The sequence below is a fragment of the Nyctereutes procyonoides genome, unplaced genomic scaffold, assembly GCF_905146905.1.
Source record: "Nyctereutes procyonoides isolate TBG_1078 unplaced genomic scaffold, NYPRO_anot_genome, whole genome shotgun sequence".
Lineage (NCBI taxonomy): Eukaryota > Metazoa > Chordata > Mammalia > Carnivora > Canidae > Nyctereutes > Nyctereutes procyonoides.
In genome coordinates this window covers 36,990,894-37,062,982 of record NW_026575047.1, presented here as the reverse complement: position 1 = coordinate 37,062,982, position 72,089 = coordinate 36,990,894, and the positions used below count along the sequence as shown (strand labels likewise).

The 72,089-nt window shown below is 43.8% G+C and overlaps 1 protein-coding gene across 3 annotated transcripts; it reads right to left on the bottom strand.

Moving 5' to 3' along the window:
* Positions 1 to 28,867: 28,867 nt before the first annotated feature.
* BNC1 (basonuclin 1) lies at positions 28,868 to 56,762 on the bottom strand. Of its 3 annotated transcripts, none has more exons than XM_055326345.1 (5): positions 56,608 to 56,762; positions 41,493 to 41,592; positions 39,255 to 39,490; positions 35,573 to 37,440; positions 28,868 to 31,113 (listed from the first exon to the last, which is right to left on the bottom strand). In XM_055326345.1, the coding sequence occupies exons 1-5, from the start codon at positions 56,614 to 56,616 to the stop codon at positions 30,429 to 30,431; spliced, it is 2,898 nt and encodes a 965-aa protein (XP_055182320.1). In that variant the 5' UTR covers positions 56,617 to 56,762; the 3' UTR covers positions 28,868 to 30,428. The 3 variants fall into 3 exon arrangements, with proteins under 3 accessions (XP_055182320.1, XP_055182322.1, XP_055182321.1); XM_055326347.1 differs by lacking the exon at positions 56,608 to 56,762 and adding an exon at positions 55,594 to 55,813; XM_055326346.1 differs by lacking the exons at positions 41,493 to 41,592; positions 56,608 to 56,762 and having other exon boundaries at positions 39,206 to 39,464.
* Between the last annotated feature and the right edge of the window lie 15,327 nt (positions 56,763 to 72,089).

The following is a 72,089-nucleotide window of genomic DNA, read 5'->3' as shown; positions in this document are numbered from 1 at the left end:
GCCTGCTACCCTTCCAGTAGGAAAGGGGTTTCTCCAGAGAAGAAGATAGAAATAAAATTATTTCATAGTAGTGGTTAAAAGCATAGATTTGGGAGCCAGACTACCTATGCTGAAATGTTGGCTCCTCCTTTTATTAGCTGAGTGACCTTTGGCAGATTACTTAATTTCTCTGGGATTCAGCTACCTCCTCTGTAAAATGGGCTTGATAAGAGTATCTCTTTCATACAGTTATTTTGGGCATGAAAGAGTTTCTATTTGTAAATACTTAGGAATGAGTGAGGTACAGAGTAAATTTTGTTTTAATAAAAATAAAATAAGTTGGATTTTTTTTGACAAATCAGTTATAGTCAAATGGCTACAGGGCTAGGCAAGAAATGTTAAGTGGTCGAAAAAATTAGGTGTAAGATAAGGAATGGTGGGGGCTGTGGCAAGCTAGGGGGGGCACTCATAAAGGGAGGCAGCTATGCTTAGCTTCAGCTGATTGTGACCATGTTGGAATGAGGTCCAAGTATTTCTATGGCTTCTAATGTTAAAAAAAAACAGTGTGTAGAATAAAGAAGTACATTCACAAGCTGAATGTGATTCATGGGCTGCTAATTTGCATTTGGCAGTTACCTGAGGAGGGCACACCCTACCTATTAGGAGCAAGGGTTTGGTGCTCATCAATGCAAAACCAACTGGAAATGGTTTGTGACTATTTACAAAGGAAAAAGGGGTTCATGAAGACTTTTCTTTTTAGATGGGTATGCTAGACACACTCGTAGGAGAATGCTGAAGGTATCATGTGTCCAATGTCTTACAAAGACACTTAATGTGCTTTGATAGCAAAGCAATCAATTGGACCTGATTAAAGAGTAATCTTATCAAAAGAGTATTGATTAATGGATTCCTGGCAATCTGGAGACAGACTCTGGTGATATGTACCTGGTCTCTGCTTTTGGCCTTAGACATGATTTGAACATGTGAATTAATGTTCTGAGGATACTTATTTATTTATTTACTTATTTAAGATTTTATTTTTAAATAATCTCTGCACCCAATGTGGAACTCTAACTCATAACCCTGAGATCAAGAATTTCATGCTCCACTGACTGAGCCAGTCAGGCACCTCTTTATGGTTTTTTTAGATTATGTAATTGGAAAACATCATTAACACCTTGGAATAGAAAAAAATTGATTTTAAAATTTTGTTAAAAATGTTAGTATCTTTGTGTTAATTTTAACACAGAGAGAAAGAAAAGCAAAATATCCCCCTCTACCCTCTCCTATTTAGTCCAAATCCAATTTCACTCTCTAGTTCACTGTTAACATTTTCTATTTACAAAACTCATGAACAGTATCCTACTAAACATATTGGTCTACAACTTGCTTGTTTCATTTAGCAATCAATGGCAGACATCTTTGGTGTCAGGAGATAAAGATGTATCTTTACATTGTTTTCAAATTTTCACTAATATATTGTTTTCAATGTTTTACTCACAATGCTGCAGTGAATATTCTTGTGCATATTCTTCTCCATAATTTTAGAAGTGCTTCTGAACAAAATTCCTAGAAAGAAATTTGCTGGGTTACAGGTAGAGCTAACCCTTGAACAATGCAGGGGTTAAGGCTGCCAGCCCCTGTGCAGTTGAAAATCCATATGTAACATTTGACTTCCCAAAAGCTTACCTACGAAGAGCCTACTGTTGACTGGAAGCCTTACCTTTAACAGTCAGTTGATTAAGACATTTTGTATGTTATATGTATTATATATTGTGTTTTTTATTGTAAGAAAATCAAAAGGAAGAGGAAATATATTTACAATACTGTATTTATCGAAAAAACTCCATGTATAAGCAGGCCCATACAGTTCAAAACCGTGTTGTTCAAGTTCAACTACACATGTATTTGAATTTTTTATCAACATTACCTCCAAAAGTTTACCAGTGGACCATTCCAACTGCAACATGTCTATTTCTCAACACATTCTTGGACACTTATCTTTAAATCCTTTGCCAACTTTAGAGATAAACCCATTGATCTTTGTGGTAGCCAGCCTCCAAGATGGCCTCCCATCATACCAACCATACCATACCAACCTACTGGTATGCACACCTGTGAGTTTCCTCTCACAGTGAATTGGAGTTCATCTGCGTGACCATGGCTGGCTGCGTCATTTGTAAGGCTCAGTGAAAAAATGAAAATGCTTGTTCAAAAAGCAGGAAAAAGTGCCACAAAGGGACTAAAGGTACTATAAATAAAAGTGTTTCTTCTGCAATCTTTCTCTTAACGTGTCATGTTTTTTTTAAATTTGCTAATTAATGCCATCTTAAGTAAAGAAAAATCACAATGATAACATGTTAGCACATGTTACTATTCATCTTTATATATGCAATACCAGTTTTATTTTTAATTTTTTAAAAAAATATTTCATTTATTTATTCATGAGAGACCCACAGAAGAAGCAGAGACACAGGCAAAGGGAGAAGCAGGCTCCATGCAGGGAGCCCAATGTGGGACTCGTGGGACTCGATCCCAGGTCTCCAGAATCATGCCCTGGGCTGAAGGCGGCGCTAAGCTGCTGAGCCACCTGGGCTGCCCAACAATGCCAAGTTTAAATGCAAATTATGAGAGCATTTAACTCATGCAGAATCGCCCAAATCACACAATTCATATTTTATAGCCTGTGTATGCATATATTTTTTTTTCTTACCAGAATAGTAGAAGTGATGTACAAAATTAACTTTTTATTTCACTTTTTTTTTGAGAGAGAGAGAGAATGAGCACATTCAAGTCAAGGGAAAGGGCAAAGGGAAGGAGAATCTGGGTAGCCCAGGTGGCTCAGCGGTTTAGCCCCACGTTCAGTCCAGAGTGTGATCCTGGAGACCCCGGGTCGAGTCCCATGTCGGGCTCCCTGCATGGAGACTGCTTCTCCCTCTGCCTGTGTCTCTGCCTCTCTCCCTCTCTCTGTGTCTCTCACGAATAAATAAATAAAATCTTTAAATTAAAAAAAAAGGAAAGAGAGAATCTGAAGCAGGCTCCACACCCAGTGAAGAGCCCAATACGGAGCTTGAGCTTGATCTCACCATGACCCGAGCTGAAATCAAGACTCAGATGCTCAACTGACTGAGCTACCCAGGTGCCCCCTTTTAATTTTACTTCTTAATATATGCATATTTTCCCAGCATTCTGGAAGCTGGTGGCTTCCTAAACATACTGACTTTGTCCATGCTTTGAGTCTCATTGAGTTCCCACCAAAATTCTGGGCATAGCTAACACTATATGGAAAGGGGTGGCAAAAAAATAGTGGTGCACACATATTTTGCATGTATCCCCTCTGCTCACATGTCATCTCCATTGTTCCTATGGACTTCCCTTACAAAAGTCCAATGAGAAAATTATTAAGAATATCAATACGGCAATAGCAGAGCTTTAAGCCAAATGCAGGACTCTTCTGAATGCAGATCCTGTGTGACTGAGCAGACTACATGCTCATGAAAGCAGCCCCAGGTAACCAGTAGAAGTGATATATATGACTGCCAAAGGGAGGTCAGAACTTCAGAAATGCCTACCTGGGGATTGGGAGGATCGGAAGCCTTTTGCCAACAGCTAGCACCAATTTAATAGCCATATGAATAAGCCATTTTGTAAATGGATCCTCTGGCTCTATTCATGCCTTCAGATGAATTCAGCCCCAGGGAACATCTCGACTACAGCTTCAAGAAAAAACCCCAAGACAGAATCTCCCAGCTTAGCCACTCTGAATTCTCACCTACAAAAATATCAGAAATAATAAACATCTGTTGGGATGCCTGGTTCTGACTCTTGATTTTGGCTCAGGTCATGATCTCAGGGTTGTGAGATTGAGCCCTGTGTCCAGCTCTGTGCTCACTAGGAAGTCTACTTGAGATTCTCTCTCTCTCCGCCTCTCACTACCTACCCCCCCCCATTAAAAAAATCTATATGTCTATTGTTTTCAGTTACTAAGCATTGGGTTATTTGTCACATAGCAATATATAGCTAAAACAGTGCTTTAATTCATATTTGCTTTAATTTGGATAAGATTTGGCATCTTTCTGAATGTTTGATGGCTACTTATTTTCTTTCTTCTTTGACTTGCTCATTTATTTTTATTGGTAATATATAAAGAGCTATAACAAGGAAATCAGCCCTTTGTTGGTCATATGTACTATACCATGTTTTTCACAGTTGATTATTTTTTGACTGTATTTTCCATTACAGAAGTTTTAAAATTTTTATTGTGGCTTAATTGACAATTTTTTCCCATTATACCTTTTAGATTTTGATTCAAATTTATGAAAGGTTTTTCTCAATTCACAGTTAAAAGTGTTTATCCATGCCTTGTTTTAGTACTTTGATGATTTCATTTACATTAAAATTTTTGATTATTTAAAATAATTTTTTTTTGGTGAGGGAATGTGTGTGATGGAGACAGAGAAAAGAGAGATATAATTTCTCCATTTCACAATTGTTAGTTCATTATACAATTTCAATTATTAAATAATCCTCTCCCCACTGATCTGAAATCCCATTTAATCACATCTCAGACACCTGTCTATTTTGGGGTTTATTTCTATACTCCCAATTGTTTTCCATTGATTTGTCTATTCCTATGCCAATGTTACTCTTCTATTTCTGGGTAGCCTGGATAGTCTCATGGGTTTCATTTTTTCTAGGATAATTTTGGAATCATTTTTCAACTTCAAATAATTAAGTGAATCAATATCCCTTGATGTTTTTATTGCACTAAATTTATGAAATCGAGCATCCCCATGAGATTAAAGTCTGCCTTTCCATGGTTCACATCTATGTTATGTGTTTTGATAGACTTTCAAGACTTTCTTCATTTAGGTCTTACATATTTCTTATTAGGTTTATTTCTAGGATTTAAAAAAATTGAAGTATAAGTGATATAGAATAAACTGCACATTTTTAAGGTGCACAACTTGATAAATTTCGACGAATGTGTGTAATCATGAAAGCACTAATGCAATCAAGACAATGAACGTATCTGTAACTCTCAAAAGTTCCTCCATGACCCTTTGTAATCATCACTTCCTCAAGGAACTACTAATCTGCTTTTTGTCACTAGAGATTAGTTTGTGTTTTCTAGAATGGAATATGTGATATGTACACAAATGGAATCATGTGATGTATACTCTTTCATGCCTGGCTTCTTTTACTCAGCATCATTATTTTGAGATTCATTCGCATTGTTCCATGTATGCATAGTTTGTTTTCTCCATTGCTGAGTACTATTCCTTTTATGAATATACCACAACTTGTTTATCCATTCAATTGCTGAAGGGCGTTAGGGTTGTTTTTTAGTATTTGATTATTACAAATAAAGCTGCTATGACTACTTGTGTACAAATCTCTTTTTAGACATTTACTTTCTCATTTCTTTGACTTATATGGAGGAGTGAGATGTTTGGGACATATGATACATTTATGTTCAACTTACTAGAAATTGCCAAGCTGTATTGCAAAGTGGCTGAACCGCTTGACATTCCCACTAGCAATGTAGGAGAATATTTTAGATCTTATTTTTTATATTTTTATTTATTTATTTTTGTATATTTTTTATTGGAGTTCTATTTGCCAACCTATAGCATAATAGATCTTACTTTTAACTAATTTCTAGTGTTATTGCATTATTAAAACAGAATGGGGTCTGATTTTATTCTACTTCTTTGAATTTACGTAGGTTGTCTTTATGGCATTATAAAAGATTGATTTTTATAAATGTGTTGATACTTAAGCAGAAAAAGTTCAGTGTGCTCAGGTTATGGAATGCAACCTTATTGATTATATAACTCAGAACTTTTATAGCTCTTATTTTGGTGTCTATTGTATCTGTTACTTGCTCAGAGAAATGAATTATAGTCTCTTACTGTTATTATGCTTTTGCCAATTTCTTATTATTTCTTTGGAGTTTTGTATTATGGAGTTTATTTATTGCAAAAAGAGAGGGGATCCCTGGGTGGCGCAGCAGTTTGGCGCCTGCCTTTGGCCCAGGGCGCGATCCTGGAGACCCAGGATCGAATCCCATGTCAGGCTCCCGGTGCATGGAGCCTGCTTCTCCCTCTGCCTGTGTCTCTGCCTCTCTCTCTCTCTGTATGACTATCGTAAATAAATAAAAAAACAAAAAACAAAAAAAAAACCAAAAAGAGTCACTACTGCTGTAACTTCATTGTGGATTGTTCCCTTCAACATTCTAAAGTCTTTTGGTTTTATAAACTACTTTTTCACTTAATTTACCTTACCCGATTTTAAATTATTACCCTGTATATTATTTTTATGAAATCCTTAAAGCTTTTGATTGAGGAAATTTTCAAACGTGCAAAATCATGAAAAAATAGTATAATGAACCCATATTGCATTTAGTATGCAGTTCCAACAACTATCAACTGATGGCCAATCTTGTCTGTCTCTGAAAACTCCCTCTATACCTGGATTACTTTGAAGCCAATCCCCAATATTATATAACTTCATCTCTAAATATATATCTCCAAAAGATAATGACTCTTTAAAAGTAACCATAAGATGACTATCCATTCTTTAAACAATTAACAGTCATTCTTTAACATCATTATGAAATAACATGATAGCATTCAAACTCACCTAATAGTTTCCTAATTACTTATGGTCTATCCAAATCATGATAAATCCCATTGTGTCTTTTAGGCTATAGGTTTTCTGCTCCATCCCTTTCTTTCCTTGTAATATATTTGTCAGAGATACTATATTTTTTCCTCTGTAGCATTTCCCAGAGCTTTGACTTTAAAGAGTTTTCCTTGATAGTACGTCATGTGTTCCTCAATCCCTTGTGTTTCCCACAAACTGGTATTTAGATCTAAAGGCTTGATCAGATTCAGGTTCAATATTTTGGCAAGAATACTTCACAGGTGGTGTTATGTACTTCCATCAATCAGCGCGATGTCTACTTTTCTCATTTTTTTCTTTTTTAAAAAAGATCTTATTTATTCATTCATGACAGAGAGAGAGAGAGAGAGAGAGAGAGAGAGAGAGAGAGAGATGCAGAGACACATTCAGGGAGCCCAACGTGGGACTCGATCCCAGGTCTCCAGGATCACACCCCGGCTGAAGGCTGCACTAAATTGCCGGGCCACCAGGGCTGCCCTACTTTTCTCATTTTAATAATACCTCATTTTTTATTATTTTTTGAAGATTTTATTTATTTATTCATGAGAGACACATAGAGAGGCAGAGACATAGGAGAAGCAGATTTCCTGCAGGGAACCTGATACAGGACTCAATCCCAGAACCCCGGGATCATGATCTGAGCGAATGACAGATGCTCAACCACTGAGCCACCCAGGTGCCCCAATAATACCTCATTTTTAAACGATCCACAATACATTCTAAGTAACAAAAAGGTGCAATATCATATTCTATAATTTCTTCTTCATTTATTAGCTGGATTATTCCTCAAAGAAGAGACCATCTAATCAACTATTTGGTTATGCTGAGGTACAGTTCACATGGGAAAGTCAGTTTCCATTTACTTACGTTTTCAAAATAATGAGTTGGTTCTTTAGCATTCACCAAAAGTAATCTATGAACTTCTCCTTTTCTATATTTTGTAGTGTTATTATGAACTCGCAGATTTAAACATATTTGATGTGCTCAATTCATTGGAAATTGTCATTTTTTATTGATGTTGGAGTTGTCTCATCTTTGAACTTTGGGTGCTCTTCAAGTTACATCATGAGTCCCTTTGATATGACAACCATAGAAGAAGTCTTTGATATGTTCCTTGCTTTCTGGTATGACAAGGTGTCCCACATGCAATTTTCTTGTCCCAGGTATGGAGTCAGTCATTTCCCCAAGAAGCTCTGACTCTCTTCAGCAGGTAAAGATATTTAGAGATGGTAACTTGAGTGTTAAGCACCGTGTTCTTTATGTTTTCATTTTCCTGCTATGTCTATGTCCATACTTTGCCTTTCAACCTTTCAGAGATGTTTTGTTTTATTTTATTATTTTTTAATTTTTTTTAATTTATTTATGATAGTCACACACACAGAGAGAGAGAGAGAGAGAGAGAGAGAGAGAGAGAGGCAGAGACATAGGCAGATGGAGAAGCAGGCTCCATGCACCGGGAGCCCGATGTGGGACTCGATCCCGGGTCTCCAGGATCGCGCCCCGGGCCAAAGGCAGGCGCTAAACCGCTGCGCCACCCAGGGATCCCGAGATGTTTTGTTTTAGATACATGAGTTAGGTTTTGTTCATTAATACATTTTGAGGTTAACAAAATAAACCAGGCTATTTCCATAGTTCTTTAATGTATAATTGAAATGGACATGTTTGGCAGCTGTAAGACCCCTACATTGGCTCTCTGATCAATTGAATGAGGACTATTATGATAGGAAGAGCCAAGTAGAAGACCTGGAACCCCTCCCCGCCACCAGGAAGTAAGCCAAAAACGTCTCTGGAGGTATTTCTGAGATCAGTACCACCTCAAAGAGTTAAAAGCCACAGAGATGTTAACTCTACTGCATGTCCATTTTCCTTGCCTAGTTGGCCTGCATAGAGGCGGTTTGATCTTGAAGTTTAACATTGATTATCATATAATCAGGTGGAGCTACCAATTGCAGTTGCTGTTACGGATGTATCATCTTTTCTGGAGCAAATCAACTCAGCTCCTCCTTATACTTAGTACACAGCTACTGAGATGGCAAATTCTTTTCCTTCTATATCAGTTTGCAAGGTCTCCTGTAGCAGTTTGCTTTCATCTAGCAGAGATAATGGTACACTTGCCTTAGGGCCATGATAATTCTTCTGCTCTCTACTATAATCTAATCAGCAGGGAGATCTTGGTTGTTTTGACATCCTATAGAAAATCATAATAACCTACTACATTGATGATATAATGATGACTGGTTCTGATGAACAGGAAGTAACAAGTAGCTTAGATGTCTTATTAAGATACATGTGTGTCAGAAGATAGGAAATTAGAACCACAAGATTTCAGGGGCATATTTAACAGTTTTTGTAAGTTCATGGGTCTAAAACATGTTGGGATATCCCTTCCAAAGAGATTGACAGAGTACTCTATCTTAGACTGCCTACCATTATAAAAGAGACAAAATGCCTGATTTACCTCTTGGAGGTCACATTTGCTACAATGTGTTCCAGCTCAGCCTCTAACAAGAAAATGTTCTGTAGCAGGTCTGAGAACTGCCTCTTGAGTCCCAGTTACAGACATGCCGTAGAGTAGCCAAGCATACTTTTTCCTTGCTTGATATATGCATATACATCTGCATGTATATTATTCTTTCCTTCCCATTTCTCCTTGTTATTTTATATAAAGCTTTCTGTTAGTCTTCAGGTTCCAAATAGTTCACATGGATTCCAACTGAATTAGAAGAGAAATTAGCCTCATCCAGAGATGTGTGTGGGGATGGTTAGAATTTTGTGTCTCATTTTTTTTGGGAAAAGGCTGAGGGCTTTGATATACAGGAAATGATCACCTCTTGTTAGGTGGAAGCATGGAGCTGTTATTTTTGTCTTGCTCCCCGTCTTCTGGCTTTGTCCTTTTGGAGATGCTTGCCTATGTACCAACACTGTTCTTCATCTTTAGAGCTGAGAAACTTCTTCAGGATAGGTCTCAGTTTTGATATTACTGTCTTTCCCCTCAGCAACATTTCCATGGCCTGACTTTGATGATAATAATTCTTTCTTCATTTCAGGAATGTTTTCATCTGTCCTAATTTTGGACAATTTTTTTGCATTCCATTTGTTTATTCTTTATTTAGGGACATCATTTATCTGTGTGTGTCTTCCATATTGTTCATTTTACCTCTAATTGCTTTCATTTGTTTGCCTTTTTCCTTTCTGTGGGATTTGCGTGTGTGTGCGCGCGCGCGCAATTCATTATCTTCCTTGAATTTTATTCTTTTTTTAAAAATTATTTATTTATTTATGATAGTGAGAGAGAGAGAGAGAGAGAGAGAGAGAGAGAGAGAGAGAGAGAGAGGCAGGCAGAGACACAGGCAGAGGGAGAAGCAGGCTCCATGCACCGGGAGCCCGACGCGGGATTCGATCCCGGGTCTCTAGGATCGCGCCCTGGGCCAAAGGCAGGCGCCAAACCGCTGCGCCACCCAGGGATCCCGAATTTTATTCTTATTTATGAATTACTTCTATAGAGCCCTTTTTTTGGTCCTCAGTTTCTTTCCTTGGCTCTGAAATCTTCCTATTATTCTTCTTAGTCTATTGAATTATGTTTGCATGTTTAACCTTTTCTTTCAGACATTGCATGGTCTCCAACTGTGAGGGCACAACACATTTATTCCTGGTATTTCCTTGTTTCCCTAGAGTACTTCTGTTGCCTATTAGGATTTTTCACTTGTTTAAAGATCTGGAATCATTTCTTGAAGGAGTGGCAGTCCATCCTTTGTGAATGGCCCTATCCATGATTACACTTGTTCATCCTCATAAAGAAGTTACCTAGGTACTTGTACTAGTCGGGGTTCTCCAAAGAAACAGAACTAAACAGCATATGTGTATGTGTATATCTGAGGGGGTAGGATGGCAAACTGGAGACTCAGGGAAGAGTTGCAGTTTGATGCCAAGGCAGTCTACTAGCAGAATACTCTCTTTCTTAGAAGTCAGTCTTTGCTCTATAAAGGCCTTCAACTGATTGGATGGGGCCCACTCACATTCTGGATGGTAATCTGCCTTACTGAAAGGCAATCAATTTATTTTCATTTATTTATTTTTAAAATATTTTATTTATTTATTCATGAGAGACAAACAGAGAGAGGCAGAGACATGGGGAGAGGGAGCAGCAGGCTCCCTGTGAGGAGCCTGATATGGGACTTGATCCCAGGACCCCGGTATCATAACCTGAGCCAAAGGCAGACATTCAACCACTAAGGCACGTAGGTGCCCAAAAGGTGATCAATTTAAATTTAACCTCACCTCTTTCTCACACCAGACAGAAAAATAAACTCAAAGTGGATTGAAGGCTTAAACAGGAGACTTAAACCACAAAACTCCTAAAAGAAAACAGAAATCTTTTTTTTAAAAGATTTTATTTATTTATTCATGAGAGACACAGGCAGAGACACAGGCAGAGGGAGAAGCAGGCTCCATGCAAGGAGCCCAATGTGGGATCACGCCCTGAGCCAAAGGCAGACACTCAACCGCTGAGACACCCAGGCATCCTGAGAAAACATAAATCTAAAAAGAAGGCAGAAATTTCTTGGACATCAGTCTTAGCAACATATTTGTGGATATGTCTCCTTAGGCAAGGGAAACAAAAGCAAAAACAAACTACTGGAACTATACTAAAATAAAAAGCTTTTACACAGCACTGGAAATTATCAACAAAACAAAAAGGCAACCTACTGAATGAGAGAATATTTGCAAATGACATGACTGATAAAGGGATTAATATCTAAAATAGATAAAGAACTTATAAAATCAAACATCAAAAAACAACTAATCTGGGCAGGCTGGGTGGCTCAGTGGTTTAGCGCTGCCTTCAACCCAGGTTGTGATCCTGGAGACCCAGGATCGAGTCCCACGTCGGGCTCCCTGCATGGAGCCTGCTTCTCCCTCTGCCTGTGTCTCTGCTTCTCTCTCTCTCTGTCTTCTATGAATAAATAAATAAAATCTTTTAAAAAACCTAATCTGATTGAAATGGGCAGAGGAGGGCCTGAATAAACATTTTTCTAAAGAAGACATCCAGATGGCCAAAAGACACATGAAAAGATGCTTAACATTACTACTCAAGAGAGAAATGCAAATCAAAACCACAATGAGAAATCACCTCATATCTGTCAGAATGCCAGGAATTAAAAAGACAAGAAATAAGAAGTGTTGGTGAGGATGTGGAGAAAAAGGAACCCTCTTACACTCTTGGTAGGAATGCAAACTGGTGCAGCCACTCTGGAAAACAGTACAGAGGTTTCTCAAAAAAATAAAAGTAGAAATACCATATGATTCAGTAATTATACTACCAGACATTTACACAAGGAAAATGAAAACACTAATTCAAAAAGATATATGCACCTCTATGTTTATTATTTGTAATAGCCAAGATATGGAAGTAGCCTAAGTGTCCATTGGTAGGTGAATGGATAAAGTAGATGTGGTATGTATGTGTGTATTATATATATTTATATATATATATAATATATGTACAATGGAATATTACTCAGCTATAAAAATGAATAAGATCTTGCCATTTGTGACAAATAAATAGACCTAAAGGGTATTATGCTGTGAAAAAAGCCAGAATGAGAAAGATAAATACCATAAAATTTCATTTACAGGTGGAACCTAAAAACAAAACAAACAGAAACAGACTCATAAATACGGAGAACAAACTAGTGTCTCCAGAGGGTAGGGGGTTGGGGAGATGGGTGAAACAGATGAAGGGAATTAAGAGGTACAAACTTCCTGGCATAAAATAAGTCACAGAGATGAAAAGGATAGGAAAGGGTATATAGACAATAATACTGTAATAATGTCATCTGGTGACAGATGGTGACTATGCTTATCTTGGTGGGCATGGTATATATAGAACTATTGAATCAAAGTGCTGTGCACCTGAAGCTCACATAACATATGTCAACTAAAACAATAAACATTTTTTTAAAATGTTAATCTCATCCAGAAAAACCTTCACAGAAGCATCCAGAATAATGGTTGACCAAATATCTGAACACTGTGACCCAGCCAAGTTGACACATAAAATTAACCATCATAGTACTCTGCCAGTATTTTCTGAATGGGTGGTGTGGAGAAAAAATGGGTAACCAGAAATGGAAATTACCTTCAGACATATAAAATGGATTTCACCAGCCAACTGTACTTTCGAGAAGCACAGAGCTTCTGAGGTGAACACCTATACTCTTCAATACAGGCTGACCCAGTAGGTGGCATTTTATTTATTCAAGAGGATGGCAACAACAATTACTGGTGATGAGTCAGTAACTGTACCCACAGCTTTGGGAAGACCAGAATTTCTTCCAAGCTATCAGAGAAAGAAGGTAACTAGCATTAGCTAGTGATGAAAATAAAGCACCCTTATAGAACACCTGGACCACAGCAGATGTCCTATTTATTGCCTTTGTTTATCTTCTCTTCCCTAAGTTCACTTTGGTTGAGGGTTCTCTCCTTTTGGGCCCTAGTTCTGTTCATTTCTCCTGCATTAAACTCCCCTCTATGATTTAGGCCCTCCTGAATTGTTGTAGCATTTGGTATCCATACCAGGCATTTTATTACTGCCTGTTATTTATCCTATATATCCATCCTTCCCCTGATGCACAAGAGTACAAGTTTCTTGAGGACCATGTTTTATCTCTGGAGTCCAGCACACAGGGTGGGCAGTTAATGAGCTATTAACATCTGTTAAGAATGACATTGTACTTTTTCTTTTCTTTTCTTTTTTTTTTTTTTGACACTATACTTTTTCTTAACACTGTATTTAGATGTTGCTGTAAAAGTATAATATCTTTAAGTTTTCAGGGCTAATTGTTGACTTGAGTAAAGGCAATCTACTCCTATCTAAATCCCAGTGGAGGGCAGCCCTGGTGGCTCAGTAGTTTAGCGCCGCCTATAGCCCAGGGCCTGATCCTGGAGACCCAGGATTGAATCCCATGTCAGGCTCCCTGCATGGAGCCTGCTTCTCCCTCTGCCTGTGTCTCTGCCTTTCTCCTCTCTCTCCTCTCTGTGTATTCTCATGAATAAATAAATTAAATATTAAAAAAAATAAATCCCAATGGAAATAAACAAGTGAATAAAAACAATAGAAATTGTCTCATCCCTTTCTATGGAAGAGACAGAAAATTAATTTCTGGAAGTCACAGATGTCACAGAAGCATCACAGAAACATCTACCTTTGGCTTAGGTCATGATCCTAGGGTCAGTGGGGAGCTTCCTTCTCCCTCTCCCTCTGCAACTCTCCCTGCTTGTGTGCATGTGCTCTCTCTGCCAAATAAATAAATAAATATAATCTTTTAAAAACAAGAATATCAAGAATTAATCTGTAATTCCCTTTCCAGGAGAATAGCCTGGACTTAGGCATTCTTTTTTTTTTTTTTTGACTTGGGCATTCTTGAATCTGAGAATATGCCCTAGGTTTTCGACTTTTCTTTTAATATTTACTTATTTTAGAGAGAGAGGCAGAGAGAGTGAGAGAGAGAGAGACAGAGAGAGAGCACACATGTGAGTGACCTGCATGAGTAGAGGGGAGAGGCAGAAGAGAGAATCTTCAAGGAGACTGGGTGCAGAGCCCAACCTGGAGCTCAGTCTCATGACCCATGAGATTGTGACCTGAGCTGAAACCAAGAGTCAGATGCTCAACGGACTGAGCCATCCAGCCTCCCCTCTTTTCTTTTCTTTATATATTTTTTAATGTAGAAGGAAATGTGGGCTAAAAGACACATTCACAACATTCAACCTAGTACCCCTTGCCTATAAATATCGGTACCACTTACAAGTCTTGGTTCATGATGCAGAGTCTCTAATAGACACAGAGAAAATAGAGATGTTGGCCCACAGCTCTGGCCTCCTCCCTGTTCCCTTTGAAGTCTTGATCACAGAACCGTAGCAAGGTCTTGACCATAAGATATGAAAGAAGAATGCAGCAGCACCTGAGTCATGCATGTGATGATCTAAGAACATGGTGGGTAAATACAGGCACAGATGGAACTCTCAGCATCCAAGTCTAAATAAATACAGCTGCATATACAGATAAGCAATATTTTATGACTTGAAAGGAGTCTAACAAAATGCTCATGAGCCAGAAAAGCACATGTTTGCAGTAGACACTTTGTTGTTCTGGGTTCTCAAAGTGCAAGAGAATTTCCAGGTATCCCTGCATGATGGTGGGTACCTAAATTTGTATCTCTCCACATTTCCTCCAAAATACTGTACAGAACAATAAATCAAATAAACAAATCACTATTAACCCACGCATTTAATATACTAGAAGACAAAGAATATTCCTCCAAAATACTGTACAGAACAATAAGAACAAATAAATCAAATAAACAAATCACTATTAACCCACACATTTAGTATACTAGAAGACAAAGAATATTATAAATTCAAATTCATTTAACATATTTAATTGTAGCTCTAAGACTAAAACAAAGGGGAGGGAAGAGGTGGAAGAAAAATATACAAATGGACAGGAAACTAAATTTATGGATTATTGTACAAGTGATTATTGTACAAGGGAGGAGTCAGTGAATGTTTTTCATAACTAACAAACCAAATGAATAAAAATATAGGACAAAGATCATTATAAAAGGTTTAACTATAAAGGTAACTAAATAAATATTCTATGACCTGGCAAACCTTCCTAAATATCTTTTATTTTTATTTATTTTTTATTTTTTATTTATTTTTTTAAATTTTTTATTTATCTATGATAGGCACACAGTGAGAGAGAGAGAGAGAGGCAGAGACATAGGCAGAGGGAGAAGCAGGCTCCATGCATCGGGAGCCCGATGTGGGATTCGATCCCAGGTCTCCAGGATCACGCCCCGGGCCAAAGGCAGGCGCCAAACCGCTGCGCCACCCAGGGATCCCAAACCTTCCTAAATATCAAAACAAAATTTAAAAATTAGAAGAAAATACATCAAATAGAGAAATATAATAAATACACATATGTAGTAATTATAAACTAATAAGACAGTACTGAGGCCAAACATACAAACTTTATCAATAAATGTTAATGGACTTAACTTATCTAATAAAAGAATTTTCATGTTGGCTTCAACTCAAAATGTATTGAAGATCTAAAGAGACATATCGAAAACAAAGTTTTTCAGAAAAGCTTTTTTAAAAAGGCAAATCAGGTAAATGCAAATGAGAAGAAAGCTAGAGTTGTGATCCTGATATCAGATAAAATAGTGTTCAATGGATACATTCCTAGAATCATACAATCTTCCAAAGCAACCAGGGGGAAATAGAAAATCTGAATAGACCAATTTACAAGCAAAGAAATTGAATTGGTAATCAAAAAACTGCCAAAAAATAGAAGTCCAAGACCAGATGCATTCATAAATGATGAGTACCAGACACTCAAAGAAGGGTTAATACCTGTTATTTTCAAAATATTCCAAAAAATAGAAGAGGAAGGAAAGCTTCCAAATTTATTCTATGAGGCCAGCATTACCCTATTACCAAAGTCAGGCAAAGATACCACAAAAAAAAAAAAAAAAAAGAAGAAAAAAAATGCAGGCCAATATTCCTGATGGACATAGATGCAAAAATCCTCAACAAAATACTAGCAAAATGCATACAGCAATACATTAAAAAGATCATTTACCATGATTAGGTGGCATTTATTCCTGGGATGCAAGGAATGATTCAATACTTGCAAATCAATCATTGTCATATACCACATCAGCAAAATGAAGAATAAAAATCATATGATCATCTCAACAGATGCAGAAAGAGCATGTGACAAGATTCAAATCCATTCATGATAAGAACCCTCAACAAAATGGGGTTAAAGGAAACATCCTTCAACATAATAAAGGCCATATATAAAAAACCCACAGTTAACATTATCCTCAATGGTGAAAAACAGAGCTTTCCCTCTAACATCAGGAATAAAACAAGGATATCCACTTTCACCACTTTGATTCAATAGAGCACTAGAAGTCCTAGCCATGGCAGTCAGTCAGAAAAGAAAAAGAAAAAAGAGGCATCCAAATTGGTAAATAAGAAGTTTAAACTGTCACTATTTGCTAATGACATGATATTATACATAGGAAATCCTAAAGATTCCACTGAAAAACTGCTGGATAATAAATAAATTCAGTAAAGTGGCAGGATACAAAACTAATACCCAGAAATCAGTAGCATTTCTATATACTAACAGTGAAGTCACAGAAAGAGAGAGAGAGAAAAAAAAAACCACGGCACCATTTACAACTGTACCAATAATAATAATATACCTAGGAATAAACCTAACTTAAAGAAGTACAAGACATGTACTCTGAAAACTACAAGACATTGATGAAAGAAACTGAAGAAGATAAAAACAATTGGAAAGATATACTATGCTCATGGATTGAAAGAATTAATATTGTCAAAATGTCCATACTACTCAAAGCAATCTACAGATTCAATGCAATCCTTATCAAAATACAAAACACCAACAGCATTTTTCACAAAGGTAGGACAAATAATACTAACATTTGTTTGGAACCACAGAAGACCCCAAACAGCCAAAGCAATCTTGATAAAGAAGAACAAAGCCAGGGGTATCACAATTTCAGGTTTCAAAATACCCTACAAATCTGTAGTAATCAAAACAGTATGGTGCTGGCACAAAAATAGACAAACAGATCAATAGAACAGAATAGGGACCCACACATATGTGGTCAATTAATCTATGGCAAAGGAGGCAAAAATATACATAGAGGAAAAGACAGTCTTTTCAATAAATAGTGTTGGGAAAACCAGACAGCCACATGCAAAAGAATGAAATTAAACTCATACACAGCATACAATTAATGGGCTAAATACTTAAATGAAAGGCCTGAAACTATTAAACTCCTAGAACAAAGCACAGGATAAAACGTCCTTAACGTTGGTTTTGGCAAGGATTTTTTTGGAATAGATGTAAAAAGCACAGGAAACAAAAGCAAAAATGAATAAGCAGGGTTACATCAAACTTAATAGATTCTGTACCTCAAAAGAAACAATCAACAAAATTAAAAGGCCACCTATGTGAGAAAATATTTGCAACCTATCTATTTGATAAGGGGTTAATATCCAAGAAATATAAGGAACTCCCAATTCAATGGCAACAAATAAATAAAAGACCTGATTAAAAAATGGGCCTGAACAGACATTTTTTTCAAAGAAGACATACAAATGGCTGGTGGAAATATGAAAATATGCTCAATATTATTCATCATCAGGGCAATGCAGATCAAAACCACAGTGAGACAGCACCTCACATCTGTTAGGATGGTTATTATCAACGACTCCCAAGACAATAAGGATTGGTGAGAATGTGGAGAAAGGGGAACCCTCGTGTACAGTTGATGGGAATGCAAACTGGTGCAGCCACTATGGAAAATAGTATGGAGGTTCCTCAAAAAGTTAAGAATAGAATTACCATGGGATCCAGCCATCTTTCTTCTGGGTATAGATCTGGGGGGAAATAGAATCACTATCTCAAAGAGGCATCTTAACCTCTCAAGAGGCATGTTCATTGCAACATCATTCACAGTAGCCAAGACATGGAAACAAGAGTCCACGGATGGATGGATTAATGGCTGAAGATGTGGTGTACCTACACACGATGGAATATCACTCAGCCTCAAAAAAGCAGTAAATCTTGCCATTTGCAACAACAGGATGAACCTGAAGGACAAAGTGAAATAAGCCACACACAGAAAGCAAATGCTTTATGAGCTCACTTATCTGTGGAATCTAAAAAAACAAAAAAGAAAAAAAGTTGAATTCACAGTAACAAAGAATGGTGGTTACCAGAGGGTTGGAGTTGGAGGAAGGGGAGACTTTGAACAAAGAGTAGAGACTTCTAGTTTTCAGGTGAATAAATTCTGGGATTCTGATGTGAAGCAAGGTGACTGTAGTTAGTAATAATGTATGATACATTTGAAATTCACTAAGGGTAGATATCAAGCGTTCTTACCACATACAAACAAAAAAGTAACATGGAAGGTCATGGATATGTTAATTAGTTTGGTTGTGGAAATCATTTAACGGGATATACGCACATCAAAACATTACAGTGTACACCTTAAATAAACTTTTATTTGCCAAAAAGTAAACATATTAAAAAACCATAGAGATAAAGGTATAAATACCTATAAATACCTTTATAGCATCTAAATCAAACTTCACAGGCTCTGGTCTTCAGTGTCTAGCATTTCATTAGGCTTACATTTTATTTTTTATTTTTATTTTATTTATTTATTTATATATTTTTAATATTTTTTAAAGATTTTATTTATTTATTCATGAGAGACACAGAGAGAGGCAGAGACACAGGCAGAGGGAGAAGCAGGCTCCTTGTAGGGAGCCTGACACGGGACTCCATCCCGGGACTCCAGGATCATACCCTGGGCTGAAGGCGGGCTAAACCGCTGAGCCACCCAGGGATCCCACATTTTATTTTTTAAAGATTTATTTATTTGAAGGAGAAAGAGAGAGAGCAGGGGGAGGGTCAAAGGCGGGGGGGGGGGGGAGAGAGAGAGAGAGAGAGAGAGAATCCCAAGCGGACTCTCAGCTGATCAGGGAGCACAACATGGGGGTCGATCCCCGGACCCTGAGATCATGACCTGAGCTGAAATCAAGAGTCAGACACTCAACTGACTGAGCCACCCAGGCACCCCAGGCTTACATTTTAAAGGTAAAACTTTGGAAAATGTACAATGGAGCAGGCCAAGGAGGCTCCAGGCACCAAACATTACTGACCAATTTCAGTGAACTTGTTTTCACTGACCAAACATAATTTCATTTTAGAGGATAATTAAGATAACTCTGAAATCTGATGAGGTATAGAACTTGTTGCCACAAAGCTGGTTTCAGAGGGAGTTGTGATCACACAGATGCAGTACTTCCTTTGGGCTGGGTGTGTTCAGGGTGAAGAAAGAGGTGGCCCTCAGCCTGACAGGTGGGGCAGGTCATGCAGGATGCAGTGGCCTGACCCTGGCACACATCTCGCACACCTATGCAGGGCAGCGGGAGTCACAGGAAGCCCTGGAGGGAGTTCAGAGATCAGCTGCTGCATGATTTTCAAAAAAGAAAGTCTTTTTAGCAGAACACAAAACAAAATACTAAACCCTAATGTCTAAAACCAGATAGAAGTGGGATGGGCTCAGGTCCCCTGTGAGGCCTCTGTGAGGTTCCCCAGGACACCCTAAAGCACAGTCTAAAACCATCATCTTACGGATGGAGAAAGAGAGGTGGAGGTGTTTAAGGCCCGCACAGCTGGGGATGTGCAGCGGTGCAAGAGGAGCCAGGAGCCTGGGGCCCCACATGTGTCCCTCCCACCACATCACTCCATGTGCGGGCTGGCTGATTGCAAGGGGATCACAGGGGTCCTGATCTCAGCTTCTGTTCCACATGCACCAAGCTGAGGAGCGTCAGGGGGCCCGTGTGAACCCCACCTTAACCAGCGTCCTAGGCCGAGGCACTCAACTCCTTCTCTTTTCAGCTAGCCTTTCAGCTGGAGGACATGGATGGGTCACCAGGGGAATTTCCAAACACACTTGCCTGGTCCTGCAGGACTCAGAGTAGCGCTCAGCGGCAAGCGCAATGACCAGAAAGTTCCAGCAGAGGGCACTGTTCCCCAACAATACGAAATGGGACTCACCTGTCAAGGAAGATGCGAGAGCCAGAAGCTTCTTTTAAAAATGTCTTTTTACTTCTAACTCTGGGAAATGAACTAGGGGTGGTGCAGGGGGAGGAGGGCGGGGGGTGGGGGGGGTGAATGGGTGACGGGCACTGAGGGGGACACTTGACGGGATGAGCACTGGGTGTTATTCTGTATGTTGGTAAATTGAACACCAATAAAAATTAATTTATTAAAAAAAATAAAAATGTCTTTTTCCCTCCTTCGATATTCTCAGCTTTCTGCAAGGAACACATAGGAAGTATAACTCATTCAAGCTTACCCATCACACGGATGCCTAGGGTGCAGCTTTAAAAGCATCAAGTGACCAATAGACATTTGGTTCTTTATATAGTTTACCTGTAGCCACTTTTTTTTTTTTTTTTCTGTAGCCACTTTAAAAATTTCTTGGAAGGGGCACCTGGATGGCTCCGTGGTGTAGCATCTGCCTCTGGCTCAGGTCGTGATCCCAGGGTCCTGGGATCAAGTTACAAGTGGGGGGACTTGCTTCTCCCCCTGCCTGTGTCTCTGCCTCTCTTTCTGTGTCTCTTATGAATAAATGAATAAAGCGTTAAAAAAATTCTTAGAAAGTCTGCTTTTTATGACTAGACAAAGCATACCTCCCAAAAAAGGATCTCTGGATGAGGAAAGGAGGGTGACAGAGACTGGGCTATCTGCTTGGGACTTCACATCTGGTGTTCAGAGAGATCCTTCTCTTGCAGCCTCATCATTGCCAGCAAGGCAGGAACACGGTATCATTTCCCCAGATGAGGAAATCCTGGTTCAAGGCTGTTGCCTCCCCTGCCCACCGAGCCTCAGGTTCCTCTGTACATGCTCCAGGATCCGAGAGGAGAGGCTGTTGCCCAAGCTAGGAATCAAGTCTACTCTCCCCATGGGTGGGATGAGTGGCAGGACCCCTCTCTTTTAGGAATGTTCTAGACCAGTGATTCTCAACTGGGGGCTGCTCGGCACCCATTCCACTGGGGTGGGGTATTTGGCAATGTATGAAGACATAATTAGCTGCCACAATTTTGGGGGTGCTACTGGAATCTAGTGGGTGGGGGTCAGAGAAGCAGCTGAATAACCTACCACGCACAGGGCAGCCCCCACACCCAAGAAAGAATTATCTGGCTTAAAACATTAATAGTGCCAAATTTGAGAAACCCTAGTCTAGATTCTAGATCTGGGATTCTCAGAGTGTGGTTCCCAGACCAAGTGCATTGGCATCACCTGGGAACTTGCGACAGGAATCCTGCATCAGGCCTACAAAATCAGAAGCTCCAAGATCGGCCCGCGCTTTTATGAGCCTTTCAGATGACTTAATGCATGCTCAGGTTTGAGAACCACTTATTTGCAGACTATACTGCTTATGATAAGTAGTGTAACACTGTTCTTCTAAGATATTAGTGTGCTTACAATCACCGTGGAATGGTGGAAAAGCAGATTCTGATTTAGTAGTTGTTAGAATTTGCATTTCTTACAAGTTTTAGCAGCTGCTGCTGCTGCAAGAGGCCACATTTTGAGAAGACTCTAAGATGCTGGTCACAAAACTTGCCAGATCATAAGATAGACCTGAAGTGCCTGCTGAAACTTGAGATTCCCAGGCTTCCCCTGCCCTGAGGCCCACTAAGGACTTAGGACATTTCCAGAGGAGGGGTCTGGGAATCTGAATTTTAAGAGTGTCCCCCAAAGATTCTCATGATCAAGCAGGTCTCAAAATATTGACTTCAGAGGGCAAGTTCAGGAGTTATTAATGTCATCTGTGAGTCCCCATTGTCTATAGCAGAAATTCTCCACCTGGGCTGTGAGAAATCCCTGGGGAGCTTCGAAACTCTCCGTGCGCAGGCCACAGAGCAGAGGGATTATATCAGACCCTCTAAGGGTAGGAATAGGAAGCAGTACTTTATTTTTTAAAAAAAGATTTTATTTATTTATTCATGAGAGACGCAGAGACAGAGAGACAGAGACATAGGCAGAGGGAGAAGCAGGCTCCATGCAGGAAGCCCGACGTGGGACTCGATCCTGGGTCTCCAGGATCACACCCCGGGCTGAAGGCAGGTGCTCAGCCACTGAGCCACCCAGGTGTTCCCAGGAAGCAGTACTTTAAAAAGATGCCTTGTGGGGTGCCTGGGTAGCTCAGTCAGTTTGGTATGTGCCTTTGGCTCAAGTCATGGTCTCGGGGTCCTGGGATGAGCCCCACTCAAGCTCCCTGCTCAGTGGGGAGCCTGCTTTTTCTCTCTTCCTCTTCTGCTCCCCCTGCTCTCTGTTAAATAAATCAATAAAATCTAAAAAAAAAAAAAGACCCCCAACATGAAACTGTGCTTTAGAATTAGTGACCTTAGAAAAGTCTGGCATCAAACATAGAGTTACTGTATGACCTGGCAATTCCACTCTTAGATATATACCTGCGTGAATAGAAAACACATGTCCAAACCAAACCCGTACACCAATGTCCATAGCAGCATTATTCATTATGACCCTAAAGTGGAGACAACCTGCATGACCATCAACTGATGAGAAGAGAGACAAATTAAAGTGGATGTGGTATCTCCACACCGTGGATTATTATGGAGCCCTAAGAAGGAGTGATGTATGCTACATGGTGGATAAACCTTGAGAACATCATGGTGAGTGAAAGAAGCCAGATACAAAAGACCACCTAGTGTACCATTCCATTTACATGACATGTCCACTAAAAGCAAATCCACAGAGGCAGAAAGTGGATTAGTTAGCAGACTAACAGGGAGTGATGTTACCGGGGATGGGGTTTTATTTTGGGGTGATCAAAACATTCTGAACCGGGCAGAGGTGCACAGCATAGTGAGTGTACGAAATGCCACTAAACGGTATGCTTTTTTTTTAAAAGATTTTATTTATTTATTCACAGACACACACACACAGAGAGAGGCAGACACAGGCAGAGGGAGAAGCAGGCTCCACGCAGAGAGCACGATGTGGGACTCGATCCTGGGTCTCCAGGATCACACCCCAGGCTGCAGGCGGCGCCAAACCGCTGCGCCACCAGGGCTGCCCTAAACTGTATGCTTTAAATGAACTTTATGCTGTATGAATTTTATCTCAATAAAAAAAGGAAAGAAAGACATAGAATCAGTGACATGAACTTTCCCAGGAGAGGGGGATTTTGAGAAATCAGACAAAATCTGGGCGGAAGTCGATTAGCTGTTTGGAGGAAACCACCCTGTGCTAGACCAAAAGGCCATAGATGTGCCCCTTCCGTGGTCTTTGACCCTCTGCTGGGTGGGGGAGTAAATGGTTTGAGAGCTTAGTTGGGGGAGGAGGTATTGTCAGATCCCTGTGATTAGGGCGAAACCGCCAGGTTTAAGCTGTCAGCTGAAGTTGTGTTGATTTGAAAGTATGTGCCCAGAACCCGAGAGGCTTGTGTCTCTCTTCTGTTCAAAGGTTGAGGGAGAAAGTGATGGCCGAGGTCAGTCTTCTTAAAAGCGGGGGGTGGTGAAGGAGAAAGTTCAGGTTATTTAATTTGAATATAAACATAAAGATGACCCCACAAGGCTGAAGGTTTAGGGACGCGCTGGCAATTGACAGTTAAGTTACATTTCTGTAGCCGCAGGCCTGGAAGGGAGGTCCAGAGTGCTCAACCTAGGTGGGGGCGGGGGCAGGTCACGACCCTGTGCCCTCAGGCCTGGCTGGCGGAGGCGGGGATGCTATCCAGAGAAATCAGAGATAGAGACCTCTCCTCTTAAGCTTAATTAAGCTTCTATAATGCATTTTTATTTACTTTTTTTTTTTTACTTATTTTGGTTTCATATCTGTCCTCTTTACTCTAAATCCCATAGGAGAAGGCACCATGTCTAGTGCATGCTCAGGAGCGCCTGGTGCATAGTAGGTGGGTTCTCGACCAATCTGTTGGTTGACAGCTGGAGGCCCCTTGGTGAAGGGTGAATGCTGAGAGCAGATCTGCCAAGTGAAGGCTGGGGGTGAGCAAGCCCTGATAACACATGGCTGCCCGTAAGGACTTGCTGTACTCCCCACCCAGGAGGAAGGACAGAGAGGTCACGGAGGGCTTCCTGGAAGCAACGCCACCTGACCTGAGTCTCAACAGGATGGAGGGTTAGGGCTCAGAGAGTGGAGAGGTGATTCCTGGAGAGAAGGCGACAGATGCGGGGCCTTGGGAACCGGGCCGGTGGGGTTCCCCAATGGCAGGGGTCAGCCTGGCTGAGGCGGGAAAGTGGGGGTCCCATCCTCACAGGGGCAGCGGGGAGCACCTGGAGGAGCAGGGACAGTCTGTCCTGTGCTGTGGTGGAGCTCCCCAGGGCTGCTATAGGGAGGGTGGTTGGAGAGATTGGTAACAGCAGGAGGCTGTTCCCTCCTTGGGGAAGGAGGATTCAGAAGCAGAGCACCTGCCTTGTTGGACGGGCTCTGACAACCAGCATGGAAAGGGGAACATCTTCTGGTATGCAGATCTGTCGTGGAATTTGGTGGCTGGTGGCTGCTGCTGGGAGTGAGATCAAGGAAAAGTCAGGGTAGTGGTGGTGATGATGATGACAAGGTGATGGTGATGTTTATAGCTAGTGTTTGTTGATTGCTTACGGCTCGTGCCAGGCACTGGGCTGCACACTTTTCATGCACGGTGTCCTTTGAGCCTCATCAGGATCCACCAAGGTAGAGACTGTTTCTATCCTCATCATATGGATGAGAAAACGGAGACCCTGAGAAGCTGTTATGTGGACAAATCCACCCGGTTGGTGTGTGGAGCAGCCAAGGAAGGTTGGACTTGAAGAGCCATGCTCTTGACCATACCTAGTACTACCCCTGGGGTTTCAGTTTGGGTCGCCCAGGTGATGGCATCCCTCCCTCAATCCACGAAGCCAAGGAAATGAAAGGAGGAAAATGTTTGCTGGAGAGATGACAAATCAAGTTTAGCACAGTGGAGCTGGAAAGGAGTGCTATGGATAATTCTGTGACATCCAGTGGGCATCTGCTAGTCAAGAGGGCAGCTCTAGAGGTGTAGACTCAGGAGGCATCAGCCTGGATAGTTGAAGCCTAGAAATGGGGATGAATGAGACATCCTAAAGAGCATGAGTGTGAGGAGAGAAAAAGCCAGGGGGGGACCAGTGTCCACCACAGAGCCACATGTATCCTTTGGAGAAGGCCTGTCTGGGGGGTCACTGGAAGCTTGGTGAGGGTGGAACCCTCATTAGGTAAGGGAAGAAATGCAGTGATTTAGGGGAGAGGTAAAACCCACTGTTGGAAGGTCTTCAGCTACACAAAGAAAAGGGAAGAAGAGTAACCAGGAGGAACCAGGGGTCCGGAGAGCTATTTTTTCTTTTAATCTTTTTTAAAATTTTTTTTATGATATTCAGAGAGAGAGAGAGAGAGAGAGAGAGAGAGAGAGAGAGAGAGGCAGAGGGAGAAGCAGGCTCCATGCACCGGGAGCCCGACGTGGGATTCAATCCCAGGTCTCCAGGATCGCGCCCTGGGCCAAAGGCAGGTGCTAAACCGCTGCACCACCCAGGGATCCCTTTTCTTTTAATCATTAAGATGAGAGAGGCTTGCAGGAGTCATAGGCTAGAGAGATGCAAGTGGTAGAGAGGATGAGTTTGACAAAGATGGGAGAGGGGAGAAGTGATGGGATGCCATCCCTTGAGGCAGCTGTGGGGTGGGGGGTGAGTGAGGGTATTGGCCTGCAGAAAGAACTGGAACACTACTTTAAGTCCAGAAAAAAATACAGGTTTGAATCCACCTTGAATAGAACCCAGGGACTTCAGAATGGTAGGATTTGGCCAAGGGCTCCAGGGACCATGTCCCAAACCCACTGTCGCGTTGGCACAGAGACCATGCTTCCAGCAGGCTGCTCACAGCCACATGGGGTGTGGCAAGGGTCCGATTCCCAGGGAACCCATCCTGGGGGATGAAGGGCTGCTCCGATGGCCGGCTTGGGCCAGAGACTCCACAAGGTCCTGGCTGAACCCTCCACAGACTATGTGGCAGTCCTGGACTCCCTCACCCAACCAACCTTCTATCCTTCTGTCTTTCCTCGGGGCTCCGACCTGCCCTGTGTCTGGCTCCCCCAGCTCCCTACCTGTTTCCGATAGCGTTTTCCATCTTAATAAAACCCTTGCACATTTAGTCCTTCTGGCATCCACTTCCTGGAGGACCCAGACGAACGTAGCTGCCCAGAGGCACAAGTGAATGAAATCCGAAAGTCTGAGTGAGACCTCCGATACCTCAGGGAGAAGTGTGGAGCCTAAGGAGACCATGGTGGGTGTGAGTGTGACAGCAGCATCTGGCCAGATGACAGCCCAGGGGTACAGGTGTCCATATAGACAAATGACAGGGTGGTGGCCAAGGGGGGAGACACTGAATTCTCTGAGAGCAGGAGGTGAGTCAGCTACTGTAGCTACAGCGAGTTGTGTGGTGGGATCATGCCAAGTGGAGGTTCGGAGGAGCTGCCACACGGAGACAGCCCACAGAGGTCGTGATGAAAGGCGAGCAGGAAAGAGGATGGAGAAGTCACAGGGGTGGGAAGATGTTTTAGGACCTTGTTGACCTTGAGAGAGTCTCTGGATTTTATCCTAACAGCTAATGGCAGCTGCTGCAGGGTACTGAGCTGGGGCACCACGTGATGTCGTTTACATCTTAGAAGGACCACTCTTGCTGTTCTAGGAGGTGAGCATGACACGATGGACCAGTTAGGAGGCCACCTGGTCTAGAGCAGGTGCTGGTGGATGAGCACGCCCCCCTCTGATGGCCTCTTCCTCTCAATCCACCATGAGGCAGGGACATGGACCTCCTCTGGCCGGGGGCTGGAGGGTAGAGGGGATCTTTTTTTGTTTCTTTTTAAAAGGTTTATGTATACAATGGAATATTCCTCAGCCATTAGAAACGACAAATACCCACCATTTGCTTCAACGTGGATGGAACTGGAGGGTATTATGCTGAGTGAAGTAAGTCAATCGGAGAAGGACAAACAGTGTATGTTCTCATTCATTTGGGGAATATGAATAATAGTGAAAGGGAATATAAGGGAAGGGAGAAGAAATGTGTGGGAAATATCAGAAAGGGACACAGAACATAAAGACTCCTAACTCTGGGAAACGAACTAGGGGTGGTGGAAGGGGAGGAGGGTGGGGGGTGGGGGTGAATGGGTGGCGGGCACTGAGGGGGACACTTGACGGGATGAGCACTGGGTGTTATTCTGTATGTTGGTAAATTGAACACCAATAAAAATTAATTTATTAAAAATTTTTTAAAATTTAAATCCACTTTAATTAACATGTACTGTATTAGTTTCAGAGGTAGAATTCAGTGATTCATCGGTTGCAGATAACACTCAGTGCTCCTTCCATTACCTGCCTTTTTTTTTTTTAAGATTTTATTTATTCATGAGGCACAGAGAGAAGCAAAGACAGAGGCAGAGGGAGAAGCAGGCTCCCTGCTGGGGGCCTGATGCAGGACTTGATCCTGGGATGACCCTGGGATCATGACCTCGCCAAAGGCAGATGCTCAGCCACTGAGCCACCCAGGCATCCCATGTGCCCTCCTTAATGCCCATCCACCAGGCACCCCATCCTCTTGGCACCCCATCTCCCCACTGCCCTCCCTTCCAGCAATCCTCAGTTTGTTTACTAGAATTAAGTTCTCTTCTGGTTTGTCTCCCTATTTTCCTCTTCTTTTATTTTTCCTTTGTGGGGATCATGCTTTTTATCTGTCTATTGGAAGGGCAGATAAAAGAGGTGAGGAAATTAAAAGATTATGAAAAATGACTTAAAAAAAACCCTGCATGTTTAACAAAGAAGCGGAAATCGCTCACTGCATTTGACTTCCAGCACTGCCTGACTTATCTTTGACCTTATAGTTTTTAAACAATCACTTTATTTTGTATTTTTCTTAATAATGAATTGATACCCAGCACCTGCTCCCCGTGAAGTAGCCACTCCACTTTTTTGGAACTTATTATAAGCTGCATTCCCCGGGGCACTCCGGTGGCTCAGAGGTTGAGTGTCTGCCTTCGCTCAGGTCATGATCCTGGAGTGCAGGGGCGAGTCCCATATCAGGCTCCCTCCTTCTCCCTCTGCCTATATCTCTGCTTCTTTCCCTGTATCTCTCTCATAAATAAATAAATAAAATCTTAAAAAAAAATGGGACTCCTGGGTGGCTCAGCGGTTTAGGGTTTACCTTCAGCCCAGGGCATGGTCCTGGAGACCGGGATCGAGTACCATGTGGGGCTCCCTGCATGGAGCCTGCTTCTCCCTCTGCCTGTGTCTCTGCCTCTCTCTCTCTGTGTGTCTCTCATGAATAAATAAATAAAAAATCTTAAAAAAAAAGCCGCACTCCCTGTTTTGATGAGGCCATAGTTACGGCCATTCTTCCCTGCCCACCTGGCCTGCCCGGGTTTTCAGCTCTGTAAAATCTGTAACATGTGTGTGCACCTGCGTGCACGAGTGAGCGCATACATTGTGTTTGTGAAAGACTGCAGTGTGCATGCACCATGAACTCCATGTAACAAAGCCAGTCTTACAAATGTTTGCCTTTTTAAACAAAAACGTGTGGCATACATTTTTATTAAGTCATAGAAAACTCATTTGTATACAAATTGTGCTACTTTGGGGGAAACTGGAATAATAAACAGCTGAGTAACAAAACAGTGGAAAGATACATCTCACTTTAAGCAGAGACCAAGGGTTGTCACATTTATTTTTTAAAAAATGTTGAAACAATCCACAACAGGTTGTCAGCATTTGCGGAGGATAATCTCTCTCATATAACCTTCGATTCTCTTTGAGGGTGTCTTTCATTACTTTAACTGTAAGTTTAAAAGAAGGTGAACCTGAAGTCTTAATACAAAGCCAATTTCTCTCTCCCTGCCACAGGCTTTCCGAGTACCATAAATGCCAAATTTCAAGAGATGGTCCCTTTTTACAGGACCGATGAAACTTCCTTTCTACAAACAGCAAATGTGTACAATGGTGTGGGGTACATTTCAGAATAAGTTAAATATTAAGACGTACAGTATAGCGGTAACGCCCTATTATTCTTCTATCGTGTAACTTGGAAAGTTCCTCCTAACCTTACACATGTATAAAAGGATGAGGACTGAGGGACCCAGTGATTCTGAAGATACCCAACGGTCAGAGCCACATTCTCTGGATGCTTCGGCCGAGTATTTACAAATGTCCTGCCACGATCACGCCTGCACTCCAACCACAGGGGACTGAAATGACCAGACTCTGAGGTTCACTGAATGGACACAGACAGCGTTCTGAAGTTCAGGCTGACCCTTGATCTGCCCTCCAGAAGAGACCCAGAGGTCACACCGTGACACATCTGCACTCACCCCAACTACTCATGTAACAAACACAAATTAAATATTATCAAAACTATTTTAAATTAAATTGAAGACTGCTATGTTTAAGTGCATGAAATCTTTCCCGCTACCCAGCGGGAACAGACAGCCTTGGTAACATCCTGGTTCCTATGTGCTGGAAGCCCACCTGCTTCCTCTGGGAACTCCTGGAGGTCCACCAGACCTCTGAAGGGGAAAAAAAAATAAAAGCAATTCCTCACTCCACACAGAGGCAAAACAGTCTCAAAAAGTCACTTTCCCAAACCCGAGTCTGGATTTCAGACTCATTAAAAGCAGGAATTGAAAAATGTGATATTTGGGACTGGCTCCTCACCCATGCTGGCAGTCTGCTTCTCCAGGGCGCTCCACTGACCCTTCACACTGCAGGCCTACGTCAAGCTGCCCTAAGGTCCTGGGCCCCATCGTCCATCTGCAGCCCCGGAACAATTCCAGGGAATGTGTAAACAAATGTGGGAAAAACCGTGTTTCTGTGAGTTTTTGTTATGTCAGGGGAAAAAACCCCTTAGACTAAGAAAAATAATAGGAAGGACTGCCCCAAAGTTGACTTCCAACAAGGCCTGTCTTCTGCTCAACCTTGCCACACGAGACTATCAAGTTAACCCAAAGATGTTTTGCCTGGCTTGCCTCAAGGGTGCTAATGAACAAAATTAGAGATCTTTCTTTGGACTATTCCTGAACTGTGGTGAACACTTATCCTAGTGTGCTTGGGCCACCATCATATTACTGTAGATGACTGGGAGAGGAGGCCAGGCTTTTGTGCAGGTTGGGATTCTGGCTGTGTCTGTTTCGACTGCGAACGGATGAGAACATGGTGTTGCAGCCCGGAACTTTACATTTGTGAAGCTGGCGGAGATGCACAGTTTTGTAGTGAGCCCTGAAGGTCCCTTTATTACTGTATGTCTTTTGGCAGAGGTGACACGTTATGGGTAATCCAGAAGGCAAGCTGGCAAGGCTCTGGTCAGCCTTCTCCATGAGGACACAGATGGGGTACTCATCTTCCCCGGGGACAAAGCTCTGCCCATCACAGTTCCCATCACTGTCCTCCATGAGCACGGTGCCCTCCTCACTCGCCCCGTCTGAGTCCCAAGAGGAGTGGCTGCTGCTCTCTGACTTCACACTTGAGGTAGTGCTCAGATCCAAGATGGTGCCCTCACTTGGCGGACCAGAGTTGTAGTTCTCCAGGCCGGCGCTATGGACCTGGGCGATTGGGTAAACCAGACTGCCCATCCGACTCGTTCCCTTGAAGATGACAGATGTCTGGGAGGCTTGCTGAGTGAAAGCCACATCCGGGTAGGTCTCCTTCGCCACATCTTTCAGAAGGTAAGCTGCACGGAAATGGTCTTCGGTGCTCTCCAGTGCTTCTTGGGTCAACACTTTTTGGTGGAGGTTTAGGTTTGAACTGTGTCTACAAGAGTGAAAAGATGGTTAGCAATGGGTTGGGCAGTTGTAAAACCAGTCATTATTCCACGGGGAGACGCTAGGGAGATACCAGAAAAATCTTGTGGCGTGGAAGAATCGACACTAGAGAGAGTGGGATGAAATGCATGTCGGTGGACACTGATCCGGTGCTGTTCAGTTCCTTTCAAAAGGTAGCACTGGTCAGGAAAGCCTATAGTCTAGAAGACGGGAATATGTATTCTTAATTTCTACCATGTGACAGACATATAATTTCCCATACCTCATCTACAGAGAATGGCCAGCTTACTTCAGTTAGCTCAATTCCCCTGGGATACTGGAACCAGGGGATCTCAGAGAGAAATGGTCACAATAAGGAATTAAGCAAAGGACTTTTTACAATGAAACCAAGAATTATATTCCAGTGTGGCAGTAGGAGAGCTACCCCTATGTGTCTAGTGAGCACCTGACACATGGATATGTCATAGACAGAAATAATATTTTGGATACGCTGAATGGAACAAAATACATAATTAATCCTTACTTTACCTGTGTCTCTTTATATTTTATTTTTTTTAAAATTTATTTATTTATTTATTTATTTATTTATGATAGTCACACACACAGAGAGAGAGAGAGGCAGAGACACAGGCAGAGGGAGAAGCAGGCTCCATGCACCGGGAGCCCGATGTGGGATTCGATCCGGGGTCTCCAGGATCGCGCCCTGGGCCAAAGGCAGGCGCTAAACCGCTGCGCCACCCAGGGATCCCTCTCTTTATATTTTAACGTGGCTACTGGAAAATTTAGTTTTCTATATGGCTTGTGTCATGGTTTACAGCATTTGCCCTCACATCACCACAGAAGTGTTATAGGTGAGAAAATCTGGCTACAAATTGTGTGTGAGAGAGACTGAGTGAGAGAGAGCGAGTGAGAATTTAGGTTCAGTTCATATTTGCAACGTTTCACTAGAAACCAGACGGGAGTTTTGCAAATGCAGCACTGAACACACCACCAATCTTCTACCCAATGATTATTCCTCAAGGGCAGATAATGAGTATCCATTATGACATATGCTTCTTGCTCACACAATATCATTTGGATGTAACTTGTAAATCAATGTTGGCCTTGCTCAGAGATCCCCTGCCGACTTCTGACCGGCAAAAATAGCCCTTCCTATAGGAGTACAAGCTTAAAGACAATATAAGAAAATGATTCCCAACAGTGAAGAAACCTCTCGCTATCAGTAAGATGAGATGCATGCTAGGACCATATGGGGGGGGGTGGTTGGTGGTGGGTGGTGGGGAATGGACCCCCACCAAAGTAACTAGAATTGAGTGTTCTCTTCACAACCTCAAAGACACAGTAGGAGGTAGGGCGGGTGGAAATTTAATCTTATTTCATAAAACGTCTCACATTTGCTATTCGACGTGTCTCTTCTAGGCCTTACATTCTTTTTCTGGACATAATCAGAACTGTTCTCCCAGATCACCCACTCTGCAAACAACTCTTATCAACAGCAGCTCTGCCCTGTGATTATGTCAGCGTTCTGGGTGGAAGCGGCAGGTATATGTCGGCAGAAAACCAGACACTAGATTGACACGCAGGTCCCGGCACATAAGAGTGGTTGAAAAAAAAAAAAAGTCAGACAGACAGGTTTCCTGGAACCTTGCAAAGGAAAGTCCCTGTTGCAACAAAGCAAAGCTCTGGGCCCGGGTATCCCATGAACACTGACAGCGAGCCCTTGGCGTCCTCCAGCCTTCTCCTTAAGCCTTGGAGGGTTAGGTGCATTTCCTGGGTGCCACATCCCCTAAAACCAGGGACGACCACAGCTGCAAAACCCTCTGGACCACATGCCAGGCTTCCTGTGTCCAGGACTGCTAATGCCGTGCCTGTTGCCCGTGTGTGTGTATGTGTGTGTGTGTGTGTGAGCGCCCTGAGTCTTCCATCCCTAACCCCACCCCGTCTTGCTCCCCTGTTTCTGCCTCGTTAAGACCAGTGGTTCTCAAAGTGTGGTTTGGCCACCCCTCAAGGTCCCTGAGACGCTTTCAGGGGTGCCCTGAAGTCAAAGCTCATCTCAAAACGATACTAAGACATGATTTGCCTTTTTCACCATCATTCCTTCATGAGCATACCGTGGTTTTCCAGAGGCTACGTGACATGTGGTATTGGAACAGGTCGAATGCAGAAGCCCATGTGAGAAGCCAGCTGTTTTCTGCTAAGCCAGACGTTACAGGGATTTGCAAAAAATGTAAAACAAAGCCACTCTTCTCACAGACTTTTTGTTTTGGAACACGGAGTTATTTTTCATTAAATGTTCCGTATGTTAACATATAATAGGTTTATTATTTCAAATGATGAGATGAATACTAATCTTTTTTCCCAGTTTTAATTCCTAATGCGGTAAACATCAATACTTATAAACCCAAACAGACAAAAGTTCTTGAGGGTCCTGGGGTTTTAAGAATTTGTAAAGGGGTTCTGAGACCAAAATGTCTGAGAGCTGCTGGTTTAGTCATGCCCCTTCCTCCAGGACGCCCTCCCTAACTTCTCAAAGAGTCTAGTCAGGGGCTGCCAGTATGTGCCCATAGCAACCTGTCAGAGTCTCTCTCATTACAGCAGCCACTACATTCAGTCTCTGCTCTTTACTGCTCTGTCTCCCCCACTGGCCTTTGTGAGCAGGGTCTACAGCAACTAACAGAAAGTTCTTAAGTATTTTTTGGCTAAATAAGCATCCAGGGTGCTATCCCAGCCCCTTTCTGAGTGGTGCTAGTGACTGCTGTTGAGAGTCCAGAGGGGAGGATAGCTATCCCAACAACACAGTTCTTATCACTGACCCAGAGACAGGATGGTGGCCCCCAGTCTGTCGACAAAGCTCTTTTAAAAATGGTGCCATATTAATCCGATTCTAGTTAAAAATGCATTCTAAGTTCCAGACCACCAGAATTTGTAGTTTAGATTCAGAATTCAAGATGCTTTCCTGTAGTGGGGGGAGGAGGCTGGTGTCCACAATATACTATGTCCAGAATATAGGAAAATATTAAATACATGAAAAAATAAATAGAAAATGAAGGTATAATATGTTAAATTCAATATGCCTTCTAATTTAGTGCAACATTGTAGGCCACAACACTATCTTAACTGTCAAGGATAATGTGCTCAATAGGACTATCTCTTTTTCAACATCACAGCTTGTCCATGAATAAACCCTCCTTTTGGAAGGATGAAGAAGGATGAGTTTGCAAATCAGGGGATCCTGGTGGTTTGGCTCAATATGCCAGCAACAGAAGCTGGAGTTTTAACCAATATCACTCATGCTCTATCCTCTTTGCTCAACGCGAATATGTTCTTATGAGCCCTATGTAGAAATGTGTATGACAGTCTGTTCATCTCTACCTTCTTAATGAATTTCATCTTAGAGGTTGGACTAAGGTCATGGGGATGCTGAATTGCTTCAAGTCAAGCTTGTTTGAGCAAATGGAACATTTTACTATTCCGTGAACCAGTGCATTTCGTCAGAAAGCTAGTCCTTCCATTAAACCTTCTGGGGTCACCTCTGAGTTATGTGTGTGCTTCCATTCCCAGGCTGGGGTTGTGACTAAGTTCATGAAGAGAGGCACAAGCAAGACAGTAATGCCAATGTTGTGTCCCCAGAGTGATGAGATACACTGTCTGCCTGGGCACTGGGCAAACAGGTTGACGCTGTGTGAGGCTCACCAACAGCTGGCACCCAAACAGTTCTCATCTTTCAACCAACATCACAAACCCTTGAAGCAACATGCTAATAATAAGTGCCTTTGCTCTTATATCTTAATTATTAAAAATTCCCCAACCACGCAGTCATTCTTCCTTTTGAGTATAGCTGGTTAACCAGATATAAGGGAAAAGGTTTCATTTGATGGGCTTCGTATCACAAAATGAAATGTTAGGCAAGTGTTGGGAATCTATGGTGATGATTTAACCTCTCCTTCACATAAGCCTAGTTCACAATTCCTTATTCCAAACCATCTGTGCCAGATGTGTTTCTGAATTCAGAGTGTTTCAGACTTTAGGAAGGCAAATAATGCATAAACTGTAATATTTTGTTCGTGTCCTTGTAATAAATCCATTAGTAGTTCTGCAATGAATATATAATAAAAAACTCACACAAAGGGAGATTTAAGAAAAAAGACAACCCATAGCTTCATGTAATTTTGGGTCGGATTTTGTGGCCAAATGAGTTTAGATTTGGAAGGAAAATTTGAACATGTGCATCTACAGAACGGTGTTTCTCAAACCGTGGATGCCAAGGGCAAGATCACCTGGGAACTCAGAAATGCAGACTCTCAGGCCTCTTCCCAAACCTGATGAAGCAGAAATGCTCTGGGCCGGGCTCAGAAGCATGTGTTTTAACAACCTCCAGGTGACGCAGATGCATGTTAAAGTTTAAGCGTCCCTGCTTTAGAAGCAATGCTTGCCAACAGATGTCTTACCTGTCTCTGCTCCTGCGAGAAGGGAAGGTGGCTTTACAGCCCTCCACCGTGCACACGTGCGTTTCTTTGGCATGCATGTTCTTGTGGTGCATTTTCACACCGCAAGCGTTCTTAAATGTCTTCTTACAGATGTCACACTGGAAGCGATTCTCTTCCTTCTGCCTTCCCAACGTGTGCTGACCCATGTGTTCCAGCCCTTGAGAATCATCGAAACAAGGAAAAGCCATCCCTCTGTTGGACAGAGCACTGAGGAGCCCACCGGCCAGCAGGCGCTGCTGAAGTTTGATGTAGTCAGGAAAGGGGACACATGGCTCTGGCCCAGGTGTGAGCTGAAGCTCACGGCCACCACTCTCGAGCTCCCTGGGCACTGCGGTCACTGCTGCCTTCTGCTCAGCCTCCCTCTCTGAGTGCTGCGTGGCCTGCTCAGGGGTCCTGCAGATGGCTCCGCTCAACTCGATCCCTGATTCTAGGCGGCAGACCCTGTCCCCTGCCGGGAGGGGTCTCCCGGGGCCTCCTGCCTGTGCATGCCGCTCCTCGGGTGGCCTGTCTGACCGAGGACTGCAGGCCTCCGGCTCATCTTCGCTGGCCACCTGCAGGGGCACATCCTCATCTGAGCTGAGAGCATGCCTCTTGTCGTTAATTATTCCCACGGTCTCCTTCTCGATTTTGATGGGCATGCTGGACTTGCGGGATTTCTTCTTGGGAAGGGCCTCAAATGGCCCTTCGCCGGAAACCAGCTGTTCTGGGATTGAAGAGGACAAGAGAGGGAGAGAAGGCAGCCCCCCGGGGGTGTTGGCTAGCTCGGCCGGAGTGGCTGGACTGCGGTAGAAAGGAAGGACCGGCTGCACGGTCTTCAGGTTGGGGAACAGTACTCCATTTTGGCCGATGCTCGGGAAGGCTGGCTGGCCCCCGGTGGCACCGTCCCCCGGAGCAGCGTAGCCTGGCAGAGGCCTGCAGTCCGGAGAGGTCACCGCGAAGCTGGGGCGCTCGTAGCTATCCGAGGCGGCCAGGGTCAGGCTGTTCCTGAGATCCTTGTCCCTGCTGTTTCTGTTCATGGGCATGTGCAGCCGCGGGTTGGGGTTGGCGCTGTGGCGGTTCCGGCTCCGCAGAGAGCTGAACACCATGTTGCACCCCTCAATGGTGCACTTGTGCTTGATCTTCAGGTGGACAGCGTTGTAGTGGATCTTGAGCGTGCCCTTGTCATAGAAGGTCTTCTCACACGCCGTGCAGAATACTCGGCCCTTCTTTGGACCCAGGCTGTTCCTCTCTGACTTCACCTTGGCCTCGGGGGACAACTGTGTCCTCTCAAGCTTGGTGATGATGTTGTATGAACTGGAGTCACTTAAGTGGGAGCTGTCTTCCTTTTTAGTAATCGTGTCTGGACAGTTTAGACATGGCTCCTTTTCAGTCTGAAATGAGGTGGAGCTGGAAGTTAAGAAGCTGCTGCTGGGGAAGGGGCCATGGATTTCCTGTTTGGGGTCCTGACTTTGGTCCTGCGCCTGCTCCAGCACATATTGCTCAGGCAGTGATCCTATCAGCGTGGGAGGCATGGGATTGAAGAACTGGAAAGGCAGCATGAAAGTCATGTTGTTTATGAGGTTCTCAAAGGGGTGCAGGCTGCCGGGGGTGCCCTTGTCCACAGGAGCAGGGAGGCTGGCACTCCTGTGGCTGCAGCTCTCGATGAAAGACCTGATGTCCACGTTCGCTGTGGCCGGTGGGATGATGATGGACTGCTCCTCTTTCTCTTGGATTGCCATGAGCTCAACTATGGACTTGGTCTCTCCAAAACGAAGGAACTGCTGCAGGGTGGCCACCTCTTCCTCACTGGTCATGATGCTCCAGTGATCTAGCACCTTTCCCGATGCATCCTAAAACCCAAACCAGAATCAGAAAGTGCAATTAATTTACTACTCCTGTCCCTCTTTGCTAGAAAGAGTCACATGGTCAGGGCCTCCACTAGCCCCACAGGGCACCTCTGTGCAAAACACCCCCTCTGGACGTGCACAGGGCTTGTAGAGTTTAGCCCCCACTCATGCTAATCTCCTAGGCCAGAAACCCTGTGCAGGAAATAAACCATACAAACGTAAGTGGTGCTCTAAAAGAGAGAAATAAAATATTACTCAAGCCTGAAGGAAATTTGGTGATTATTTTCCATCTTATTTCAAAGCAATTGGTTGTCTTGCATTAGGTGTAATAATTTTCCCTACTAAAATGAAAATATGTATCATCTGTACAACAGTAACTTCTTTATCTAGGAAGTAGAGACGGAGCAGTCAGACCTAGGCAGAGCTCAAGTATTTATTTGCTGCAAGTTTAATAATCTTCCCCTGCAACTAACATCAGAAAACAAATGAACCTGTATTGATCTACTGCCCGTGTTCACAAAGCAGAGCTGTAATTACACTGGAGCGTTGGAGATCTTTCAAACTCTAGCAAGGCCTAACTTTTCCCAAAACTACAATAAATATTTTATCACAGAACATGTATTTGATGGCCTACTGAGATTTTTCACAATGCATGGAAGAGTTTTGAAGATGATGAGGGATGTAACATCATAAATTTTTGATGCACTAGAGGTTCAAGGTAATTGATTCCATATTTTTAATCCTAACACTAGAAAGCAAGATTATTAGGATCATTAAATATTGATCTATGTCATAATGTAAGATCATAATGCTACTCTACATAAAAGGTTGCTTCTAGCTTGCTGGGGGTCCTGCGCCTGAGGTGAGCAAATACGCCTCCACAGAATGATTGTGGGGTTTAGAGTTAGAAAGAAATGGGTTCAAATCCTGGGTCTGACTTTGGCCAGGATTTAGAAGCACTCTGTGCCTCTGGCTTTTTGAGTGGAAAATGGGGAGAATTTACCTGCCCTGTGAGACAAAAGATTAAGTGTTTGTGTTGGTGACATGGCCAACCTGAGTCAAACTGAAGTGTATATTATCAGTCTTAGAAGTCGATTCATCCCGCGTCATTGAAACTTTAACATTTTCAAGTGTAGTGTGAAGGGTGAAAAAAAAAAGTTGTAGCTGCTTCCTACGTCTGAGAAATGATAGAATTCATACCAGGAAACATGTTCTTTGCCTGTGGCTGTGACACATGCGAGGCCTACCCCATGACGTGGACTAGAAGGAGGTAAGACTACTCTGCAAAATAACAAGAAGAACAAGGGGTGAAAGGCACAAAGGAGGGATGCAGAGAACACACGGAGAGGCCAAAGGGGATGCAAGGAGAGAAAATGAGCAGGAGCCGGAACACAGACATATATCCCAGGATGATGGAGCCTGGGAAGGAAGGCCAGGAACAGGGTGGCACGAACTGCAGCTGTCTGTGTGGTTCTGGAACGCTCCTTTCTCACCCCACACCCTCATGAAAACCTGGCACAGACGGTGTCTTGTGTCAGGTGGTGGCCTGCGGATAGCAACACGGAGCAAAGGCTTTCCTGTGGGCGAGCTGGCTTAGTGATGCCCAAATTGGAGAATATGTAAATAAACAGCACATGTCTGGAAGTTTCACAGGTATCTTGAGGAAAGCACTGGATTTTCCCCAGAATGTAAGGTGGGGGGTTTTCAGCCGCTAGAAAAGGATGCCCAGCAACGGCTACAGCAATGGGGTTATAGCAGGCCTACGCACACGCATTTGAGAAGACATTCCAGGACAACGGTGGCCACGCTTCCTGTACCTGCAGCACATATCCCCGGATATAATCCTGCAGGGTCCAGTCCAAGGCGTGGAGGATCTGGAGGACCTCATCTTGCTTCAATACACTGAAGAGCCGGTCCAATAGGATTTTCAGGCGAACAGGGATGGCCTGGGTCCCGTAGAGCATGAGGCTGCTGATATCAAACACCACGTTGGACTGGACAATCTCCACCTGGCTTGTGGGATACACGGGGGGGATCCTCAGCTTGCTCAGGGCTGAAAGATCAAATTGAAGAAATACTCTTCTATTTCTATTTATTTAATTTTTATTTTATTTTATTTTTTTATTTATTTAATTTTTAAAGATCTTATTCACCCATTCATGAGAAACACAAAGAGAGACACAGAGACACAGGCAGAGGGAGAAGCAGGCTCCCTGCAGGAAGCCTGATGTGGGACTCAATTCCAGGACCCCGAGATCATGACCTGAGCCAAAGGCAGATGCTCAAGCACCGAGCCACCCAGGCATCCCAAGAAATTCATTCATTCATTCATTCATTCATTTATTATAAACACACACACACACACACAGAGAGAGAGAGAGAGAGAGAGAGAGAGAGAGGCAGAGGGAGAAGCAGGCCCCATGCAGGGAGCCCGAGGCAGGACTCGATCCCAGGACTCCACTATCATGTCCTGGGCCGAAGGCAGGTGCTGAACTGCTGAGCCACTCAGGGATCCCCAAGAAATACCCTTTTAAAGGATTTTTACTTATCAAAGAAATGCTGCCTAGGCAGCAGGCGAGCACAAGCTCTCAATCATGTGTTCAAACAGAAGAAAAACCCCCAGGAATATGCAAATAATTAACACTCAGGCTATCAGGCTCTACGTTATTCACAGGAACTTCTAAAAATAAGATGGACTGGCCTGAGATCCTTCTTTTCTTCCTTCCCCGGCCCTATGGAGTAAAAAATAGCCCCATATAGGACAGGTGCAAGGAAAAGGCATAAACACAAAGGTGGCAGCTACATAACCAAAAGGCTTAAATCGGAAAGAACGGGGTCTGCTGGTGAAGAACGCAGTCTTGGGGATCTGATGGATCTGGGTTTGTGCCTCTTCCTACATGGCGTCCTAGAGGTCAGGCTTGGCTGGTTAACCACCAAAACCCATGCCATCCAATGCGACAGTCCTCAGCCACACATAGCTAGGTAAATTGATTACATTTTAAATTTTGGATTATTTTTACCTTATTAAATTATTTTCTTTCTTAAATTACTAAAATCAGAAATTCAGTTCTTCAGAGTCACATTTCAAGTACATGGCAGCCACAAGGGCTCGTGTGGGATTACTGGGTTCAGCCAATAAAAATACAGAATGCCCAGCTAAGTGTGAGCATAAATTTCATGTAAACAGTGAATAAATGGGATATATTTATACTAAAAATAATCACTGGGACATACTTGGGCTAAAAAGTTATTTCTTGTTTATCTGAAATTCAAATTTAATTGAGCATTCTGAATTTTGCCTAGCAATCCTGCAGGCTAGTGCACTGACCACACCACATTTTAAAGATTTTATTTATTTATTCATGAGAGACACAAAGAGAGGGGCAGGGACACAGGCAGTGGGAGAAGCAGGCTCCCCATGGGGAGTCCAACATGGGACTCGATCCCAGGACCCAGGATCATGCCCTGAACCTGAGCCGAGGGCAGATGCTCAACTGCTGAATCACCCAGACATCCCAACCACAGGACATTTCTATCACCACAGAAGACAGGATCGAAGTACCAGTTTCTTTTTTTTAAAGATTTATTTATTTATTTATTTATTTATTTATTTATTTATTTATTTATTTATTTATTTATTTGTGTGTGTGTGAGAGAGAGAGAGAGAGAGAGAGAGAGAGAGAGAGAGAGAGAGAGGCAGAGACACAGGAGGAGGGAGAAGCAGGCTCCAAGCCAGGAGCCCGACGCGGGACTTGATCCCGGGACTCCAGGATCGTGCCCTGGGCCAAAGGCAGGCGCTAAATTGCTGAGCCACCCAGGGATCCCTGAAGTACCAGTTTCTACGTCTGCTTAATTGAGCTAAGGCCTCACCTGTCCCGTGGAATTGTTACGATTCAAAATGGGAACGTATATAAAGCTCTTAGCCTGTTAGCTGGCAAGGGCAGGAACACATAAGTGTCATCTGTCATTCTCAGATCATTAAATCCATTCCCCAATTACTCTAAGTTATTCAGAGGGCACAGGAGAGGCTGAGGGAGGAGGAAAAACAAAGTTACCGTGGGCCACCCATCCATGTCTGCACTGCTCACACTGGCGGTGGTTTATCTTTCCCGGTTTGAAGCTTTGGCAACTGCAGTTCAGACTGCAGCTGATAGCCTGCAAAAGAGAACAAGGTCATGCATAGGATGTGAGTGATGTACAGAACCTGGGCTGGGCTTACAAAACAAGATGTGGGCCTCCATGCAGGAACACTCATGGAACACTGTGAGCCCACACTGGGCCATTCTCGGGCGGGGGACACTATTCCCTGGAAAGAAGAGCAGCTGGCCCAGGGCCCTGGGGGGGCAAACACCTCCCACTGCTGCTCAGGGGGTGCGAGCAGGCTGGGGAGCATCACAATGTTTTCTAAGAAAAGAACATGAGTTAGATGGAAATATCTTGTTATTTTTTAAAAATGATTTTATTTATTAAAGAGAGAGAGAGCGAGCGTGTATGCACGAGCAGGGTTGGGGAATGGAGAGAGGCAGAGGGAGAAGCGGACTCCCTGCTAAGCAGGGAGCCTGACCTGAGGCTCTATCACAGGACCCCAGAACCGTGACCTGAGCTGAAGGCAGATGCATCACCCACGGAGCCACCCAGGTGCCCCTTTGCTTGTTATTAAGAGTACAGACAGGATGAGCAGTCACATTTTCACTGACCTCTAAGCTGACCAAAGCAGTCACCCCTGAAAGTTATGCAGGGGCCATCCTGAAACAAGTGAACAAGAGTGATGTGAATGGAGAATTATCCAAATGTGGACGTGGTTATCCCCCAATACATGGTCAAGGCTCAAAATCCACACAGACGGAGGACATGCCGTGGCCAATCCCCCCTGGTTCTACCCACTGGACGCAGTGGCTGCTGAGGCCCAGCCAGGCTGGCAGCCCATGCGCTCACCCAGCTGCATGTTCAAGTTCACACGGCTGAAAGAATCCAGAGAGGTACGTGTCAGCTAAGTTCTGGTATTAAGAACAAAGCTTCCCATATATTTTTGAGATGAATTCCTCCAAAGGGAATACAGAGGTCTGAAGAATGGGATGTATTATTAAAGAGAAAAAGCTCTCACAGGGCTGCATCCACGAGGCTCCTGGGAAGAGCCACTGGGTAGAATCTACACAGTTCAGAAGAGCCCTGAAACTGGTGTGTGTGTGTGTGTGTGTGTGTGTGTGTGTGTGTGTGTGTGTGTGGTTTGGGGTGGGGAACCTCCACCTATCAATTAAAGGATTCTGTGGCCTTGTGTGGGGACAGGGAAGGGGAGACTCTGTCCCGGGACTTGGCAAACTCACTTTAAGAAGTATATAACTAGTCTTCACTTAAAAATCAGTTGCCAATGGGAATGTAAAATGGTGCAGCCACTTTGGAAAACAGTCTGGCAGTTCCTCAAAAAGTTAAACATGGGGCTGTCACATGACACAGCAAATCTGCCCCTAGGTATGTGCCCAAGAGAAATGAAAACATAGGCCCACATAGAAGCTTGTACCTCAAAGTTCATAGCAGCATTATTTATAATTGCCAAAAAATGCAAACAACTCCAATGTCCATCAACCTAGGAGTGGATCAACAAAATGAGGCATACCCATGCAATGGAATATTATTTAGCTGTAAAAAAATGAAGTACTGACACATTGCTACAGTATGCATGAATCTTGAAAACATGCTTAGTGAAATAAACCAAGGACAAAAAGTCACAGGTGGTAGGACTCCATTTACATGAAATGTCAAGAAGAGGCCAATCTACTGAGGCTGGAAGCCAGCTGGCAGTTACCAGTGCTGTGCAGAGTGGGCAGGGATGAGGAAGGATGTTAATGGGTGGCTGTGGGAGCAGAATACTAGTTTTTTTTTGTTTTCATCTTTTTTTTAAAAGATTTATTTATTCATGAGAGACAGAGAGGGAGGCAGAGACACAGGCAGAGGGAGAAGCAGGCTCTCTGTGGGGAGCCCGATGTGGGACTCGATCCCAGTCCTCGATCACACCCTGAGCCAAAGGCAGGTGCTCAACCACTGAGCCACCCAGTGCCCCTGTTTTCATCTTTTTAAAAATAGCTTTAAATTGATACACAATTAAGATATCATGCAATTCACTCAAAGTATCCAACTCAATGATTTTTAGTATATTCACAGAGTTGTACAAATATCATGATCTGGTTTTAGAACATTTCTATCACCTGCAGAAGGAGCCCTGTGTGTAAGTCTATGGTGGACATACGTATTCATTTCTATGTCTTCCTCAGAATGGCATTGCTGGATCATATAGTAATTTTGTTTAACCTGAGAATCTGTCAATGTCAAACAGTTTTTCAAAGTGGCCACACCATTTTGTATCCACACCAGCAATGTAGGAAGGTTCCACTTTCTCCAAATCCCTCCCAACACTTTTGTTCCTGTCTTGAAATAGACATCCTAGGGGGTATGGGGTGGTATCTTACTGTGGTTTTGATGTGCATTTCCTCAATGGCTAATGGTGATCAGCATCTTTTCATGAGCTCATTGGCCATTTACTTGTAGGTCTTCCCTGGGGACATGTCTATGTGGATGCTTTGCTCATTTTTTAATTGGGGTGTTTGTCTCTTAGCATTGAGTTCTAAGAGTTCTTTTTTTAAAAATTTTTTAATTTATTTATGATAGAGAGAGAGAGAGAGAGAGAGAGAGAGGCAGAGACACAGGCAGAGGGAGAAGCAGGCTCCATGCACCGGGAGCCCGACGTGGGATTTGATCCCGGGTCTCCAGGATCGCGCCCTGGGCCAAAGGCAGGCGCTAAACCGCTGCGCCACCCAGGGATCCCCCTAAGAGTTCTTTATATATTCTTAGTACAAGTCCCTTAACAGATGATGATTTGCAAATGTTTTCTCCCGCCCTTGGATTATCTTTTCACTTTCTTCATGTGTCCTTTGAAGCACAGATGTTTTAAATTTTGACCAGAGTTGCTTTTTCAGGTGAAGATGTTCTAAAATTACATAGTAGTGATGGTTGCACAACTGTGAATATAGCGAAACCACTCAGTTATATACTTTATAAGGGTAAATTTTATAGTAAGTAAATTATATCTCAATAGAAATATTACTGAAAAATACTGGTCCACTACACACCTATTAGAATGGCCAAAGTCCAGAACACTGACGACACCAAATGCTCATGAGGAGAGCATTAGAGACTCTCACTCACTACTGGTGGGGAGGCAAAATGGTGCAGCCACTCTGGAAGACACTTTGGTGGTTTCTTACAAAACTAAACATACTCTTACAGTATGACCCAGCAATCATGTTCCTTGGTATTTACCCAAAGGAGCTGAAAATGCTTGTCCACACGAAAACCTGCACAGAGATGTTTAAAGCAGTTTTATACATGACTGCCAAAACTTGGAAGCAACCAAGATGCCCTTTAGTGGGTGCATGGATAAATACACCGTGGTCTATCCAGACACTGGACTACTACCCAGCACTAAAGACATGAAGAGACATGGAGGAAACTTACACGCATATTACTAAGTGAAAGAAGCCAATCTGAAAAGGCCACACACTGTATGATTACAACTATATGACCCTCTGGAAAAGGCAAAACTATGGCGGCAGTAAAAAGATCAGTGCTTGCCAGAGATGACATAGAACATGGAGAATTTTTAGGGCAGTGAAAATACTCTGTATGATGCTATAATGATGGATACATGTCATTATACATTCCAAACCCATCGGATAGATGGCATCAAGAGTGATTTCTAACGTAAACCATGGACTTTAGGTGATGATGACACATCCGTGTGGGCTCATCAGCTATCACAGATGTACCCTCTAGTGGGGGATGTGGATAATGGGGTGGCTATGCATGTGTCAAGGCAGGATGTATATGGGCAATCTCTGCTTTCGATTTTGTTGTGAATCCAAAAGTGTTCTAAAAAATAAAGTCTTAAAAAAATCAGTGACCTTGCTTCAATAGAGGTTAAAATCTACCTGAATTGATAGCTGTGACTCCTTCTGGATCACAATGGGCCTGAATGGAGCAGCTGGGCAAGATTTTCAGGTAAAGGAACAGGGCTCCTCATAAATGAGGTATGCAGCAGATAGTAACAGTGTTACCAGATCCCTTCAGGAAGGATCACAAAACAGAAAAGAGCAAACGTGTATCAGAAAGCAGAAGGTGTGTTTGCTCAGCCATAGGATATCCTACAAAGAGCTCCCTGTGATTACAACATCTTCTTACTGTAATAATGCGTGCACTCTCATTTGGGGTGATATCATCCCAATGGGGTGAAAACTAGTTCTTGGGGGAGGTGAAAAAATATTCTTTTTATGTATAAAATGCAGATACACACACGTGAACAGAAACACAATATATGGTACCATACTAAAAATCTCACTGTGGGAGGCACAATTGAGGGAAAATTTCTAGTCTCCTAATGAGGAAAAGATTGAGAAATACTGCGCCAGAAATTATAGAGACTTTGGTTATAAAGGTTCTACTCCTATATACATATACAAATATATTAAATACATGAAAATACACATCTATATTTCTACACACATAATGATATAGTTCTCTTGAATGGAAGGACAAAAATTAGTTTAATTTCTATTACACCTGGTCCCAATGAGAATGTTAAAGGCAGCCTTCGCCTTGTTTGTAGCACACCTAACATGCTGTCCAGATTCCCAAACATCCCTGAGACTCTCCACGCCAGCTGACCGAGGGACCAGCTATATGCATTCTCAACAGCTACCAGCATACTCCATACTCAGCCTCTGCAATATTTCACAACCTACATTCTTGTAAATATGACTGTTTTAAAGGAAATTTTTAAAAGAGAAAAAATTCTTTGGATCATGTTCTCCAAGATGCTGTTCGTTGTTTGGGAGCAAGACGTTGGAATCATTCAGAGTAAATTCACATTCATTTATTCAGAAAATAGGACCTGCTTCAATCAGAGAGAGATGTCCTTAAGCACATACTTCCTCCTTTCCTGAAGATTTTGCTTAAAAGGCTCTTGCTTGGGCAAAGCCCCAGGAAGCTCTGGGTGATTCCATCTCAGGCCCAGCAAAATGAAACCACACAGGGTACAGTCCCAAGCACATTTCATAGCCTAGGATTGAAACTTGCTTTTTCTGTATCTCTTGATACCTGACTCAGGCTTCTTCAACTCCAGGATTATTGACATTTTGAGTCACATAATTCTTTGTGGCGGCTGTCCTGTGCATTGTAGGATGACTAACAGCATCCCTGGTCTCTACCCACCAGATACCACAGAAACATCTCTCTCTCTTCCAGTTTTGAAAACCAAAAATCTCCCCAGACGTTCCAAGTGCCTGTGGGGTAAGACCGTCTCAAGTTGAGACCACTGACCGAAACTGACTATGCAGCTTTAGCAGCTTCTAGTTTGGGGACAGAATTTTAAGCAGCTTTATCTATAAATTCAATGTATGAATGCTGTTTTAAAAGAAATATTCACATGGCTCTATATGAACCTATTTGAATAAGGCTTAATAAAGCTCATTAAACATCCATGGAAATAAATCTCAGAGGAATTATTTATGAGCTAAAAAAGCTAATTACAGTGCCTTAGAAAACTTCCAATATTAAGGCCCTTGAGTTTTTCCACCCATATCAGAATTCCACGATGTGGTAAAAATTATAGCACCATTATCTAAAGACAAATTAAAACTTCTAAAATGAAATCAAACCAAAAAATTCTAATTACAGGACGAAAAGTACTCATGCAAATCAATATGGAAAACTCTTAAAACTTACATCCTTTCCTCTGGAATCCTAATACTTCTTCCATTCTTTAGAAACATAAAGCAGATGTTTACAACATTCTGAACTCATCAAGACATGATTATTGCTTTTTACGCACTCATTTTAATCAGACTATTTCCGAATTGTTATTAGTCACTTTGATGTGCTACGAATCAACATTCAAAATTCTGGTTTGATCATCTGTTCCTTCATCCATCCAGAAATTACTGACACACCTAGTATGTGCCAGAGGAGTCTGTTATTTGCAGTCTTCAGCCGGAAAGTTATGACCTCGTTTTTAGGTAGGTTTGAGGGTCCAATCTCCGGTACACGCAGGTATTTTCCTACCACTGAGGATAATAAATTCAGGGGGGTAGGCTTAGGGATTGAATGGAAGGTGAGGGAAAAAAGTTATAAGAAGACCTCCAGGGTTTTCCAGGTTCATGGCGTTGATGCTTTGAGAGGAGCAGTTTGTGAACTGGCTCAGATACAAAACTGACGTGCGTGTTCGCTGGACCGCTCTGTACTCTCAGGTGACTTAGTCTGTCCTGCCCCACACGGCAGCCACCAGCCACATGTGGCTAGTTAAATTTAAATTAGTAAGAATAAAACAATTAAAAGTTCAATTCTGGGGCTCCTGAGTGGCTCAGCTGGTGAAGCATCTGCCTTCAGCTCAGGTCATGATCCCAGGGTCTGGATCAAATCCTGCATCGGGCTCCCTGCTCAGCAGGGGGATCGGCTTCTCTCTCTCTCCCTCACCCCACTCACACACTCTCTGTCTCCAATAAATAAATAAATAAATAAATAAATAGTTCAATTCTTTGGTCACAGCAGCCACCTTTCAAGTGCTCAGCAGGTATGTGTGGTTTTGTGGCTACAGTACCAGATGGCTGGAGATAAAGAACACTCTCACCATCCCAGAAAGTTCTACTGGACACTTCAGAGCCCAATGGTGAGAGGAGATATTCTTCCAGAATCTGCCCTGCCACGTGGTGGTGAGACTTCACAGGTGTTCTTGTCTCACGCTTACCACGTGGCTGGGAGGAGGGCATTCTTTTCAGGAAACAGACTTATGGAAGATTAGTAATGTTCCCAAAGTCACACGGTTGGTGTGCTTTCCTGAGCACTTAATTGGGTGTGAGCTACTGCACGGAGCATGCCCCTACATGGTCTCATTTCTTCATCACCGCCTCCCTGGGAGGGAGGGCATTACCATCCCCATTTTATGGATGAGGAAACTAAGGAACTCACGGCTGTCAGGGCAGTCTCCAATTTGGGTACTAGAGAGAGGTTATATCTTGAAATATCAGTATTTGGCGCTAACACTTAAGGTTTCATTTAATTCTTGCAAACTCTGAGTCAGGCATCATCATCCATGTTCTGCAGATCAGGACATTAAAGTTTCACACTGTAAAGAAACTTCATTTATAATAAATGAATAAATGTTACTGAACTTTAATGAGCCAGGCACTGTTCTACACTCTGGGGGTTAAGGTGTTTAACACCACCAATGAGGTCCCTCATTGGTCCAGGTGCTTACAATCTAGAGGAGACAGAGAATAAACAATAAGCAGTATCAGGGCAGCCTGGGTGGCTTAGAGGTTTAGCGCTGCCTTCGGTTCAGGGTGTGATTCTGGAGTCCCGGAATCGAGGCTCCCTGCATGGGGCCTGCTTCTCCCTCTGCCTGCGTCTCTGCCTCTCTATCTCTGTGTCTCTCATGAATAAATAAAATCTTAAAAAAATAGGCAGTATCAGTTCAGAGTTAGTGGTGCTATGGATACACTAAACAGAAAGCTAAGCTAGCAATTTTACTTGGTGGCATGGAGGGGTAGGGGCCTAAGTGAGTGCCTCTTAGATGAGATCATCACTGAAGATTTTTGAAGAGGTGACATTTGAACTGAATCCAAGGGACACCAAGGAGCCAGTGAAAAACTGGAGAGGGAGGAAGTGTCTTAGGGTAGAGGGCACAGTCAGTGCAAAGGCCCTTAGGCAGAAGAGAGGCTGAGTGCTCAGGGAAGAAAGAGCCAGTCTAGATAGTGACTTAATGAGGTTAAAGGCAGAAAATGGGAGTCTGAGAGGCAGCACAGAGCATTCTGCGTGGGATCTTGGGGGGGCAGACCAAGGAGTCTGGATTTTGTTCTAAGTAATTCTTTATAAAAAGATATGAAATGCATTTGATTTGCCTGTGTTAAAATATTACCTCTGGATGCAGAAGTGGGGAGCCTGTGCTCGCTGCCCCTTACCACAGGGAACATCTTTCTCTGGGATGCAGTAAAACCTACAACTGGTTTCAGGTGACTTAGCTCTGACTTCCCATTAAAACTTCAGATCCATGCCTTGGAACCTTTGCCTAACAAGGCTGATTCTGCAACCGTTTCTGCCGACCTCAGAGGCCTATTAGCCATATTAACGAGGATACACAGGAGCCGAAAAGACCACTCGGTACGATTAGGAGTGTTGTGACAAGGCCCACAACAAGGCTCAACAAGGCCCACAACAAGGCTCGCAGGTGGTCTGATTCTACAGAGACAGAGCTACTAAAAATACCTATCACAGAAACTCAACAAACGTTGCCACACAAGGAATCAGTCCTAAAAGAGCCCACTGAACCCCCCAACCAGCACACAGCAGCTAGCAGGCGGTCTGATACTCTGTAGGCGCCTCTGCTAGGATGAACTGGAGAAGACTGAATGAATGAATGAGGCAGCGGCACCGTGCTCACTAATTATAGATGCCCACCCAACAGCCTTTCACCTGATCTTCCTTTCTGAGTCTCTGTGGGTGACCAGGTGACTAAGTACTGGCCAGTGGTATACAAGTGGAAGTTGCTAGGTGGAGCTTTACAGAAAGCTCCTTGTAAATGGGAGTTGACTCAGCTGAGAGACTTCTTTGCTTGTCCTCCTCCTTCCTTCTTGGAACAAGAACGTGATGGCTGGACTTGAGATTCCATTTTGTGACCACAAGGCAACTCAGGTCACGCCCTAAGGAAGGCTGCACAAAAAGGATGATGACTGTTAGTTAGGAGCTTTGCTAGCAGCCAAATGTATTTCTGAATTTACATACTGATTGTCCTGCTGGCTGTGGAGAGGGCCATGTGAAGATCATGTGAAAAGTGGCTAGCAGAAATCCACCAAGGCCATGTTTACAGTCTGAAGTCATCTCTTCAGTCAGAGTCTACGGCGGTGCCAGATTCTCAGTGGTAAGAATTCTAATTCCCTAACAAAATCAAAGGACCCAATCTGCTAAATCACTTTTTAAGTCACCAACTATAGCATAAAATGGCTTCAAGTGTTTCCAAGTTATATTTTTAAGTGTGGATACAGACAATCCTTAGTATGTTCGAGTCTTGGGAGGCTGTAGTGCAAATTGATAACTGCCACTCAGGATCTATAATACGCAATGTCTTCTAAGGCACCAGACCACCCTCAACTTGTGGGGTGAGGACCTGGTTTCTCCCGCAGTGAAGTTGTCACCCCATTCTCACTGCGGGGCCAGCCTTCGTGGTTCAGGACACCACATCTTTCAAGGGTGGGAGGGCTCTACCAAACTGCTCTTCAGGCCGCTTAGTATCTACCTCTTACACACTTTTTCTAACTTCTTCTTTTGTGAGACTTGGCTTTTTTTTTTTTTTGCTCCCTACCTTCTGTTCTCTCATTTTTCTGTGACTTCTTTCCATTTTTAAGTTTTCCTTACATATACGAATCCACAGAGGCACAGCAGCTAGGATTCTGAAAATAGTATCCCCCTTTGCCAGACAGGCAACAAGGCCAGTGGGGAAAGAGAGAAGGGAAAGACCATGAGGGCCTCCTAGGGGAGGCAGCAGGTGGCACTGCAGTGAAGGCTGCCTAGAGAGAGACACACAACCAGACGACCAGACATTTGTCTCCAGCCATCCTCCTCTGCGAGCTGTTCAACAAAAACGATTTGTTCTTTAACAAATCGCTTTTGTTGTTGTTGGTTTTATTTGTTTTTAAAGCATCTACTATGTTCTGGTAATTGTAGGGTGCTTCCTGGGGATACAAAGACCAGGAACTCCTGGTGTCTGCCCTAGGGAAGCACGCGTGTCTTCACTGGGGGAAGAAAGCCATACAGCTCGACTGGTCAAGAAAAGCAGAGCAGAGAATATGGCTCGTCAAAAATCAGTGTGAGTCATTCACTATAATAAAATCTAGCAATTCAAAAGATACTAAAAACAAAGGAAAGGCTCACTGGCCACCTTTAAGGAATGCTAGGGAGACAATGAACTGTTCCCCAAACTCGCTAGCAGAGGGAAAGAATCAAGTATATATCTTTTTTTTATACAAACTGGACTTCAGGGTAACCAAACCATGGATGAGACAGAGATTCCCTTTACAGGAGTGTCCAGTGAATAAATGAAGAATTAGAATACCACTACTCCACAAGCCCTAACGTGAAAGGTGATGGTCAGGTCATCTGCCTCTGGATGGAAAGGTATGTACTACTACGGATGCTGTGTTCTTGTGGAAAACATTAAAATCTGAAATAGATCAAGCCCCTCAGTCAACTCCCAGGGACCAAGGCATAGCCACAATGTCAACAATACCAGAGGGAAGCGATCACTGATCTAGGCTGGGGGGCATTCTACAGAACAAATGGCCCAGATTTTTTCATAAAAAAACTGCAAGGAGAAAAGTGTAAACCAATAGATTAAGAGACATGCTGTAGGGACCTTACGTGGATCTTGATTTGGACACATCAATGGTTAAAAAAGGCTTACCAGATAATCAAGGGTATTGAGGAACACGGGGCAAGATGGGCGTGGGCTGTCCAGATGTGCAGCCAGAAGTCTTTCTGCTGGCTTCATGGAACCATCAGGATTCCCAACAACAGGCAGACACCCTTTACCAGGAGCACAGTTGAAAAAAGGGACCCGGAAAGCCTCTCAAACCAGGTAGGCATAATTTGTGATACAAAAACAACACTAGAGAATGAACAGAATCTGCTTTCTCACTGCAGGCATGGGGATGAAAAGAGAGGCCAAAAAAGAATGAAAGCACGGAGAAGGGTCTGGCAGAGGAGGGGCAGGTGGGAGGTAGAACTCAGGGCACAGATGTTCGGCCAAGTCTACCTGTGAGTAGAAAGTACGCGTGACACCCTTGCCTCGTTCTCTTGTTGCTCAGTTCAAAGAGGATGGTGGAGAAAATACTTGTTCTTTTGATCTCTATAAATCAAAGTAGAAACTCTGTGCCAAAATAATTTAACAGCTGTGCCCTTTTTTTTCTTAAAACGATTAGTTCTGAAAATGGAAAACACAAAAAGTAAAAAATATCCAAATGGTACCTTACGAACCAAACCAAATACTTCTTCACTAAAAAAAAAAAAAAAAAAAAAAACTAAAAGCAACAAAAAACTATACGAAAGTATAAATGATATGGACACATGTTTTTTTCTCCTTTTATAACTTAAATTTGGGAGGATCTCAGAGGCAATCTTTAGAAACTTTTGATAACAAAAAACGGAGGGACGTTTGAATGCAACAAAGTCAGCTCTGGGGCCGTGGTGGGGGTGGGGGCACCAAAAACCAACCCACAAAAAAGACATTTATACTTTAGGATAATTTTAACTATGGTGGCTAGTTACACGAGCAGTGCAACTTTGCCTCTGCTGCTGCTGCGGCAAGATAATGATGAAACTGTGAACACTTCTAAGTAAAATTTTGCAGATATTTTTTAAAGGACTTAATGAGAGCAAAGTTTCAAGAACTAAGGGTAAAGAAAAAAAAAGCAACCCTAGATTTTCAAAATGAAGTTTTTAAAAAAGACCAGAGTTAGCAAATTACGCCATCCTGATCACTGTCTTGAAATCCAGCATAGTGTAGTGTATCACGAAACGTTCGAGTTGTCCGTATAAAAATTTTACCTTTGTCATAAATAATGCAACTACAGTCAGAGGGCTACAGAACAGAGACGATGCTTCTGGAAGCTGGTATGTAGGGCTGGGAAATAATTCTGATGTTTGTTTGAGTGGAAAGATCATACAAGTAATCTGTAAGAGGAGACAAATGAATGTAACCATATGCAAGAAAAAGCTAGCAGCCTGAATTAAAGTTGTCCTTAACTAAGACAACTATTCCCTGCCACATTAGCTGAGTGAAATTATCATTCCCCCAAGGCAAACTTCTATGATTCGTTTAGCTGGTTTATAACAACGAGCCCAAGCGTGGCCGAGAATGAGAGAGCCCTTCTGCCTACTACAATCTACGAAGTTTGAGAAGTCTCTAAATCAGACCATGGCAAAGCAAGGTCTGCTCTTTGTTTTGATCTACTCTTTTCTGGATAAAATACGCAAGTGGCCATGCAGAGAAAGGGGGCTATCCTGGAAACATAGAATTTCCAGAATCAGGGAAGAGGGCTTCAAAGGATGACAAGATAAGAGGAAATAACATTCTCAGGTGGAAACCAATTTAAAAGAAAAAAAAAAAACCCACAAAACTTTCCAGATGTCTCTTCTGCGCCGAACCCAGTTATCTTTAACATCTCTCAGATAAGGCATCAAAAATAAAATAGGTAAATAAATAAATATAATAAAAAAATCTGTAGTAGGATATTCAGAAAAAGGTAACTAAAAAAAAAAATCATTGGATCTCTAAATCTTGATCCAAAAAAAAAAAAAAAAGTGGCTCAGCAGTGAGATTTCAACTCACCTGGGGTATTTCTAGTTCTTTTTAAACAGGGCTGTTCCTGACAAAAGTAACTCCCTCTAAATGACATCTGTAGAGGTGAAAATTCACCCTGGAATAAAGCACGCTCCTCCTGCAAGTAATTTACCTTGTGGAACCTTCGGGGCAACTCTTTTAATGACCACTGTCAAAATAACTTCTAAAGCCATACACAGAGGCTAAAAGACACTACTGCTCCTCACCCCGTATGCTGTGCTTTAATTTTACCAACAAACTAAACTTTTAAAATGTTTATATTTATCCTTAGGCATCCATAAATGATAATAGTATGCATAAAAAACGATGATTATTTGTTCCATAGGGAAACCTGTACAGCTTTTCTCAACCAATGGGGTGGATCAACCTTCTTTCTACACGGATGGTTCTGAGATACAGAATAAGAGCCTGGGACGGAGGCCTCACTGCTTCAGGAGAGAGATGTAAAAAATGAACAAATAAATAAAAACAACACTCCACGCAAACTGTGCACTTCCACAGGAATTATTCTCATGCTGGTTAATATTTCTAATGTGACTTATAACCAGAGCAAACAGATGTTTGTTCCTCATCCTAGCGAACACCAAGGACCAAATAACCCTTCCCAGCTCATCACTTTCTGACCCGAGGACGGGCGTGTGGCTAAATCCTGACGGTTCTTGATGGAATAGCATGTACAGGGACACATGATTTTCCAAATTAAGTTATGTAGATGTCTGAACATAATTATGAGTTCCCAGAGCACGAGCAGCACTTTTGCCCAGAGAAGAGCTTACCCGCCAACCTTCCTCGGCATTGAGCTACAACACGAACACGGTCAAACCAACAGTTGAGTTGAAATCCTAATGCTTTCCTGGTGAAATTAAATTTAGCAAAGCTATCAGATGAGAAATTAAACAATGACTCACGTCTTATTCTTCTAGGTCTGCCAGAAAGGATAAAGCTATTTATCAAGATTTATCAGAGCAAACATGATGGTGATCTTTTCACACTCATTGAAAACAAAAATCAAATCCTGGACAACCAGGCATATCTGAGGTCATGTCGTTCCACATGACACACGGAAATTTTATTTTGACCTATTCCATTTTTAATGAGGTCTTTATAATATACAGCAATGGATTTGGGAAGGGACAATTGAGAAACCAGTATATTTATCATGGAGCAAAACTTTTAGCGCATAAACATGTAGTTGCGAGCTAAGAGTCTAAGGGATCTTATGAAAAGGTTCCGGGAACTTGGATAGCAAATTAAAACGATAAACGAGGAACGAAAAGGGGCCAGAAAGAAAGGGAAAAGGTGATCTGCCAAATGCTGTTTTTCAATTTGCTTACTGTCAAGCCAAAATCTTTGTCACTTTGATGAGAATGGATCAAAAAAAAATTGTTGCTAGGTCTGCGGTACGGCTCAAAGCTGCAGGAACGCACGCCCGCGCGCGCAGCACACACACACACACTCACTCACACTCACTCTCGCACTGACAGGGATTCCCAGGACACCAGTGGGGCCTCTTTCAGGCCCGTTAAGTGTTAACAGCAGAGGCCTGGCTGCGACCAGGCGTCTGGCCCGATTTAAATGCCCTGTCTTCAGAGAACTGCGGTGAACATGGCCATAAAACGAGGGGACATGACTGAACCTTAGAGTGCCTGACCCCCCCCTCCCCAACACACACAATTTTACTCCTACAATTAAGGCTGCTAGTTGGCATTCCACTGAACTGTCAAACTGCGACCGGTGGCAGCCCCACAGCCACAAAGAAATGCCTTAAATGAGAAGAGCATGTTTCTACACCGCATTTGAGAAAGTTTGGCTCCGAGCTATGCGCTGATTAATATCAGATCTCCTCCTTCCCTCGCCTCTCCACAATCTTGTCACATCTGGCTGACAACTCCGGAGGGGCTGATGCAAAGCCAGGCGGCCGGCGGGGCTGGGGTCTGGCGGGCGCGCCCCCCTTCACCTTCCCCTAAACCCCCGGGAGCCGACCCCGCGCGGCCCCCCGCCCGTCCCGCCCGAGGCCCGTCGGCGACCCTGGGGGCGCCGCGCACCGGCGGGTCGAGGAGCCCCGCGGAAGGGCTGGCGGCGGCGCGGGCCGGCTTCCGCCCGCAGGCTCTGCAGCCCCGGCCCGGTCCGCGCGCTCGCCCGCGGCGCCCGCGCCCGCGCCCTCGCGTCCCTGGGCTCTCGCGGCCGGCAGTGCGCACGGCGCTCCGCAGCGCTTCGCCGAGGACCCGGCGCCCCGGGCCCGGCGTGCGCCCGTCTCCGCGCCTCTCGGGTGCCTGGAGGTGACCGCGCGCCCAGAACTCTCCAGAAACAGAATCCGGGGAGAGCCGGCCAGCCGCGACCAGCAGCTGCTCAGGCCCGTGCGGAGCACCTCGGACGAGCCCCGGAGGCGCTGCGGGGGAGGCGCGCCAGTCCCTCGTGCCGCCCGGACCCCGCGCCTCCGACGCGCCCCGGCCGCCCCGGGGGCGCCGGGAACCCGCCTCGTCCGCGCGCGCGTCCGCAGCTCGGGCCGTCGGGCGGCCACGGGTCCCGGCGCCCCGAGACGCTCCCGCAGGCCGGGCCCGGGGAAGGGCCGCCCCGCCGCGCAGGTGGCCCCGCGAGGTGGCCCCGGGCGCGCACCCGGTGCCCACGGAGCCCGGCCGAGGGGCGCCCCGGGCCAGCACCCCGCGCCCCGCCCCGCGCGCAGAGGGGGCCGCCCGTCCCGGGGTGTTGGGGGTGGGGAGAGCCGCGCTTACCTCGGCCATCCTGCGGCCGCTGCGGCGCCCGGGCTACCGGCGCGTGTCCCCGGCCCGGGCCGCCCCGCGTCCGCCCCGGCTCGGCGGGCGCCGCCGCATCCAAGCTTCGACCGTCGGGGCCGCTGCGGCCAAGTGGGCGGCTCCCCGGGCGCCCGGGCCGCGCGGCGCGGTGGCCGCCCTCGCCGCGCACCGCGTGTGCCCGCACGCCCGCCCCCTGGCGCCCCGGGGGGTGCCCCGCCGCCCCGCCCCCACCCCACCCCGCCCCTCCCCCCTCCCCTCCCCGCCCGGCCGCCGCGTCGCCGGGAAGCGCCTCCCGCTCCCGCGGCCCGCGGCCGCCCTAAGTCGGCGCAGCTGATGCGAGGCCGTGCCCCCGCAGACAGCGGAGACCTCGCCCGCGGCCGCAGCGGAGGTGTCTGCCCCCGCCGGGCTTGAAGGCACTTGTCGGCGGAGACACAGACGTGTCGGTGTTTGCCTCTCCCGGGCAAGGGCGAAACACTCTGAAGTTCCCTGGCTCCGGTCTTGGGGGGTGATTCTGCCGCCCTGCCTGCCCCGGGGCGCCCTGGGGGTCCCCCCGCGGCCAGGGCGAGCGCTGCGCCATCCTCGCCGCCAGAAAATTGATTTCCAGGGGAAGTGTGGGCACGTGTCCCAGGAGAGGGAGGATGGGGGTCCCCAGGAGGCTCTCAGAACTCAGAAGGCGTCCCCTCTTGCCTTTGCGCTCCCAGTTCCCGTCCAGCTGTACCACTGTCCCAGGACCAGTGACTTTGCTCTCTGGCCTCAGGGCTTATGTGGTAAAATGGGATGATATTTTTACCTGTCCCATAGGGCGCTAAGGATAAAGAGAGAGTCAATGTTCTGGAAAACGGGGCAGGAGCTTGGCCCCCAGGTGCAGATGGGGAGGAGCCTTTGGGAGCACCAGCTTCCTGGGCCTGAGAGTCGAGGAGGCTTCACCCGGAGGGGCTGGCAGAGACAGAGATCGCCCGCAGCTGCTGCAGCAGGACGCGGCTCTTCTACCGCCCCTGGGCAGGCAGACACACCGCCCGCGGAGAATCGGGCCTCCTGTCCCCTCCCTCCTCAGTTCCCTAAAAAGATTCTCTAAACGCTGGACTGGGGCTGGGGAGAGGGTCCTGTTTCCTCCTGCTGGAGTTTGTTCGACCTACCTTGCTGCCCCTGTAGATCCTGGGGCAGGAACAAAACCTGTCATTAATCTCAGGTTGGGAGAGAGGACGTGAATTGAAAGGAGAAAAGGAAAAAGCACGATGCAGTCAGGCAGGCAGAGGGTGCCTGGTTCTGGCGCTGAAAGGTTCCAGGCCCCTGAGGGCAAGAGGAGGGGTCCTTGGGGTTCAGAAGGCCCTGCTGCCTCTCTGCAGGCTGGACGCACATCCTGGGCCCTCTGGCCACCCAAGTGTCCTGGTTTGCAGTGGGGTGCCCTTCCGTGTAGGTGTGAAGCTGCCCACCTGCCTTACAGGTGTTGGCAGGATTCATGTTTTTTCACATGGGATAACTTTCTTATGAAGCTTCGCTTTGTGAATACCAGACCTCAACGTCTCATCTGTTCTCCTGTGCACCTCCCCACTCCCCGCCAGGGCTCAGCACTTAGTCCTTCATGCCCTTCTCTTCCCTGTCGGACCAGACGCCGTGAGTGCATCCTTCGAGGTCTTTGTCTCAAATGTCACTGCTTCCCAGAAGTCTCCCCTACCCAACCAACCCTTCCCTCCATGTGCATTTGTCCTCTTCGGACCCCCAGGCACTGGTTCCTCCCTTTCTCACCGTGCTCATTGCGTTCTCTAGCCTGCTTGTGATACATCCTTGTCTTAACTTCTTTGGCCATTGCTCATCATAGTAGCTTCTGTGCTGTGAGCTGCTGACGAGGTTCAGGGTTTGGAGTTAGAAGGAGCCAGGTGTAGCCAGTTTCCAGCAATTGAAGACTGGCCGAAGGAAGTCAGCTTTCTTGGCTCTCTGTCCTCATTCTATAAAAGTGGGTTTGGGGATGCCTGGGTAGCTCAGTGGTTGAGTGTCTGCCTTTGGCTCAGGTCGTGATCCCAGGGTCCTGGGATCGAGTCCTGCATTGGGCTCCCTGCAGGGAGCCTGCTTCTCCCTCTGCCTACGTCTCTGCCTCTCTCTGTATCTCGAATAATAATAATAATAATAATAATAATAATAATAATAACTTAAAAAAAAGTATGTATGAAATCGTGTTCCTGGCCTGATTCGTGGGGCTAAAGAGAATTGTCTCTGTCCTACAAATGCTGCTTGCTTCCCTTCCTTTCTGCGGCACAAAAAGCTGGTTACAGAGGAGTCCTTGGTTGTAGTATCATTGAATGGCCATATATGCTTATTATACAATACCAAAATGTCTAAGTCCCAGGCAGTGGCCCGCCTACTTCTAGTACCTTTAATCTGTCCAATGGAAGAGTTTTGGTCAGCAGCTTCATGTTGGTTGCAAGTGAATTATATTTGTTTTAGCAACATTTTCCACTGGCAACAAATATTAGGATCAACCTGTTTATTTCTGGTTAAAAGCACAAGGAGGATTTTGGCAATACATAATTTGAAAACATCAAAACAGGCTGCCTCTCCCAACACACACCATCAGGATCAACAGACACATTTCTTTCAAAGATTTTTGGCCCACATCTAGAGAACCGGTAAGGTCTAGATGAAAATTGCTAATTATTAATTTTCTGCAGGTTCATTTAGAATCGTGTATCTGATATTACTGAGTGGCTTCTGAAATCAGTCCTCACGTTTATTTCCAGACCTGATGGGCGTCTCCTCCTCCTCCTCCTTCTTCTTCTTCTGTTTCTTATTTTAAGATTTTTATTTATTTATGGATGAGAAATAGAGAGAGGCAGAGACATAGGCAGGCTCCCTTTGGGGAGCCTGATGCAGGACTTGATCCCTGGACTCTAGGATCACGACCTGAGCCAAAGGCAGATGCTCAACCACTGAGCCACCCAGGTGGCCAACCTGATGGGCTTCTCTGTCATTCCTTGGAAGCAGGGGAGCAGAGGCTGGGACAGAGTAATCACTCCTTCGTATAAAAAGAATATGTTGTTAGCTGGGTGAAGACTGTTCAGATCACGCTTCTGTTCTCCTACTGCTCAGTTGTGGACCTGGGCATGACCTTGGCCTTCTCTAAACCTCGGCCTCTTCATCTGGCCAATGGGGGGCATCCCTGCGGGCCTGCCCTGCTCTCAAAGTCCCCTTGTTGCTTTTTCTCTTGTCATTGTCCTTTTGTGTTCACTTCCTTGTCTTAGGGAGCACTCAACACAGAATGTCTCCCCTCTCTTGACATTACCGAGGATTTTCAAAAAAATCTTTATTGAAAAGAGGAAATGTTGAGAAGACAAAAAATAAGAAAAATCCTATGGCCTGTTCTTATGGAAGTGTGAAGCTGCTCTTCTTAAGTGAGAGACCAGGTTGGGTTGCTCTGAATGAGGCCTTTGGCAGGGCGGGATGTGCGTGCTGTGACTGCCCATCGTGATGCACGCTGGCATCTGCTGAGGTGCCGGGCAGGTTAAATCTGAGGGGAGCAGGGCAGGTGGGGGCTGTGTGAACCGAGTGCCAGTGCCTGTCTGAAGTGGGCAGTTGTTATTCTGCTTGTCATCGGCCAGGAATGTGAGCTCAGTTTTGCCAGATTTCCTGAGTTTTCAAGAGAAGCTAGAAATATTCTGATATTTAAAAGTTGGCAACTAATTCAAATTTTTGATAGATATGGTGTGAGTCAAACAAAATATGCATGCAGGCTGGATTTAGCCAATGTGGTGTTCATTTGTACCTTCTGCTATGTACAGTGGTGTCTTCTTAAAGCCTGGGCTTAGTACCTAGTAGGTGTGCAATTAACTTCTGTAGAGTGCATATCAGTCTCAATGGCAAGTGGCTCACAGCTTGCCTGAGCTTAAGATGAATTCCCAGAGGCCACACAGAGATTAGGAACAACCGTTTTATGTTGCATCGAAAGTCCACTAACGAATAGGCTGGTAAGCTTTCCAATATTTACACTCTGGGAAGACTTGCTCTAGTCGTTAATAATTCTGTTAAATATAGAGTAGCTTCTCCTTGGGAAGCATAAGATCTTTCCCCAGGGAGACAAATGAATTTGAAAAAAAGGATTTTTTTTAAATTAAAAAAGGCATTTTTAATCATTGGGTCATTGTAGTGAAAAGAAAAACACCTTTAGTGATGGAGGTTTGGGCACTGATGATGGAAGGCACCTATTTCAGCAGTGCAGGGGTAGCTGCCTGCCACCTGCGCCTGCCCAGGGCTCTGGGGGAAGAGCCCGCCCTGGAGCTGTCAGCAGCACTGTGTGAAGAAGGTCAAAGGGACAGGCTGGGCAAAGGCTTTTGACGTGGAGGGTGGCCAGGCAGCTATGGCTCTGTCAGAAGCCTTCCAAGATGGCCTTGCCCGAGTCCTCCACATTCTTCTGAGGACAGTGTTGGGAAACAGCAGGAGGCAAGAGTCACATTTGTGCCGTCACCTCCCAGCCCAGACACAGACACCTGGTGGCGGCAGGTCTGGGCACATCTGCAGCTCAGCTCAGCATGGGAGCCTGACTAAGCAGCATTTGGGCCAAGCTGCCCCCGCCCCCCCCCCCCCGCCCCCCAGCCCCAGCTGCCTGCTGGGGGGCAAGGCCGGCCTGCCACAGGCCTGGCTCAGGTGTTGCAAGTGTTTCCCTCCAGCCCCAGGGCTGCTCCCTAGTGAGAGAGAGAAAAGAAGCCATTGCAAGGGTGGCACAGGATTTTGGTGGCAGAGAAAACTGTTTCCTGTCCTTCATTTTTCACACGGGGTGAGGGGTTGAAAGGACCAAAATGGCCTGCGAGTCCTGCCACACGGAGGGGGATGCACTATGCCCTTTGGCTCATGGTAGCCCAGACTGCCACAGCTCAAGGAGGGCATGTCAGTGAGGCAGAGTGATAAATACAGTCATAAACTCCAAACCGAGAACAATCCCAGGCCTGATTCTACTCAGCAGCTCCCCTCAATGCATGTGCCCAGGATGCAGGTTGGAAGCATCAGTGGCACCCTGTGTAATCAGAAAAGAAGACTCCTTTCCCACATGGACAAGTTGAAAACTCATGACACTTCGTCCATTGTTTTGATATGTCCCCCGGGAGGCGGGGCGAGTGGGGTGTGATTTAAAGCTGTCGTCGGTGGCATTTCAACAGTCAAGGCTGTGATCTGGCCTCTAAACAACTCATTTTTTCCTCACCAAGGCAGTCAGAGGAAAGTATCACAGGCGAACTCCTCCCTGGACACTTTATTCACTACTCTGGTTACATCTCTGAACTTGGGGAGCTCTATTTCTGACTAGGGTATTAAAGAAATACTCAGTTGTTGAAAATCCCTGCTACTGGCACTTTGCATGTGGAATTGATGAGTTTGGGGTGAATATTATGAGCTCAGGACAGGGACTGCTTTGGTAAGTTTTGAGAAGCTGGTGATCATGCATCAGAAGAAAAGTTTCAAGGTTCATCATACCTTGGAACTTGGCGTCTTCTGCACATTTAATGACCCATTATCCAAACTGAAGGAGAAACTATTTGAGTTACTGTAACAGAATCCTAACTTGGTTTCATATTGCTTTTGGAAATCGGGAAGAAAGGATTAGGGAAGACAGCCTGTAGGACAGATTTTAAATCATTCTCAATTACTAATGTACATCAAACTTTAAAAACATTTCTTTGGGGTTTTCAGTGTATTCTTCAGGGAAAAGAGAGCTATGAATAAACAAACTTAGAGTTAACCCATTTTGTTATGTGTTTGAAAAGCCAATGCCATCTTTCAATATCTGACTTAGCAAGTTTATAGAGGAAGTAGATTTCTCTTTATAGAGCTTATATCTGATATTGAATAAAAATCAAGTATTGATCCCGAGGCTATGTATGAAAAAGGATTGTAGCAGACCCTATGCTAGAATTGCCTCCTCAAACCTCTGGTTTATTCCTTTCCTAGCAGGTGGCAGCCACATCCTCTGGGAAGGGACCCAACATCAATCCTACAGGCTGGTGTAGGTAACCCATGTGTAAACCAGTCAGCACCCAGGTATTTTTCTGGCCACAGAGATTGGTTCCAGAATGGCCCATTAAGCTCAAAGCTCAGGGGTTTTGGTTTGATGGTCAATGAGAAGCCAACTTCTTCTTTCCCTATGGTTGTAAAGAAAAAAGCCGTATGATCCCTGTCATTGCTTACAGGATCTTGTGATAATAAAGGAGAATCAGAAGGGGAAGAGAACTGACACATAGAGTTGAGTAGAGTGAGACCATTGTGGGTAAAGTCAGCTGAAGCCCTGATCAAACCAAGCCTGAAGCTTTGGCCTTTTAAATTTGTGAATAATTAAATCATTTTTATCATTTAATCCAATTTGAGATTTTGTTTTGTTCATTTCTTTTTCAGTAGAAGGCTTCTCAACTGATGTAGAAACTTACATTCAATTTTACTGGAAGATTATTTTGAGATGAAGGGTAAATGAAATACCAAGTGCTCTCTGGCATAATAGTCTTTGTTCTTTCACTTTTATTTTTAAATTTATTTTATTATTTTTGAAAGATTTTCTTTGTTTATTTGACAGAGAGAGAACTTGAGAGAGCACAGGCAAGGGGAGTGGCAAAGGGAGGGGGAGAAGCAGGCTCCCCACTGAGCAGGGAGCTAGGGGCTCAATCCCAGGACTCCAGGATCATGACCTGAGCTGAAGGCAGATGCTTAACTGACTGAGCCACCCAGGAACCCCTGTTCTTTCACTTTAGATGACATTGGTGATGAGAGGGTCAGGAGAGACTCACCTTCAATCCACAAACTCAGGCCAAATGAGTTTTTTTTCCCCCCAGAGCATGTCAATGTTGTAGCCATGGATTTTATCCTTGACCTGAGTATTTTCCAGAAATGCACTGATGACTGACATATTTAATTTTTTTTTTACTTATTTGATTTTTGAAGAGACTTTTCTTCATTGGCTTTTGAGATCTTGGAGAGTAGGGTCTACTGATTTTCACTGTAGCTAACTAGCACAGTGTTCTTCACCAGGAGATGCTTCATAAACATGGGCTTTCCCTATAAATGTATAAATGAAGAGATTTAAAAACACATTCCTGACTTGTACCTTCTTAAAAGTACCTTCTTGTAAATGGCATAATTGAGGACTTCTACAAATGTAATTGCTAACTGCACTTGGAAATCCACTTTGTCAAACTGTGGCTTCTAACACCTTGTCTTCGACACAGAATCAGCTTTGATACTGATGTTTCCCAGAGGTGTGGCTTTTAATCCTCAAATTACAACGCAAGTTTCAACAGGCCGGGTTTTTTTTTTTTCTCCCCCCCTGTCACCAGGAGTTTAGTAATTAACAAAAGGCCCCAGCACTAATGGTTTATCAAAAAGCCAGTGAGCAAGTAAGAGCCATTACACAGGAAACAGACCTGGTACGCTCAGCAAAGGAATTTATTTAAGGAACCCCCTGGTTACATGTTACACTCAGCTCAGGCCCGGTTACTGAAGTTCAACATGAGGCCAAAAGTGAGCCTTGGGCATAGATCCTATAATGTGCACAAAATCTAGTGACCTTCGTAACGACCATCCTGGAGTGACACACCTTCACATTATTTCCACAGCCATGGGTATTTTGCAATAGGCTTTGCTACACACGCTTTAATAAAAGCTAGTGGTTTTCTTGGGAGTCTGAACAGGGTGCATAACAGCCAGTGAGTAACCCACAAGTAATGCCCATGGTGACAATTTTGCTTTGTTCTGTTGGAGCGTAAGGAGCCGAGTCAGGACATGGGTCGTTTTTCTTGAGTGTTGGGAAAGAAGAGTCCGTGCACTCAAAGAGGGGAATGTTCTCTTTATCTGAGGTGGCTGCCAAGTCTTAAACACTAAAACGTGTAGGTGTATTTGAGTACAGAGGAGGCTCTGACATTTCAAAGATAGGAGGAGAGAAAAAAGAGGAACTGGGGTATTTGGCAGAGATGTGCGTTTACCCCTCAAAAGGTAACCTTTTTCTTTTTTTTGAAGATTTTATTTATTTATTTATGAGAGACACACACACACAACACACACACAGAGGCAGAAACACAGGCAGAGGGAGAAGCAGGTTCCATGTAGGGAGCCTGATGTGGGACTCGATCCCAGGACCCCAGGATCACGACCTGAGCCAAAGGCAGATGCTTAACCACTGAGCCATATATATTACATATGTATCACATATATATTACATATATATAACATATTGTGTGTGTGTGTGTGTATACATATATATATGCCTGGGGTCCTTGGATCCTGATGGGGAGGTCTACACACAGCCTCACATTTGTACTTCTCCAGAACAGGCTTTCTGCTCGAACCTCTCCTCTCACTTTCTCTCTCTTCGGGACACCTTTAATGGATTGCAGATGTCCCATTTGGTCAGAAGCACGTTCCAGATACATCTGCCCTTCTTGCTTTTATGCAAAAAACACCTGCAAATCTTTATCTTTGGTTAGATTTACCACACATTTGTAGCTTTGAAATTTTGGTCCAGTGGGAAAGAGGAGCATGTCACCACGCTCCTTCTTAAGTTGGATTCCAGAATGGACAATAGCCTTTCGGGAGATGTTTTCATCTTTCTTTAAGGAAAATAGGAAGGCTTTAACAGCCTCAGACCTCAGCTGAGGGCTAGTTAATTTCTTTAATCATATAAAGTCTGTGGAAGATCTATGGTGACTATGGGTAGACAGCTCTCGTGTGTGTGTATTTCTTCCTGATTTTCTGAGTCGTAACAAAGATAAGACCACAACAGGGACACCTGAGTGCCTCAGCAGTTAAGCATCTGCCTTTGGCTCAGGGCAAGATTCCGGGGTCCTGGGACCAAGTCTCTCATTAGGTTCCTCACAGGGAGCCTGCTTCTCCCTCTGCCTGTGTCTCTGCCTCTCTCTCTGTGCCTCTTGTGAGTAAATAAAATCTTAAAAAAAAAAAAAAAAGGATAAGACCATAACAGCAGAAGAAGAGACAACAATGAAATGTTGGCAAACTGGCAAGGATATGGTTACAGGACCAGCTTCCTTACATGTGTCTTGAAAATACATGTGATGTATTTCCAATAAGTGAGTAAATCCCTCTAGGCCTCAAGGAAGATTTTTTTTTCCAAACCACTCCCTTTATTCATTCAACTTCAGTATATTCCATCCTAGCACCCAAGGAATGACAAATGCCATTTAAATAGTTTTGAGATAATAAAATCATGAGCTGCCTCTGGGAAGGTTGAGAAGGAAACCCACATTCAGTGCGGTTTTGTAAGGAGGTGGGATGCTCTGGCTCGCTGAACACTAGCTGTGTAATTTTGAGCAACACATTCAACCTTTGGGAGCCTTGGTGTTCTTATCTGTAAATTGAGGATTCAAGTCATTTGTTTATTCCACAAATAACTATTAATACCGAGTGCCTTCTCGGTGCCAGGCGCTGTACTGGTGCCTGAGGACACAACAGACCCAGTCTCCACTCTCATGAACAGCCTTCAGCAGGGCTGTCGCTTCCTGCTCACTTGCCTTCATTCACTGCAGACACTGGAGACTGGCCTAGAGCTTTGCACCCTACCTGGATTTCCACATTCACTTGGTCTGCTCATCCCATAATGCAACCCTATAATTCTTGGCCCTGCTCGGGCTTCACCTTCTCTTCTCTTTCTCACATCTTCCCTCACACTTGAGTGTATTTTGAACTCAGAGAGATCTCCAGTTTCGTGACTTGATCATCTATCACTTGTCTCCTGGTCTCTCTTACGTACAGACTCAGAACCCTGTTTCTAAGATTCAAATAATTCTCTCCAGTAACCCCAATTCCTTGGCACCATTATCTTCCTGCAGCATTCAACAACCAAATTTGTTCTTTTTTTAGAGATTTTATTTATTTATTTATGAGATACACACAGAGAGATGCAGAGACATAAGCCGAGGGAGAAGCAGGCTTCCTGCGAGGAGCCAGATGAGGGACTTGATCCCAGAACCCCGGGTCAGACATTTAACCACTAAGCCACCTAAGCCCCCAACAACCAAATTCTAAACCTGGGTCAGTACAATAATCAACTTCCTTGGCTTGCCTGCCGATTGGGTGTTGATGGAGAAGCAAGATGGAGTGGAGATACCACAAATGCCAAGTCTCTACCCTAGTGCCACATTTCCATGGACTGCTCCCCCTTTTACTCCCCTCAGTACTTTAACCAAAACACACCCATAAACCCTTTTTAATCTCTCTTTTCCCAGTCTCAGAGGATGATGTTCCTCTCTGTCCTCCCACCAAGCACACCCTCTGGGACCCTGTTAACAATCTCTCTTTTTGTTGTATCTTCAGTGTCTCCTTTTCAATTAGTTTGGGCTCTCCCTTTAAACATTTTTAACTCTCTCCCATAGTAAAGGGAAAAAATATCCTGATAGTGGACTATTATAGCAATAGATTCCCTCCTCCCAGATGGACTCTAGGCTTGACCATATGATTTATTTTGGCTAAAAGGTCATTAGCAAGTGTGGTGCAAGCAGAGCCTTGGTAAGTGTGTGCATACTGAGCTTATCTCTCCTGCATTATCCCCTTTTGAAGCCACGCCACCATGTCCTAAGAAAGTCCAGACTGTCCTGCTGGAGAGAATGGCCATGTGGAAGAGGCCCTGTAGCAGGAGTGACCACTCTGGGAGAGAGGATCTGAGACCATGCGGAGAGAAAAGCCTAGTGTCACAATCCTTCCAAGCAGGTGACCCACCAGCCACATCCAGCCCTGAAAGTGACCAAAGGGAAGACCAGTGGGGAAGCTGCTGCATTCATTCACAGAATCCTGAGAAGTAACAAATCCTTGTTTTAAGTCATAAGTTTTAGAACGGTTTGGTATGCAGCAGCAAATATTTGAAACAACCTTGAAAACAAAACCCAGAACATTCCCTTGATCTCACTCCTCTACTTTCTCTTCTTCTTGCCCAAACTTTTCTTTTTCTTCCTTCCTTTCTTTCTTTTTTCTTTATCTTTCTTTTTTTAAGATTTTATTTATTAGAGAGAGAGAGAGAATGAGAATGAACATGGATTGGGGAGTGGCAGAGGGAGAGGGAGAAGCAGACTCCCCTGCTGAGCAGGAGCCCCATATGTGGCTCCATCCCAAGACCCTGGGATCATGACCTGAGCCGAAGGTAGACGGTTCACCAACTGAACGACCCAGGCACTCCATTGCCCAAGCTTTTCAAACTTGTCTGCACTTCCCATCTTGATTCTTGATTTCTAATCGAAGGGATGTTACTAAGTTGCTCGCATTACCCCTCTTCCTGGTACTGGTCTCTGCCAACCACTGTCTCCATGCATTGTCATGTCCTTTTGAGCTCCTGGTCTCTCACTATTATTCCATGTCCTTTGTGGGCTCCTCTTCCTCCACCTGCCCTTTTCATGTTCCTCAGATTCTGTCCACAGCCACCTGCTTTTTTAATGCTTCACACTGCCTCTTTTGGTTTAGACCTAGTGACTAAAACATGAAAACTAGGAGCACTGTTGTGGGCCTGTAGACCATGGAGGCACATAGATTGTGTTCTAAGCATGCCGGCCTCCATGCCTCCACTCTTTTCCCCTTTTCCCGGGAAAGCCTCACACATTGAGATGGAGCATTGCTCCCCACACCTCCCTTTTGGCTAATTTCTACTCTTCCTTGAGACTTAGCTCAAGCACACTGTCCTCTGGGGAGTCTTTGCTGGGAGCCCCCTGTTCAACCTTTCCTTGCTGGGCTAGATGTCTCCAACTCCATGCTACATTCCAAGAATATTTTCATTTGCATGTATCACAGTTTAATTGTTTTCTTTCTTTCTTTCTTTCCTTCCTTCTTTTCTTTCTTTCTTTCTTTCTTTCTTTCTTTCTTTCTTTCTTTCTTTCTTTCTTTCTTTCTTTCTTTCTTTCTTTCTTTCTTTCTCTATCTCCTTTCCATCAGGTCCTGAGCTCCTTGATGGCAAAGACCGTATCTTACTAATACAAGATTTCCCAGGGTGTAGCACAGTGCTTGGAGTACCACCTGTGCCCAGTAATACCTGCTCAATGAATGATTGTTGGAGTACTGAACTGGAGAGTTCAGTCCCATGGCATTCCATCTATTTTAGGTTTTCATATCTATATTTAGAAAGGAAATTGGCCTGTTGGAGGTGTATATATATATATATATGTCATAGAAGTCTGGACTCCATAGACATGTTTAGTTTGTACAGTTAGTTGGTAGCTTGTCATTTTCCTCAGTGCCATGGAAAAGGTTTTCTAACATGGAAATTATCTGCTTCTGTAAGATTTGATCCACACGTAGACTCACTTATTTCTGATACCTGGTCACAGGGGTATAGGTTTTGTTTTTATAATTTAAAAAAATTGTTTTCTTCTTTCTGAGTTTCCTGTTTCTTCTACTTCCATAATTTATTTACTTTTAGGGAGCAATGTCCACCTAATTGCTATTTTAAAGTTCAATGGCACATAGTTATGGGCAATTACATAATAACTTAAAAATATGTTATCACTCTTGTTATGTCAATTGTCTCAATTCTAGTTGTGCTTTTTTTCCCTCTCAAGTGGATTTGTCACTGTCTTGTCTATGTTATTTGTTTCTTCAAAGAGTTAGCTCCTTTCATCTTTATTATTTCCTTCCTCTTATTTTCCTCAGCATTTCTTTTTCGCTTTATTTCTAGAAGCTTACATTGAATGCTAAATTCTTTAAAAAAAATTTCATTCTGTAAATTTAATGCTGGGTATATCATTAGTCACATTTCCTGTGTCTTTTTGTGTAACATTTCCATAATTGTTTTTTTCTAAACCCTCTCTTCTTTTATTATTTTTTCTTTGAGCCAGATATCACATAAGGCTTTCCAGTTGATTGATGGCTTTTTTTTTTTGTCTTTAACTTACAATGTCTTACTTTACAACACTTATAACCAGAGATTATGGCTGAAGTAATTTCTACTTGTTTGGATTTATTGACAGGGCTTTGTTAAAAGTAATTTGTGTTTCTGCCTATAAAAATATCATCTACTAATTCAACCTTAAAATTGTATTATCTGTATTCCCCATTCCCTAATTCTTCTTTGGTACAAGCTCTATTTAGTCTGTCACAACCTAATAACAGTGAATTAAAAGTTTTCAGAGCAGTCCTATGTATGTGTCTGTGTTAGGATTAGAGCTTGGGAACCTTGGAAGGCTACTTGGAGGAGGGTGCTGAGCTATGGATAGTCCCAAGAAGAAAGGGTTAACAATACTAAGGTTGAAAGAGTTGTGTCAGTCAACTTTCTCACTGCCCCTACTTTCCTGGTTGTTGCACTTAGTATTCCTTGTTGCAGTTGCTTATTTGTATTCACCATTAGATGGAATCTGCCCAGCTCACTAGGGATCCCAGGAGGCACTCAATAGATGGTTGTTTATGGAATAAGTCAACATTGTTGGATTCTCTCTCTCTCTCTCTTTTTTTTTTTTTGTGGATTCTCTTTTTTAAACCAACTTGAGACTCCTGGCTCTCTAAAATAGCACCTGATCTAAGTGCAACCCTTGTTCTGACTTAGATGTTTCATTATGTGCTTCCTTAGTGTTTCTCTCTGTTTTTGTGCTGACCTATGGAAGGAGCTCTGCTCACTTTTGGCTACCTGCAAGCCCATTACCATATTGTGCACCCTAGTAACAATTTTCTAGAAACATCTCATAACACCTCTGTTCTTAACTTGACCAAAGTTGGTGTCTTCTGACTCCCCTTCATGGAAAAAAAAGAAATATTATGCCTCCTCTGAGCCACTTTCTTCTTTCCTTACCTTTCCTATTCTTCTAAAATTGAAAATCTAATCAGCTTATTGGTATATGTTGCCCTGTAACAAATTATCCTAAAATGTAGTGGCTTAAGACAATGAACTCTTTAGTCTCAGGACATGGATTAACTGGGGGTCCTCTGGCTCAGTCTCTAGTGAGATTGCAGTCAACTTAACTGGGGGAGCATTTGCTTCCAAGCTCACCCATGTGGCTGTTGGCAGGCCTCAAAAGATCCACTTCCAAGCTCACTCATGCAGCTGTCGGCAGGCGTCAGATCCTGGCTGGCTGTTGGCCAGAGTTATCAGTTTCTTGCCACATGGGTCGATCTATAGGGCAGCCCATCATGATGGTGCTTCTCTCAGAGCCAGTAAGGGAGAAAGCAAGAGAGAACAAGAGATGGTGAGCAAGATGGAAGCCAGAGTCTTTCTGTAACCTAATCTCAGAAGTGACATTCCCTCACTTCTGCTATACTCTGTTAGAAGAGTGTCACTGGGTCCTGCTCACACTATAGGGCAGGAGGTTTCACAGTGACCAGATCACCCAGAGAAGGGGCTCTACGGGAGTCCTCTTAGAAGCTGCATAGTGCAATATAAAACATCCTATTTGTATTCTTTTAAAATGTTTTTCCTTTTGTTCCAATATCTGTATCAGTTACTTAGATAACAGTAACACGTCCCCCTGTTAATTGTAAAAATCTAATGTAGATTTTTATACTTAACTCCATAACTTAATTTCAATATCAATCACTTTTTTTTTCAATTGTAACTTCCCAACTAATAGTTCCGTCACTAATTCTGACCAAGGGTTTGAATACTTTTGAAGAGTATCTGCATAAACAGCACTAAGCTTATTAATGTTTTTGAGTCTCTGGAAATCTTAAAATGTCTTTCGATTTCTCTTACATATGAACAACTCGTGGCTAGAAATGAAATTCTTGTGGGTCACATCTACCTCTTAGTGTACTGTAGGTGTTTCTCCTTTCTCTTTTAACATCGCTATTTCAGAAGAGACATATAAAGCAAACTTGATTTTAACCCCTTTGAATATGGCCTTTCCCCTCCACAGCTGATGATCTGATTAAATGTACATTTTTTTCCCCTTGAGGTTTAAGAATACATGAGGACATGTGTTAATATTGTTTCCTTTGTATTTATCTTATCTGGGATAGGCAAGTCCTCCTGATTTCCAAGGTCAATTTTTTCCCCGCCAAGTTCTGGGAACTTTTATAACCACTTATTTTAATTTTATGTTTTTTAAAGTAAGTTCCATGCCCAACATAGGGCTTGAGCTTACAACCCTGATATCAAAAGTAGCAAGCTCTATGGACTGAGCCAGCCAGGTGCCCCTAACCTATTCTTAATCAGTTCCTTCTTTATCAAGAAAGTTTTTTTTTTCATAGTTTGGCAGTCAGGTCAGTGTTCTGTTCTTCATATCTATTGTCTTCTTTTGCATCACTTAAAATATTTTATATTGATTTATGTAGCTTTTGGTATATAATTCTTGGTATTATCATCTATTTGGATAAATGACTTCTCTGCAGTTCTCATTCTGCTCTTACTGCTTTTAATGAAGACCCAGTTTTAGCTATTATGAGTATAATTTTGTGGCATTCTACTTTTTATGTTGACCTGTTTATTGGCATAATGAATTCCTTTATCTCATTGGAAATAGAGAAGAGCTTTATCTTCAAGTTAACTTATGTGAAGAGGAAGATTTTCCTTTGGG

Excerpts from the sequence above, each read along its gene's own strand:
- BNC1 (XM_055326347.1), bottom strand. The coding sequence starts at position 55,671 with ATGCGGTGTAGAAACATGCTCTTCTCATTTAAGGCATTTCTTTGTGGC. Across the intron at positions 37,441-39,254 it reads TCCGGGGATATGTGCTGCAG|GATGCATCGGGAAAGGTGCT; the intron begins GTACAGGAAGCG and ends TTTGGGTTTTAG. Across the intron at positions 31,114-35,572 it reads TCTCGCAGGAGCAGAGACAG|ACACAGTTCAAACCTAAACC; the intron begins GTAAGACATCTG and ends TCACTCTTGTAG.